Source organism: Podarcis bocagei (genome assembly GCF_964188305.1).
Source record: "Podarcis bocagei genome assembly, chromosome: 3".
NCBI classification, from domain to species: domain Eukaryota; kingdom Metazoa; phylum Chordata; class Lepidosauria; order Squamata; family Lacertidae; genus Podarcis; species Podarcis bocagei.
Window position 1 is genome coordinate 105,790,271 of NC_138127.1, and position 55,659 is coordinate 105,845,929.

Here is a 55,659-nt window from a genome sequence, read left to right on the forward strand (position 1 = left end):
TAATCATGGAAAGGAAGGGCGGGGAAAAGAGGGGTGTGCAGGATTGGGCCCGGCGCGGTGCCTCTGGGCGCGCAATCCTTGGTCAACCTCCCCTCCGCCCCAATCATGCCCCATCGACACCCGCAGCGTTTACTTTAGAGTAAAACAAACGGTCGAATTCGAAAGCGCCCCTTTTGCGCTTTGGAGAGATGGGCGCGCCACCCATCTTTGCAAGCCAAGCAACGATCACATGATTTATCTATGGGGTGGGTGGGTGGGTGGGGGAGGAAGGAGGGAGGGAGGGGTGGGGAATCACGTGCTGCCGGGTCAGCTGCCGGAGAGGCGCAGCGCCCACGTGGGCTGAGTCAGCAGGAGGAGCCTCGGCTGCGCAACCTAGACGACCCAACCGGCAGCTGCCCTTATATAGGGGGGGACCTGAACTCTCCGGCTTTCTCAGCTTGGCTAAGATCCACTTCCATCTCAGGTAAGAACAACACTTTACTCCTTCCTTAGGGCAGGGCGTGGCCCCGATCCTGGCCGCCCTGGCTGCTGAGGGTGTCTATTATGGTGCGGGAAGGAGGAGGAGGAAGTGGCCAGGGTGGAGAGGTTTGCAATATTGCGCAAGGCGTGGGACCCTTCCCTCTCCTTTTGCCAAAAAAATCCTTTCCCAAATTTTCAGCAAGTGCCGCGGGGGTCGCTTACTCGCCGGTAAAGAGTGTGCGCGCCCAAGACTCAAAAACCCGCTTTGTTGGTTTGTTGTTTAAGAGTAACCAAAGCTAACCTTCAGACACTCTAAATCCGGCCTCTTGTTTTGTTTTGCAACAGTTACAGCAGGTTTACAAAAGAGTTTGGCGAATCTGATTTGCTTCCTTCCTTCCCTAAAGGAAACCGATGAAGCGGTTGGGGTTTTTTTTGGCGGGGGTGGGGTGGGATGGGAGGAGAAGTAGACTTCAAGGTATCTGGGGGTGGAAAGTGTCTGGGTGTCTGTCTCGGGAGGGCCTTCTGTACACGCTTTCGTGTCCCGGGCTCACTCATATGCAAAAGCTTCCCACTCTGTTATACAAACAGGTTTTGTTTTCCTCCCACCTCCAGTTGCTATGCCCCAGCAGGTTTACCGCATATATGTGCAAATATATTGCAAAGGCAGTAGGGGTGTAGTGGTTAGAGCAGGGGTAGGTAACCTAAGACCCATGGGCCATAAGCGGCCCATGGGGGTCATTTAACCGGCCCCCGAACCGAGCCACCGGCTCGGCGAGTCCCCACACAGTGCACTAAACTGGTGCAGGGGACCACTTTTGTGGTGCCGGAAATCGTGTCTGCACATGCTCAGATGCCAAAAATCGCTTCTGTGCAGATGCAGACATTGAAAATCGTGTCTGCACAGACAGACGCCAGAAATCGCAGCTGTGCGTGCTCACATGCGCACATGATCTGGCCCATGGAGGGATCTCTGCTGGAGTGAACTGGCCCAGGCAAGGTAAACCTTGCGGACCCCTGGAGTGTCTGTCTAGGACCCGCAAGAGCAGAGTTCAAATCACCTGCTCAGCCACGAAGGCTACTGGGTGTGGCTTTGGGCTAGCCAATCTTACCTACTTTTCTTTCTTGAGAGCTGCGGGTATAGGGCAGTATGCAAATTTAATTAATAATAATAAAAAATAAGACTTAACAGGGTTGTTGTGAGTATAAAATGGGGAGGGGGAGAACTATATAACCCACCTGGAAATCCTTGGAGAGTAGGTGGGGTGTAAATCAAATATATTGGGAGGGGCTGTCTTGAAAGTGGGGCCACACCAACCCTTCGCTGCTAAATAATTGTTTTGCTAAAGGTATGTTAAATAAAGGATGTGGGTGGTACTGTGGGTTAAACCACAGAGCCTAGGGCTTGCCGATCAGAAGGTCACGGTTCAGCTCAGTCCCTGCTCCTGCCAACCTAGCAGTTCGAAAGCACGTACAAGTAGATAAATAGGTACCGCTCCAGCGGGAAGGTAAACGGCGTTTTCGTGCGCTGCTCTGGTTCGCCAGAAGCGGCTTAGTCATGCTGGCCACATGACCCAGAAGCTGTATGCCGGCTCCCTTGGCCAATAAAGCGAGATGAGCGCCGCAACCCCAGAGTCGTCTGCGACTGGACCTAATGGTCAGGGGACCCTTTACCTTTACCTTTTACATTCATAATATTGAAGTTGGCAACAATGCCATCCTCCTTCTCTTAACCAGAGTTGGGACAAACTGTGGCCTGCCAGATTTTGCTGAACTAAAGCTGCCACCATCCCTGACCATTGAGCATGCTGGCTGATGGATCCAATATCTCCTCTCCGCCTGCTTAACCCCAGTTCCCATTACTCTGAACATATTGCACATTCTGGGACCCATAACAGGTTTTGTGGCCTGACCTTAGGGGAGTTGACCCAGTGGCACTGCCTGTTTGTATAATATATATACACACACACACATACCGTTGGCTGAATTTTTTTTTTTTTTTTGCTAATCTAGTCTCATAATTCATGTTTGGGCTGGAGGGAAGACTGGAATTGAACCGTTGGTGTTGTCCTAGACGGCTCTGTTTTTTGTGTGTGAGAGAGGAGAGATGGGAAGCAGGAGGAGGAAGATCTTCTCCAAGGGTGGGGCTTCTTATATATCTGATTTTGAAACTCAAGGCCTGCTCCAAAAAAAAAAAAAAAAAAGGTTTCTAAGGAAGCCTCAGTAGCATTTGAGTGTTGATAAGCTTATTTACGCTTGCAGCTTTAGTCAGATGATCCAATTGCCCTTTATCCAGGGCAGTTCTGGTTTTATTTTTAAGCTTTTTAAGTAGCATGAAAAGGATCTAGGGGGGGCAATTTGATTTTTAAGGGGGGCAATTTGAAAGCTTGTTTGGACCAAGATAATGGCCTTTTAGACTTTGAATACAGTCATACCTCTTCCTGCAAACGCTTCATGTTGCATTTTTTTTGCGTTAAGAACGTGGCAAACCTGGAAGTGTTTACTTCTGGGTTTTGCTGCATGCGCAGAAGCGTTTTGCACGGTTCGCACATGCGCAGGAGCACTCTATTGCGCTTCGCACATGCGCAGAAGCGCCACTCTGGTTATGGACTTTTTGGGGTGCGAATGACACCCCGGAACAGGTCGTGTCCGCAACCAGAGGTAACCACTGTAATAAGAATTACCGTATTTTTTGCTCTATAAGATTCACATTTTCCCTCCTAAAAAGTAAGGGGAAATGTGTGTGCATCTTATGGAGCGAGTACAGGCTGCGCAGCTATCCCAGAAGCCAGAACAGCAAGAGGGATTCCTGCTTTCACTGCGCAGCGATCCCTCTTGCTGTTCTGGTTTCTGAGATTCAGAATTTTTTTTTTCTTGTTTTCCTTCTCCAAAAACTTGGTGCGTCTTATAGAGCGAAAAATATGGTATATGTCACTGGGGAATCAGCATTTTAGAAATGTTAAGTGGGGCATGGCCCAAAAAAGGTTGGGAACCACTGATCTAGGGGTCTTAGTAGACAGCAAGCTTCACATGAAGCAGCAGCAAAAAAAGTTATGCAGTTCTAGGCTGCGGCAACAGAAGTACAGTGTCCCTCTCAAGGTTAGTAATAGAATCATAGAATTGTGGCATCTGAAGGGGGTTGGGCTGGATGACCCCTAGATCAGTGGTTCCAACTTTAATTAATTAATAGTTCTAAGTGGATTTTGAGGAAGTGTGCAGTTAATTGCTGCTGCTTTCAATTTTTTTGTGTCTTTTCTTCCTTAGCGGGTTGTGCAAACCGCTATTCTGTTTTTAGGGTATGGGGAGGGCTCTGGAAATGAGTTTGTGGAACCAAGATGGCAATCTCCTGAAAATGTTTGGGAACCACAGGTGTGACTAATTCTGAGCTCGGTGGACTTGGTGGACTTAGTAGCCTGACGTTATATCAAGAAGCTCCTTCTCTTCCTGTGTGGAGGTTGTGTGGTGTGGCTTTCCATAGTGGCCAAGAGATTTGAAAAGGCAACCGATCTGGTCCCAAGCCAAGCAAACTAACTGATGTAATTTCCAGGAACTGTGAGCTTGTGTCTAGCTAGCGTACTGGTGGGGGATGCGCTGTTATTTGCTAAAAAAAAGATTGGGAGTAGTCTGGTGGGAGGTGTCCATGCTGGAAGAAAAACAAAAGGGCCCACCTGATCTGTATTTAACTAGTGTCAGTAGGTATAAATCTCAAGAGTTTTGCATGCCACCCCTGAACAGCTGTCCATGGAGGCACAGGTCAATTCTGTGTCCAGGGCAGCTGTTTATCAGCTCCATCTGGTACACAGGCTGAGACCCTATCTGCCCGCAGACTGTCTCACCAGAGTGGTGCATGCTCTAGTTATCTCACTTGGACTACTGCAATGCGCTCTACGTGGGGCTACCTTTGAAGGTGACCCGGAAACTACAACTAATCAGGAATGTGGCAGATAGACTGGTGACTGGGAGTGGCTTCCGAGACCATATAACACCGGTCCTGAAAGATCTACATTGGCTCCCAGTGTGTTTCCAAGCACAATTCAAAGTGTTGGTGCTGACTTTTAAAGCCCTAAATGGCCTCGGCCCAGTATACCTGAAGGAGCATCTCCACCTCCATCATTCTGCCCGGACATCATCACTCTGCCCTGCGAGAAGCAAAGTTACAGGGAACCAGGCAGAGGGCCTTCTCGGTAGTGGCTCCCACCCTGTGGAACACTCTCCCATCAGATGTCAAGGAGATAAAGACCTTCACACCTTTTAGAAGACATCTGAAGGCAGCCCTCTTTTGGGAAGTTTTTAATGTTTGGTGTTTTATCACATTTTTAATATTCTATTGGGAGCAGCCCAGAGTGGCTGGGAAACCCAGCCTGATTGGCAGGGTGCAAAATAATAATAATAATAATAATAATAATAATAATAATAATAATAATAATAATAATAATTTTTTATTTTTATTCAGAAACTGTACCCAGTGATAGGGAGACACTAGGAAGGGCTCAGTGGCACAACACTTGCATGCAGAAGGTCTCAGGTTCAATCCCTGGAGAGATGCTGCCAGTCAGTGAAGACAGTACTAAGGTAGATAGGCCAGTGGTGTCTGACATGGAAGATGGCATCTTCCTATGCTCCTACATGGGTGCGTCTCCTTTAAATTGGAGCCCTTTGGCAGGTTGGTTGCAGATCATAGAATTTTAGAGTGGGAAGGGACCACAGCGGTCATCTAGTCCAACCCCCTGCAATGCTGGAATCTTTTGCCAGACGTGAGACTCGAATCCGCAACCCTTTTAATAAGAGTATCAGGCTCTACTGGCTGAGCAGGTATGGAGTTCCACTGATAGCCTGGCAACTCCTTTAGCGGGAGGAAGGGCCTGGGGGTGGGAAAAAACCTCTTGCTGATCTGTGGAAGTTCTCCTAGCCTGAGGCCCAGAGGTTTCCACCCACTCAACCCTCACATCTCTGTTCCACTCTCCACAGCTTCACCAGCTCAGACGCCGGACGAGATCTTTTTTTGGCTGGCTCCTGTGGTTTGAGCTGACATTTTGGTTTCCTGGAGCAGCCGTGACATGTCTTGGTGGGGAAGAGGCACAGTAGGCGTCAGTTGGCTGAGTAGCGAATAGGATTTGCAGTTGGGCTAATTGCGTGCCGATTTCCCGCCCCCCCCCCCCAGTGGAAATAAAGACACATGGCACAATTATTAAGGTTAATGGGCCACAACTTTATTGGTTACAGGTGATGAGTGGTATTGGCTTAGGCATTGGTCCTAACCGACTATCCGGCTTCAGCCTGTCCGCTTGAAGTCCAGGAAGGGTTAACCACCAGTAGGGGGAGTCCTGCACATCAACTAGGAACTCTCGCGGGGCCACCGATAGGGGGCGTGGCATAGGCCCTCACCTCCCCAGGCTTCGGACGGGGCCACGCCACCCGTAATCCTTTACCGGACTACCCTTCAATATGCGGGGCAGGTGATGGCACTTCCTCCCCTCTTCCATCTACAAAACAATGCCAATGCCTAACCGCCACCCTATTTATACACAGATATACCCTTAAGACGACGCGGGTGGCGCTGTGGGTAAAACCTCAGCGCCTAGGACTTGCCGATCGCATGGTCGGCTGTTCGAATCCCCGCGGCGGGGTGCGCTCCCGTCGTTCGGTCCCAGCGCCTGCCAACCTAGCAGTTCGAAAGCACCCCCGGGTGAAAGTAGATAAATAGGGACCGCTTACCAGCGGGAAGGTAAACGGCGTTCCGTGTGCTGCGCTGGCTCGCCAGAGCAGCTTTGTCACGCTGGCCACGTGACCCGGAAGTGTCTGCGGACAGCGCTGGCTCCCGGCTTATAGAGTGAGATGAGCGCACAACTCTAGAGTCTGGCAAGACTGGCCCGTACGGGCAGGGGTACCCTTACCTTTACCTATACCCTTAAGACAGGTTTTGTGAATGAAAAGACAATGGGGAGGCTTTTCCATTTTCCTTTGATGTTGCGGAGAAAACATTTTGTCAGTTTGGGAGCCAAAATGGCTCCAGGGCTGCCCTCCTGTGCTGCCTCAGACATGTGGTCCATACATTTATGTAGGTGTTTGCCTGGCAAGTCCATGAAAGTTTATTATAGATATAAGACCTTAATTTATTTTTTTCACTGGGCTCCTTAGCTTTCATCAGCCAGCCCGACCAGCATGCATAGTGGTCAGGGTGATGGGAACCAGAGTCCTAAACACCAGGTTGAAGAAGGCTGAGGAACACAAAACCTGGCCCAGAATGGGGTTTATGTCAGATGAAGCAGAGGCTTCCCAGCAGATTTGTAGAGGACCCCAAAGTGCCATCTAGTCCAGTGCAGGAATCACAGCTTAAAAATCCCTTTCTGTGATGTGGAAAGCTTGAAAACACGCCTGCCTTAAGGACAACAGAAACAAGCTCTTCTTGCATGTATCTGGGAGAAGGGGAGGAAGACACTCACCATGAAAAATCTCTTCAGAACCACAAATCTGGGCTGTGTGACCCAGATTTCGGGCTGTCTTTCCAGCTCTGCTTGCTTTTAAAAGAGCTGGGGCCTTTTGTGTGTGTGTTTTGTGTGTTTAGAAGGATTTATGTTCGTTTTTACTGGGGCAGGGAGGGGAGAGAAGAGGCCTGCGTAAACGGGTTCAAAATCAACTCCTATCGTAAATACAGTCCAAAGTCTACTTGTTCCTATTGTCTCTGGCGAAGTCACGAGTTGGTTGTGACTTGTTTTAACCTGGGAGGAGGTTGGAAGAAGCAGTCCTTCGTTCATCTTCTTAATTCTTGGATCCTTTGTTCGAGGCTTGCACACCTCATCTTTGAGGGTTTTGTTAACTCCTCTGGTTCCTCCTTTTAACTATCGCCTGCTTGCAACTTTTTAAAATGGACATTCATCGCCGATTGCATTTTAAAAAAATAAAAGGGCACTGGCAGATGGTGCTTTCTGTTTTGGTGTCATTTCTCAGGGGTCTCTCAACCGCATCTGCATCCATAAAAGTCCAATTTCAAGTACATGTGTCTCAGGAACCCTGACTTTAAACCTGCCTTAAAAAAGTCTTGGAGATGCAGTAGCAGGTTTGGGTGAAGATTATCCTCAAGCTCACGCTTAACATTATGACTTTCCTCCACCAGAAAGTGCTGTGTATGTACCAAGCCATTTGTCCACCTAGCTCAGGCATCCCCAAACTTGGCCCTCCAGATGTTTTGGGACTAGAACTCCCATCATCCCTCGCTGACAGGACCAGTGGTCAGGGATGATGGGAATTGCAAGCAGCTCTTGAGGATTTCAGGAAGGGAAGCAAGCCCAACCCAGTTAATCAATCAAATACTTATTACAGTCTTGGCCCACATAAGTAGGGTGGGGTGCATTCATTTAAAATGTGTAAAATGTTTTGGAAAGCTAAAATTATTAAAACAGAAGGTATATATTGTAATAAATGAAAATATTCCCTTATGGGGAACACAAGAGCCCTCATAGAGTCCTTTGTAGGTTCTCCATCAGTCAGAGGAAAAAAGCAGAGGCCAACCAGAGAATATTGAGAAGCAAAGCAGCTGATAAGCTTGATCTTTATTGAACTGTTGCAACAGGGTGCGCCCCTCACACACAGGAAAGGAGGAGGACCCAGAACCCAGGTGTGCGCCCTTATATAGACATTTTTAATTGCCCGTCCTGGAGTCCAAGACCACCCCCAGATACATCATACCTACATCACAGAAAGGGTGGGCTAAAGCAAAAATCTGAGTGCGTTGTTTACCTCCTGACTAGCAAGTTACCTGTTAATGCTTACTGGATTGATACCCTGGGGAGCCTGGCCAGTCTTTTGTAATGATAAGTACTTAGTTCCTGAGCCAGGTCACAGGCTCACCCTATTCATACACAGATATACCCTTAAGACAGGATTTGTGAAGGAAAAGGCAATGGGGAGGCTCCTCCATTTGACCTTGCAGAGAAAACACCTGGTGAGCCTGGGAGTCAAAATGGCTTAATGGCTGCTCTCCTGTGCAGCTTCAGATATGTGGCCTATATATCTATGTACGTGTTTGTTTGATACATTTATGAACCTTTATTATATACATAAGACCTTAATTTATTTATTTCAATATAAAAGACTACAGTGGTACCTCGGGTTACAGATGCTTCAGGTTACAGACTCCACTAACCCAGAAATAGTACCTCGGGTTAAGAACTTTGCTTCAGGATGAGGACAGAAATTGTGCGGTGGCGGCAGCGGGAGGCCCCATTAGCTAAAGTGGTACCTCAAGTTAAGAACAGTTTCAGGTTAAGAACGGACCTCCAGAACGAATTAAATTCTTAACCCGAGGTACCACTGTGTAAGAATCTAAAAGAAGGGTTAGGAGCATTAAACAGATATGGAAGAGCATAAAAGGTTAGTATATAAACGGCTATGGCTATCAGTTTACAAAACACTCTGATATGAATGTTCATTAAATCTAGTTTGTGGCACAGGTCATCATCCAACGAATTTTGGAGTCAAACATCTAGAGAGCTACAGGTCTGAGGGACGCCATATTTCAAGCAGTGAATATTTCTGCCTGAGAGTGTTTATGGGCTCTTGGCTGCTGTGTGTTGGAGCGTGATAGTGAAGTTGAGTGAGTCATCGGCTGACGGAAGAGGAAGAACTCTCCTCTGCAAGGAAGAAATGGAAGTTGCAGGTTGAAATGAAATGAAAGTTGCCTGGGTATTCTCAGCCTTGTAACCAGAGAGTTTCTCCTTGCTCATCTGTTCGTGGAGCTGTTTTTAAAGACGCTTCTGTACTGCAGCTCATCAACATATGTGCATGTGAAATGGGGAAATTGACAAGGGCACAATCTAACTATTGAAGCATCTTTGAGTGAAGCAGCTGGTACTGTGATAAATCTCCCAGTCTCCCCACAGAGTAACTGTATTTAAAACTGTCTTGTGGCAAGTTTCTGGGTTCGGCAGAACCCTTGAGGATCTCATTGGGAGCAGACAGGAGCTTAAAAAGGAGGAGGGTCAAATGTCCCATACGGAGATCAAACCTGCAACCTTGGCATTATCAACACCACGCTCTAACCAACTGGGCTATAGTACAAACTGAGTGGCAAGGAAAGTTGACTTTGGTCTGTAAACTCCGCAGACTGAATGTGTGCATACTTTGGGTTTTCCCTGGCATGGCCAGGGAGCTAGCAGGACACGGGTCCCACCCCACAAATCTTACAGTGTGGCAACACCTCCACTTTGCAACTCCCTGCCTGTTGATAAAAGTATATCTTGTTTAGGCAACCCCATATTAAAACATGTGTAATGTTGGCGTGTGTTTTAATCTGCTTTTCAGTTTATTGCTGATTTTGCTTATTTTTGGAAATAGTTGTTTTTAGCTTTCTTTCTTTTTCCCTTCACCCCCTGATAATTTCATTGTTTTCTTATTTTTGTAAAATTCAGTAGTAAGCAGAACAGTATAGGGGATTGCAGTGGAACTTCCCCACTGAACTTCCCAGAACCCTCCCGCTTTTAATTTTAACATTTCACTCACTTCCTTAAAAGCAGTGGGGAAGTTAGAGGCAGTGGGAATGAGCTTTACGTGTTCCATTTAGTGTTGAAACTTTTAAAAAATAACCAGGCTGGTGTCTGTCTGGCTTGCTCTCGGTGCAATTCAGCAAAAAGTGACGGCCTGTTTTCCTGCATGTGACTTGGGTTCTGAGATAATGCAAAACCCAAGACGCTTTAGCTGATCTCTGAGTTGCAAAATGTGCTTGCCTGCCTTTAGATAAGAGTCTGTCTGCCCCAAGAGAGGTTTGCAAGCACCATCGGCTCCTTTCCCTTACACCAGACAAGCAAGATCGCAGCCAATCCTGTCTGTGTCAACTGACCACTAGTGCACCTGATAGAATCCTAACCTGACTCAGAGGACAGCTGACTGGTCAAAACCAAATACCATTTCGGGGGTGATGTTAGTCTAGTTATCACCAGGGCTTGAAATCTGTTTGGGCCATACTGCTTCCTAGTGGAGGCTTGCTAACCTAAATACAGTGGTACCTCAGGTTAAGTACTTAATTCGTTTCGGAAGTCCGTACTTAACCTGAAACTGTTCTTAACCTGAAGCACCACTTTAGCTAATGGGGCCTCCTGCTGCCGCCGTGACGCCGGAGCACTATTTCTGTTCTCATCCTGAAGCAAAGTTCTTAACCTGAAGCACTATTTCTGGGTTCGCAGAGTCTGTAACCTGAAGCGTACCTGAGGTACCACTGTAGTCCTTCCCTATCACTGTTAGAAACTCAGGCATATAAGCTAGGTGCCACGTGGCTCCTTAAACCAAGGTTTAGGTAAAGGTAAAGGGACCCCTGACCATTAGGTCCCGTCGTGGCCGACTCTGGGGTTGCATTGCTCATCTCGCTTTATTGGCCGAGGGAGCCGGCATACAGCTTCCAGGTCATGTGGCCAGCATGACTAAGCCGCTTCTGGCGAACCAGAGCAGTGCACAGAAATGCAGTTTACCTTCCCTCCGGAGTGGTACCTATTTTTCTACTTGCACTTTGATGTGCTTTCGAACTGCTAGGTTAGCAGGAGCAGGGACCAAGCAACGGAAGCTCACCCCGTTGCGGGGATTCGAACTGCCGACCGTCTGATCGGCAAGTCCTAGGCTCTATGGTTTAACCCACAGCGCCACCCGCGTCCCAAACCAAGGTTTACAAGTTACCAAAACAAAATGTGTAGTTGCCATTTGGGGGGCAATATATCTTTGAAGTCTTATTTTTCTCTGTAAATAATTTTTTTACCAAAAATAAAATAAGGATACAAAAAACCAAACCACCATCTAACATTTATACTTCTAATAAAAAAATCCTACTATTTTACAAACCTTTTGGGGTTCTTTAAACCTCAAAACTACCTTCCGCCCCCTTCTACTGGTTTTTTACATCTTACACCATTCTCTGCATTTTGTTATCATTTTTATCCACTTGTTCACACCTTTACATTCTCTCTTTCTTTACTACTTAAAGGTGCTTAATCTAAACCTGCCAGTGTACCAACTTGTTTACAGTATTTCTACACATACGCAATAAATTTATCCCACTCTTTTAAAAACTTCTCATTGTCATAGTCTCTTGAGTTTTGCTGTCAGTTTTTGCCACTTCTGCGTAGTCCATAAGTTTTATTTGCCATTCTTCTGTTGCTGGCAACTGTTCTTCTTGGCATCTTATTTTTCAGATGTGATCTTATTTTTTAACTGTGATTGATTATCTGTTAAACATCTGGCTAGTTCAGATGACAACCTTGAGTTAAGGAAAGAACTATGAGAAGTTAAAGTAGAAAAGTCACTTGAGGGGACATTTACTGAGACCACCTGTGGGCACCATAGAAGGTGTTGCGCAGACTCAGTGCTGTTGCTGGGTGACACATTGGTGGCCCTTGTTTTGCTCTGTGCCTGTACGGTCGTACCGCGGATCCCGAACACCTTGTGATTCGAATGCTTTGGCTCCCGAACGCCGCATACCCGGAAGTGAGTCTCTGGTTTGCGAACGTTCTTTGGAAGCCGAACGTCCGACACAGCTTCCGATTTTGTGCAGGAAGCTCTTGCAGCCAATCGGAAGCCGCGCCTTGGTTGTTGAACATTTTTGGAAGTCGGAACGGAGTTCCAGAAGGGATTCCATTCAATAACCAAGGTGCAACTGTATTGCTGATTACAGTGGTACCTCGGGTTACATACGCTTCAGGTTACATACGCTTCAGGTTACAGACTCCGCGAACCCAGAAATAGTGCTTCAGGTTAAGAACTTTGCTTCAGGATGAGAACAGAAATCATGCTTCAGGTTACATACGCTTCAGGTTACAGACGCCGCGAACCCAGAAATAGTGCTTCAGGTTAAGAACTTTGCTTCAGGATGAGAACAGAAATCATGCTCCGGTGGAGCGGCAGCAGCAGGAGGCCCCATTAGCTAAAGTGGTGCTTCAGCTTAAGAACAGTTTCAGGTTAAGTACGGACCTCCAGAACGAATTAAGTACTTAATCTGAGGTACCACTGACTTTCCATGAGGTGTTTTTTTTTTACTCTTCTAGCTCACCCAAGTTTGTGGTTAAAAAAAACACACACTCATCATATACTTTGCCTTACACACCTTCTGAAGGCCAGAGGGGTTTCTTAATATGACATCACTTCCACCCCTACCTGCTCATCTGGTTTCACTGACTTCCTAGATGCACCATTGAAAAACTCTTGTCTCCTGTGTGCCTCTTCCTCAAGCAAAATGTCTCTCTTTAATTGGTCCAGATTGCACGATGCTTTTTTATATTCAATGAGCTGAGATCTCTGGCTAGTCAATAGCCCAAGACTGTTGACTGCAAAACCAGCCCCAGGCAAGATAGCATTAGCCAAAAAGATGCATGTCCATAATTCCTTGTAACATTGATATGCTCTTTTTAAAATAGTGATGTGCAGCTTTATTGTTTGTTCGTATTTGGCAGTTTATCAGTCATGCAACTTAAATTTGCTTCCATTCTTTTTCCCCACCCCTTAGGGTTCCAGTTTCCAAAATGTGGCGGTTCGTGGTATCTCTGTGTCTCCTGGTGGTCCTCACGGGCGCTCGCAGTGTCCCCATCTTCCCCCCTCTCTCTCACGACATGGTCAACTACATCAATAAGTTGAACACTACCTGGCAGGTAAGTACCAACTTTTGGCTGGCCAGTTGGGATGGCGGATGACACTGGCAGGAGAAGGAGGTGTTATACCTGAAGGAGCGTTCCCCCCCATCATCCAGCCTGGACACTGAGGTCCAGCGCCGAGGGCCTTCTAGCGGTTCCCTCACTGCAAGAAGCAAAGCTGCAGGGAACCAGGCAGAGGGCCTTCTCGGTAGTGGCACCTGCCCTGTGGAATGCCCTCCCATCAGATGTCAAAGAGATAAGCAGCTATCTCTGACTTTTAGAAGACATCTGAAGGCAGCCCTGTTCAGGGAAGTTTTTAATGTGTGACATTTTAATGTATTTTTAATCTTTGTTGGAAGCCACCCAGAGTGGCTGGGGAAATCCAGCCAGATGGGTAGGGTACAAATAAAATATTAATATTATTTTATTTATTATTATTATTATTATTATTATTATTATTATTATTATTATTATTATTATATTTTATTTTATTATTTTATTATTATCATCATCATTATCTGCCCACTGGGATGACAGCAAGGCAGATGTCCCATTCCTGAGCTCCCCCCCCCTTTTTTTTACCTCTCAACATGCTGCAGATCAGGTGGTAGAATGGCAGGCTTGCTTTCCTCCAAGGTGAAGGGCGTCTGACTTCGCTAAGCCTGGCAGAACAGCTTACTCTATGGCTTTAACCCCTTCCAGGCTTTAATGAAGAGTTGAGCATTTTGGTTATGAGGCTGGTTATCCTACAGTTTGTCCTGAGGTTCCCAGTTCATGTCACCTGCCATTCTGCCAAGTTCTCAGCTGTGAATTCAACATAGGGGTGGAGAAGGGAGTGATCAGGTCCTCATCACAAGACAATTCTGCAGGATACTCCTGTACAATAACTATTGGAGAGTGTATAGTGCTAGCTTGGTTCTCAAACTTAATCCGTTCCAGAAGTCCGTTCCAAAACCAAGCTGCGCTTTCCCATAGAAAGTAATGCAAACTGGATTAATCCGTTCCAGACTTTTAAAAACAACCCCTGAAAGAAGAATATGACATGAATTGTACTATCTAACGAGACGACTGACCCACAAAATGAAAGCAATAAACAATGTACTGTACTGTAAAATCAATAAAACAGTATTGTAGATGATGTATTTTTTTTCCCTTACTTGCATTGTCTAAAGAGGCTTTGCCGCTTTTATCCATTTCCGCAGTCACACAGTCGATAAATCAGTAACTGAACTGGGTTCCACACAGTCACAAAAAACAAGAAAAGCCACAAAAATAAATAGCAAAAACAGATAGACCTAAGTGCAGCGCTCAGAATGGAAGCGTGGCACTCAAATTCGAAGCGTAACACTCAAATCAGAGCATATTCAGCTTCCGAAAAAAGTTAGCAAACTTTTTTCTGGGTTTGCATTGTTCGGGTTGCAAGTTGCTCAACAACTAAGCCGTTTGAGAACCAAGGTACCACTGTACAATCATGTTTCTGTCTTTTCTTAAAGGCTGGGCACAACTTCCACAATGTGGACCTGAGCTATGTGAAAAAGCTGTGCGGCACATTTCTGCATGGCCCCAAACTACCAGAAAGGTGAGTTTTCTGTTCCTTACCTCTAGATACTCAAGGCTGCACAAATTTCCTGTAACTCTGGACCTCTCCATTCAGTTTCCAGACACAGGTCTAGCCTGCTTTTTAATGAGGACGAAGCTTCAGATATTAAGTGGAGCAAAATATGGATTCCATATTGTCAAAATGTGAAATTGATTTAATAATTGCAGTAATATCCCTTTGGGGTTCCTTGCTATTCCTGACCCCTCCCATCATCTTCTTAAATCGCTGCCAGAGGGACTTGGTCACGCTTTGCATGCAAAAGATTCCAGCTTAAACCTCTGCCATCCCATAGTTGGTGCTTTGTCTCAGTACCTTGCAGAGCTGCTAGGTAGATGGACCAATGGTTTGTCTTGGTGTGTTGGGAAAATATTGAGGTTCAATACCCTGGAACCACTGACAGAGCTTTGCCATTTTCTGAAACTCGCTGGCGCTGCAACGCCTAAATAAACATGTTTGATTGACAATTGGAGTCTGGATCTTATTTGCTGTCCAGGCTGAACCCACAGAATATTGGGTATTGAATCCCAATATTTCTCCAACAGATCTATGGTGGTTTCCTATATTCCTAACCTTTCGGGTGGGGAACAGGCTGTGAGTTTTCTGGGCTTTTTGGATTACTGGGTACTTGGCGTGGGTGAGACTTTCAAGACACATTTATATCGGTGGCAGCTGATAATCTAATGGAAAACTGTTTGCTGGCCTATGAAACAGCAGTTTATCTCAGCAACTTCATGTTTTTAACTTAGTGAGTTCTGGGAAACAGTCTTATTACCAGTATGGGTGTTTTGTTTTGTTTTTTACTTTTTATTAACATAATTTTAATACCACTCTTACTTGATAGAAAACATCTACATAGTGTGCAAATAAATCTTAAAATAATTGTTTGAGATGGCAAGCATGCAAGTTCACATTTTTATTGAAATATAAATAACATTGGAAAATTGCAATGTTATTCTGAAAAGTTTTAAAGAAACAATAAAAAAACCTAACCTAAATGAAGAGAGAGAGAGAAATACAAAGTCCTCTATAACAGGTAAATCTTAATTTGTCCCACACAGAGAAAGGGTCCTGCATCAACTAGCTAATTAAAACTAATTTTATTTTGTGAATCATCCTGTGATCTTGTGATGAAGGATGGGTATATGAATTTAATAAATAATAATAACAACCTACCATTACCTTCAATTAAAAAACAAACAAACAAACTGCCTATAATAAAAATTAGGTGTTTCTCTCTCTCTCTCTCTCTCTCTCTCTCTCTCTAATTTTTATTAGTTTTTTAACATATCATTTTTAACGGTAATTAAACATACTTTTACATCTTATTCAATTTTTTTGACTTCCATCAATCCTGCCTGAAAATTTTCCAATCTCGTCTCTTAGTATGCATTTCTTATTTTCCCTATTACATTTCAAACTCATAACCAATATCTCTATCTATTTTCCTACTTTGTAATGCTTCGTATATTTCTCCTTACAAAACTTCTTGTAGTCCTACTAGCGTAATTTGTTGATTACAGTTGCTCTTCAAATAATTCACATACGTCTTCCAATCTTCTGTAAATCTCTGGTGTTCCAGAATGCATGATAAAATCGCAAGCCGGCGTAAGCTTGCTGAAATGAAGAAGGGTTTTAGCAGGTGCTGAAAGCAATAGAATGGGCCTGCTTAATGTTAATGGGATGAGAGTTTAAAATGAGTTCTTGAATGAAATCTCTCTCTCTCTCACTCACTCACACACACACACACACAATTTTCATTTATTCATGAGTACTAGCATCCCTGTTCTAAAAGCAGATTCCATATGCAAAAGGGCATTGTTTATCGTATTCTCTCCCCCCTTTTTATTTATCCTTTCCGCATTTACAATTTCTTCCCTCAAGTACAAAACCAATACATTAATCGTCCAGCTTCCCTTTCCCCTGCTTCCATGGTTCATTCTAGTTCGCCCATTGCTGCTGCATATTCCAATTGCCCCCATTATCTTTTCAAGAGGGCATTGTTTAAATTCTTGGTTGGACTTGGTGTGGGGCACCATCCTGTTTCATGTCTTGATCTGGAAAAAGGTGTTATGTACTGAAGTTCTCACCCTGGGTCAGCAGGGGGATACTGTAGATAGTTATGCAAATGAAGGATTGAAAGTGACGTTCAGTGATTGGATAGTTTTAGAAAATTGTTACAGTTACGTTATACTGGAGCTCTATATAAGCAGGCTGGCTGAACCCTTTAGTTCAGTTCTGTTCTGGCCTGTGAATAAACGAGCTGTTTGAAGAATCGCTGTGTCGTCTGATATGTTCACCCACAACTTAACAGAAGGAATGCCCAGAACGTTAATCTGTTGCTCCTCTTTCCGCACTCCCAATTTTGAAATGCACATAGGATTGGATTTTTCAACGACCTGGACCTGCCTGAAAGCTTCGACTCACGGGAGCAGTGGCCAAAGTGTCCGACCATCGGTGAGATCAGAGACCAGGGCTCTTGTGGTTCCTGCTGGGTAAGGCAAGAGTTTTAATGCCTCCCCTTTGCCGGGGTATGAATTAAGGGGCTCCACATCTGCTATTGTCTTTCTTTCGTTCTTCCTTCCTTCTTTCTTTTTAGGGCCATGTTTTTTGTCCAATTTTGGAGGCAGCAACTCCTCTGAATACAGTGGTACCTCGGGATGCGAACGGGATCTGTTCCGGAGCCCCGTTCGCATCCTGAATAGAACGTAAGAGGCGCGTGCGCGGGTCGCGTTTCACTGCTTCCGCGCATGCGCGTGATGTCATTTTTGACCGTGCGCGTATGCGCAAGTGGCGAAACCCGGAAGTAACACGCTCCATCATTTCCGGGTTGCCGCAGAGCGCAACCCGAAAATACTTATCCTGAAGCATATTTATCCCAAGGTATGACTGTACAGTGGTACCTCGGATTAAGTACTTAATTCATTCCGGAGGTCCGTTCTTAACCTGAAACTGTTCTTAACCTGAAGCACCACTTTAGCTAATGGGGCCTCCTGCTGCTGCGGGAGCACGATTTCTGTTCTCATCCTGAAGCAAAGTTCTTAACCTGAAACACTATTTCTGGGTTAGTGGAGTCTGTAACCTGAAGCGTATGTAACCCGAGGTACCACTGTACCAGTTTCTGAAAACTGCTTTTACGTTCTGTTAAAATGCTTTGTAAAAGCAAATTTCAAAGCAATGAATGGATATAGTTTGAGACAAAGGTTTGCACATGAATCTGTGGGGAAGCATGGAAGAGGGCTGGTCTTGTGTGTGGCACAATATGATCACTGCTGCTGTACCATTTATATTTTTTATTTTGGGGGGAAATTCTTTTAATACAATTACTCGGTGTGTATACAGCCCAGGCAAATCTGAAGTTCTTTTTATAAAGTTCCACAGATCTGAATCGGAGAAGGGTAAGCACCATCTTATTGTCTCCTAATAAGAATCAGTGGTGCTTTTTAAAAAGCGCTGTTATGTTGGGAATGTAGCCAACCTATGCAAGCAGCATATACAGTGGTTACCTTGTTCTCAAACTTAATCCGTTCCGGAATTCCATTCCAAAACCAAGGCGGAATTCCATTCCAAAACCATAGAAAGTACTGTAATGCAAAACTGATTAATCCATTCCAGACTTTTAAAACAACCCCTAAAACAGCAATTATGGATTTTACTAGCTAATGAGGCCATTGATTCATAAAATGAAAGCAATAATCAATGTACTGTACCATAAAATAAATGAGACAGTATTGTGGATGATAAAAACGAAAATTATTTTTTTCCCTTACCTGCACTGATGATAGTCATTCTTTGGATGGGGGGCTTTTATCAATTTCCGCAGTTGCATAATCAATCAGTAGCTGAACTGGGTTCCACACAGTCACAAAGACAAATTAACTGAAAAAGCCCCCCAAAACGCAAAATAAATAGCAAAAACAAAAGAGCCAAACTTAATCAGTTCCAGAAGTCTGTCTGACTTCTGAAATGTTCGAAAACCAAGGCACGGCTTCTGATTGGTGCAGGTGCCCCAGAAACTATAGCCAATAGCCTCATTGGACGTTCGGCTAACAAAAAACGTTAAAAAACGGGAACACTTACTTCCGGGTTTCCAGCGTTTGAGAACCAAAGTATGTACATATGCAAATTTAAATCAAGTCTCTGCCCCGAGGAATTTCCAGTGGGAAAGGGAGGGGGAAAGGCAAGCTAATGGTAATGGAGGACGGATGCAATTGCACTCGTTTAATTATAGTCTGGCTTTGCGGGTGAGGCCTAAGGGGTTATTCTTCAAGAGTTGGCTGGGCCGCTCCTTACTCTCTTGATTGCATTCTCTGAAGGCTTTTGGTGCCGTAGAGGCCATTTCTGACCGGGTTTGCATCCATACCAACACCAAAGTGAATGTGGAGATCTCTGCAGAAGACCTGCTCTCTTGCTGCGGCTTTGAATGTGGAATGGGGTAAGTTCTTTTCCTGTGTCTTCACCTTTCCGAACAGCGACACCCCAGCTCCCTCTGTATCCCGACTTTCCAGAATAGCAACCCAAGCCCTTCCTCTGTTTGAGAAGTTGCTGCATTCGGGAATACAGTTGTCCCTTGGTTTTTGAACAGCTTCGTTCTTGGAACGTTTTGGCTCCTGAACGCTGCAAACCCGGAAGTGAGTGTTCAGGTTTGCGAACTGGAAGCTGAACGTCCTCCGCAGCTTCCGATTGGCTGCAGGAGCTTCCTTCAGCCAATCAGAAGCTGCACTTTGGTTTCGAAGTCGAACGGACTACTGGAATGGATTCCATTTGATTTCCATTGTACGGCTGTAGACGTGCCCAGCATTAGCTCATAGCACCTTTGATCCACAAGGGACGCTGTCGGTTAAACCACAGAGCCTAGGACTTGCCGATCAGAAGGTCGGTGGTTCGAATCCCCGCGACGGGGTGAGATCTCATTGCTCGGTCCCTGCTCCTGCCAACCTAGCAGTTCAAAAGCATGTCAAAGTGCAAGTAGATAAATAGGTACCGCTCCAGTGGGAAGGTAAACGTTGTTTCCATGCGCTGCTCTGGTTTGCCAGAAGCGGCTTAGTCATGACCTGTACGCCAGCTCCCTCAGCCAATAAAGTGAAATGAGCGCTGCAACCCCAGAGTCGGCCATGACTGGAACTAATAGTCAGGGGTCCCTTTACTTACCTCTGAACCACTGTACGTCAAATAATTTAAGTATGGGGAAATGGATAATTAACTTTAAGTGTCTCTTGGCATGGGATGTCAGAATATGCCTCTGGGGGCCCACGCAGCGCCCAGGATGAGACAAACCTCTCTGGGCGTCTTCCTGGTGTTGCACAGCTCTGGGACGTCCACAAATCATTAGTCCCGGGGCGCACCAGCGACACATAGCAGATGCCTATGTGTTCACACACTCAGCAGAGATTAGCAGAAATGAAGTGGACATTGGTGTGCTCATTCTAAGCTAGGGGTCGGCCAACTTTTTTAGCCGCGGGCCAGTTCACTGTCCCTCAGACCTTGTGGGAGGCCGGACTATATTTTGAGAAAAAAATATGAACGAATTCCTATGCCCCACAAATAACCCAGAGATGCATTTTAAATAAAAGGACACATCTATTCATGTAAAAACATACTGATTCCCGGACCGTCCGTGGGCCGGATTTAGAAGTCCATTGGGCCGGATCCGGCCCCGGGGCCTTCGTTTCCCTACCCATGTTCTGAGCCAGCCTTTCTCAGCCTGTGGGTCCCCAGATGTTGTTGGACTACAACTCCCATCACCCCTAGTTAGCAAGGCCAGAGCTCAGGGATAATGGGAGTTGTAGTCCAACAACATCTGGGGACCCACAGGCTGAGAACTGCTGGTTTTTATTAAGCAGTATATACAGGACAAAGTGATCATGATGTCCTCTCTCTTCAGCTCTGAGAGAGAACAGAAAGTAAAAAAGTACAAAAAACACAACAGAGCAGAAGAGATAAATAAGGCTAGTTTCCGTTCTCAGGCTTTCCAAGCCTAGAAAGTAATCACAGACAAGTGATGGAACAGTCACACATCAGCGACGGAAGAGTGAAATGCTAACATGGAATGGGAACTGATGTGCAGTCAATGGCTGCTGCAAAAGACTCTGTTATCCACCAACCTGGTCCTGCAGTCCTTTGAAAGGCCCACCGACATTGGTTTGCTCTGCAAATCTTCTTGCAGGCCTCCAGTTAAAACTACTCCTGCCTATTTCCCCCACGGATCTTCGCGATGGCATTGCATAAATCGTTGCTTCCTTGCAGGTGTAACGGAGGGTATCCTTCAGCCGCCTGGAAATATTGGACGGAGAAGGGTCTGGTGTCTGGCGGCCTTTACGACTCCCACGTGGGTGAGTTTGTCTCCCGTAGCAAAACAGAAACTGCATCAGCCCTCCACCCCACCTAGTGGTTTTATCTTTGTCCTACACCTATGCGGGCACACACACACATGCCCACTTGTGAATCAGAGGCACGCTGCCTCCATCCACTGGAAGCAGTAAACTGGGTTTAATGCTGCCAGGGAGTTTACGGTGGACCAGAAGTTCAGTTTGCAGTAGATGGTTGGCTTAGAATTCCCTGCGTTGGGGGGGGATGTTTGAGAGTTTTGTATGTGGAACAAAATTAAAAAATTCCTTCCAGCGATATGACATAAAGTTCACAGCATGTATGGCACTGAGAGAAAATATCTGGAAGATGCTATATAGATGGTACCACACCCCTGTGAAATTGGCCAAAATGTATAGATTAAAGGATAAGAGATGCTGGAAATGTGGCGAGGTGGAGGGTGACCTATATCATTTATGGTGGACATGTAAAAAGGTGAAAGGCTTTTGGGAATTAATTTATAATGAACTTAAAAAAATATTTAAGTATACCTTTCCCAAGAGGCCTGAAGCCTTCCTGTTGGGAATGATGGATAAAGAAATTAAAAAGGAAGATAGGACGATATTCCTCTACGCCACCACAGCAGCGAGAATTATGTTGGCACAATATTGGAAAGTGGAAACCATCCCCAACATAAAGGACTGGCAGATTAGAATGGTAAACTATGCTGAGCTTGACAAACTAACAGGTAAAATAAGAGATCAGGATGAACAGAAATTTCTGAAAAATTGGAGTAAATTTTGGAAATATATTGGAATAAATGCTTAAAGTGAATTGACGGGGTTAGAACAATACGACCAGCAAGTGAACTTAAGACTATAGATTGAAAATCAAATACGTAATGGAAGGAGATATTCGATACTTATCAAAAGGACGGAGGGAAGTTCAGATTGTGTGTTTTTCTTTTTTCGGACGTGTGGTTTTTCCTTTTTTTCTTTTCTTTTTTCTTTGTAATTTTTTCTCTGTATTTTCATATATGTCTGTTTTTTGTGCATAACTTCAATAAAAATGCATTTAAAAAAAAAAAATTCCTTCCAGTAGCACCTTAGAGACCAACTAAGTTTGTTATTGGTATGAGCTTTCGTGTGCACGCACACTTCTTCAGATATGTGGAAGAGATTGTGAAGGATGTTTTTGGAAGATTATGCTTATTGACTTATTTATTTCTGAAAAGTTAAACATGTCTTGCTTGTAATAAAAAACAACTGCAACTCAAAGCTGTTGACAAAGAGAATGGGATTACCGTATTTTTCGCTCTATAACACGCATCTGACCATAACACGCATGTAGTTTTTAGAGGAGGAAAACGAGGAAAAAATATTCTAAATGAAACAGTGGATGTATGATTTTTATGGTTCATGCTGTGGCCACAGACATGTGATCTGACAGTGAGTTTGGGGTAGCCCAATGCAAAAATCCTGAGGATCCATGTGGATCCGTGCTTTGTAACCAAGTTTTAAGTGGGGAGGGAAGGAAAAGAACTCAAGGGACAAGGAGCTTTTCCGCGGGGAGGAGGGAGGGAAAGAGCACTGTTGCTTTAAAGGTATACTTAAGGTATTTGCCCTGTGCCTGGGTTTTTTTTTCCATTTAACAGTTTGCAGCCTTTTCCTTCCGCTCCCTGTTTTGAGGCGGAATAGATTTGAGCAAGTGAGGAGGACTTTGATTGCAGGGGATTCGCCATTAGCTGTGTAAAAGCGCTCCTCCTTGCAGCCTGAACGATAAGCAGCCACCAGCAGCAATAGAATCGAGGACAAAAAAGCGGTAGGGGCACTAGGACCCAGACAATGCTCAAATCTATCCTGCCTGAAAACAAGCTGCTCAGTCCCAGCCGGGGATTTGCGAAGTTTTCCCCTCTCCCTCATGCCCTCCCCAGCCTTTTTTTTTACTTCCTGGTTTTCACTGCGCTGGCTCAGAGCTCGAGGTTGGTTTTATTTTGCTGCTGGTTGCTTAAATTTTATCTTTCCTGCCGTCTCTCTGCAGCCTCATTGCTCTGTTTAGAGAGGACGCAGACCTTTGCTAGCGTCTCTCCCTCCTCCCGTGTAAGCGGCTGCTGCCGGCTTTGCTGCTATGGCTCTCCTTCCCTCCCTCCTTCCTGGCTCCAGGTCGCTTTAAAGAAAGCAAAGTGAGAGCCTCGTAGAGCGTGTAAGTGGCTCCCGCTTTGCCTGACTGATGGCAGCTATGGCTCTGATCCGTGCATTCACTCCTTAACACGCACAGGCATTTTCCCTTACTTTCTCGGAGCAAAAAAGTGCGTGTTTTGGAGCGAAATTTACGGTATATTGTGTCATCGGTAGAAAGAATCCTTTAAGAAACTTTCAGAAGATAAAAGTCAGCAATAAACTAGAAGCAGATTATAAAACAGAGCATCTGCCCCCTTGTGGCTTTCTGCCCGGCTGCTAAAACATTCCTGTTCAGGATGGATTTTGGAGACATCCGTGGCTTTTAAGTTCCTGTATACAGTCTTGTGTGAAAACTGTTCTGCTGGTATGAGTGATTTAAATGTATGGGGTGGAAATGGCCATGGTTTCATGTCCCTTTTAATTTGCAGTTGGCTACTTTAAAAAAATAAATAAATCAGGAAGGCGTGCCTTAAAGGAAATAGTTCTGTTCTGCCGTTTCCTGCAAAAAAAAAAAAAAAGTCACATTGGCGCCTGAATTGTGGAGCGGGAACAAAATTATACAGATGTACATGTTTTATTTTTGACTGGAGGATATGTTGGTGTCCCAGCCACAGGGTCTCTGGCTCTATGACCCGACCCCCTGGATGGAATTTGACTTTTGTATTTTTGCTCCTGTCCCAACAGGCTGCAGGCCATACTCTATCCCTCCTTGTGAGCACCACACCAACGGAACTCGACCCCCCTGCACCGGGGAAGGGGGCGAAACCCCAGAGTGCACGAAAAAGTGCGAAGATGGCTATTCTCCATCCTACAAAGAAGACAAGCACTACGGTAACAGCATTGCTTCGTGGCAAAGGCCAGCAATAACAATGCAGTTCTTTGTCCCTAGGTTTGAAATATAAAAGACACGGCACAGAAGGAAAAAGGGATGTGGAGGGTAGAGGAAGGAACACCAAGGTCAGGCACCACTCGTTCGTGGCTAACAAGAGTTCTTGTAGGTGGAATAGAACGAATTAAAGGAAAAGCAAATTAAAAGTTCTTGTGTTTCAGCAGAGGCAGCAAAGCCGCCCTGCTTCTCTTTGGCGCGCAGCCTGATGGAATCTTTAAAAGGCTGTTTGCATTGCATGCTCAGGGCTGCAAGCTTTAAAGGGGTGCAATTTAACTTTGTGTCTTGTCTTACAATCCAGTACAGACACCAAGGGCAGCCTGTTTGAAATAGCAGCCCTAGAAAAGCAATCTGATTAATGTGGACAGGTTTTTAATTATGACAGAGCCTGCAGTTTTAGGACTAGACATTTAATCCGGTGCTTAAGATCCCCTTTGGGGATACAGTTCTGCCGTAAAGGTAAAGGGACCCCTGACCGTTGGGTCCAGTTGCGGATGACTCTGGGGTTGCAGCGCTCATCTTGCTTTACTGGCCAAGGGAGCCAGCGTACAGCTTCCGGGTCATGTGGCCAGCATGACTAAGCCGCTTCTGGCAAACCAGAGCAGCGCACGGAAACGCCGTTTACCTTCCCGCCAGAGCGGTACCTATTTATCTACTTGCACTTTGACATGCTTTCGAACTGCTAGGTTGGCAGGAGCAGGGACCGAGCTACGGGAGCTCACCCCGTTGCGGGGATTCGAACCGCCGACCTTCCGATCGGCAAGCCCTAGGCTCTGTGGTTTAGACCACAGCGCCACCCGCGTCTGCCATGGAGAGCAGCTATTCCTAAAGGCGGTTCATAGACCAGGGGTGTGACTTCACCATCCCTGGCATCATTGGCTATGCTGGTTAGGACTGACAAGCAGGGGAGGTTATAGTCTTGGCGTCTTGTCCTGTTCTTCAAAGTGTGTTTCTAGTCCCTATGATTTAAACAGGGCTTGAGGATGCCTCCTCAGGAAACCACAGCTACTGTGACTCAAATCCCAGCTGGGCACCTGGGGTCAAGCAGAGGGAAGGTGATAACACTACAAATCTGATTCTTTTTAAAAGAAAAATGTTTTGAATTCTTGATGATTTGGAGGTTGCCGCCTCTATCTCCGCAGGCGTGACTTCCTACGGTGTGCCCCCCAACGAGGATATGATAAAGTCTGAAATTTACAAGAACGGGCCGGTGGAAGGAGCTTTCGTCGTTTACTCAGACTTCCTCATGTACAAGTCAGGTAAGACTGTTGTTTTTTTAAATTATTTCTGAATAAATTGCCTGGCTCTTTAACTCCTACAGCAGGTGCAGTCACTAGATGTGGCCCTTCGGACTTCGCTGCCTGGCCCCTGGGAGTCTGTTCGGGCCACACCTCTTCCCTAGAAGAAAAGGCGAACGGGTAAACCCTCCACAAATATGGAGTGGAGTCCTTAAGGTGGTTGGATGGTGCCTTGCACACCTCCTTCTGGAAACTCCTGGAACCAACCTTCCCTTTTTTTGCGGGAAGTTCCCGCTGATTCCTGCGCCATTTCCTTCTGATTCCCGCTGCTATCCCAGATTGTTAGATATCCCATAGACTGTCCCTGGGACAAGTGAGGCTGCTGATCCCTTATTTTCAAGGCTGCTGATCCCTTATTTTCAAACCTGAAAGCTGATAGCTATGCTATGCTTTCCTTTGTACCATATCAGCGAGGCCGAGTGGGTGGGTCTTGTTGTCTGGACAGCCCAAGACCTCCATACACACTTCCCAGGCTTGCACCCCAGGGTGCTGCTAACGCAGCAGTTTGACTTCACCCATGTTCGAAAGCACACCCCATTGTCTTTTGAGACAGACTGATGCCAACATCAACAACATCTGTGGAGTTGCTCCATCCCACGTCCCTTTGCTCATTTTGGTTTTTAGATGTAGTTACAGTCTATGCTGGTCCCATGGGTTACCCGAGAGGCAAGGTCCCATGTCCGGTCCGTGGACAAAGGTGCAACATGGAGGCAGTCTGTAGTAGCTGAAGCTGGGTGCAGGGCAGGGAGTCTGGTGAAGTCAGGAACAGGCTTGCAAGCAGGGAGCCAGGGCTGGTCAGGAGCTCAGGCAGGAAAGCAGGACAGGGTTCAGGCAGGAACTAGCAACCAACAATGTTGCTCCCGCAACTTGGGACTGGGGCTGGCCGGCTTTTATCTGCCCCGAGGCATAGGGCGGCCCCGATCCTCTGGTGACTCGCCTCTCCTGGCCTGGAGGTGACCACTCCTCCTGCAGGAACTTAGTTCCCTCTGCCTCTCTGCCTTGAGCCTCTGCAGCTCAGGAGAGGCTGGAGGGTTACCGGACCCAGAGGCAAGCTCCGCTTCCTCTGACGGGGCTGAGAGTGGAGCACCTGCAGGCAATGGGTCCTCAGGAGCCAGAGCAGACTCAGCTGGTGCCTGCACCTGAGAATCCAGCACAGGTGAGGACCCTTCAGGCTCATGTCCCAGCCCCAACTCAGCTGGCTCTGGAGGTGGGGAATCCTGTGCAGGCTGGGATCCCTCAGTTTCAGCATCCGAATCCCAGGCCATCACACAGTCACTTTCTTCCATTATTGCAGGCGTATATCAGCATGTCTCTGGAGAGCAAGTTGGCGGCCACGCGATCCGAATCCTCGGCTGGGGCGTTGACAACGGCACTCCCTACTGGCTGGCTGCAAACTCCTGGAACACCGACTGGGGTGAAAATGGTAGGTGGCCTTACGGGGCCCTGGCTTGATCAGGTGATAACTTGCTGAGTCTTTGCAGGAGAAAAAGCGTCTTTCATTTCTTTGTATACTGTTCGGTGCCACGGCTGTCGTGGAAACATCTGACACTCAGCTTGATTTCAAAGAGTAGCTTGTGTTTTTTTTATTATTAAAAACAATGCCTAATACCTGTAGTGATTTGCATAAGTCAATGAGAGTATCTGGAACAAGACCCAATCAATGAGCTATTCCTTGTCTTATGCCAGGGGTGTCCAAAATGAAGGGCCATGAGGGCCGACCGAAGTTGTTGACCTTTTTTTAAGATTGAAGTTGTTGGGGTTTTTTTTAGGATAGAAATAAACTGCCACTGAAGAGCAACTGTAATCAACAATTTATGCTAGTAGGACTACAAGAAGTTTTGTAAGGAGAAATATCACAAAGAAGATAGACATTAGTTATGATATTTAAATGTAACAGTGAAAGTCAGAAATGTGAATTAAGTGAAAAGATTGGAAAATTTTCAGATGTGATTGATGGAAGTCAAAAAAACATTGTATAAGATATAAAAGTATGTTTAATAATTGTTGAAAATGTCATGTTAAAAAACATATATATATATATGAGAGAAATAAACTGCCACAGGGGCCAGATTAAACCGACCAGCGGGCCGGTTTAGGCCCCTGAAACAGACTTTGGACATGCCTGACTTATGCAAATCATAGCAGTCAGGAATTGTTAAAAGGCAGCTTCTGTGTCCCATCTCGCTTGCACAAAAACGCTCCAGGGTTTAAAAGGTTGCTTCTCTTTGCCTAGCTGAGAGCTCTCAGGCTTGGAGACCCTTCACTAAGGCATTATTCCTCTGCGTTCCTCCTAGGCTTCTTCAGAATTCTCCGCGGGGAGGACCACTGTGGAATCGAATCCGAGATTGTCGCTGGCATCCCTCGGACCAGCCAGTACTGGAAACAGCTGTAAAACCGCTTTTCTTGAATCCAGCCAGTTAGCCCTTCTGCAAATAATCAATTGATCGTACCTGTGGAGAAAATAAGCGGCTGGGGTTGCGAAAGTTTCATGCAAGACATTTTAGACTTTGGCTTTTTTATTTTTATTATTAAAGCTTTCGGATAATTTTTGGTTTTTAATTGTGTTGCGCTGCTCCCTCTGGCAAAGTCTGCCTTTGAGCCGAGAGGCACGTGGCTTGGGTTCGACACAAAGCCTTCCTGGGCTGCCAACGACAGACAATTTGCAGAGCTGAATTTGGGGAGTCTTCCAGCACAGGTGGAAGTGAATGCAGCCCCCATTCATTCTTTTACCACCTCAGTGATGATAATCTGAAACGTCTTCTTCCAAGCCTTAATTGCAACAATCCTCTGGAATTTCTCTTGAGTTGCTGCAGAGCCAATACAGTTGATCCAACGGCCTTGGCTGCTGTCTCCCAGTGCCAAGAGGTTAAAAGGGTATGTTTCCCCAGCTGCCTTCGTCTCAACATGCCCCTAAATTGGGTAGGGGAAAAGTGAGGGGGTTTCAGAGGCTCATGGCCTTATTTCTGAACCGACCCAGCCCCAAAAGTGCGACAGACAGCCAAGCGCTCCTCCTCTGTTGCAATCTCCATGTGAAATGTTGTTTGATTTATTTTAATCTGGCTTTATTGGATTACCACGCCATCATGTTCGCTGGTGCCTGAAAGCCAGCTTTCGATTATAATTGCATTTAACAGCGGCAGGAGGGAATGACTCTCCCTTTGTTTCGTTTTTAAATTAAGATGTTAAGTGATGACACTCAATTTTTTTAAAATCACCTATTCTGTTAGGAGAGCTGGGCTTGTGCATGAGCAGCTGGTAGTTACGTAAAGAACAAACCTATTTTTGCTATTTCAAATTACCAAGTTGTGTTTTTATGGAAATGAACTAAAGCATGCAGCCAGCGGTTCGGAATAAGACAGATACACTCATCTTCCTCATTTCACTAGCTTCCAACTCGAAATACCACCCCACCCCTTTTTTTGCATTTGACAAGAACCATGTATTACAATTGGCTGCTGTTGCGATCACAAAATTTGTCAATTTCTCTCTTCTCTCTACAATAAAGGCCGCATTACCTGGCTATATAGTAAGTTCTTATTCTTCCCCCTGGTGGCCAGAAACTGTTTTGTGTTTTCCTGGGAAGAGGTATGTATTACGCAGCAGTTCTGGGGTAAAGGTTTTACGCTTCCTGGTCTTGTGTGCATGCCTGCCTCCTTAGCTACTGCTGGTGGAGAAACTGGTGTGATGATAAACCCCAACCTTACTATAGAGCTCCATATACAAAGTGCTGTACTTTTAAAGCACGTTCATTCCCTCAAGGAATTCTGGGCGTTGTAGTTTGTTGCGGGTAGCTGGGGACTGTAGCTCTGTAGGAGCCGAACTACAGTGCCCAGAATTCTTTGAGGGTAAGAACGTGCTTCAGGGTTGCGCATGAATATTAGAGCTGCTGTTTTGGGAGGGGAGGCTGCATACATGTTCAGGCTTTTGAAGCACATTGCACTTGCAAGGGTGGGGTCTGTTTGGTATGAACTAGGCCAGCTTTTGAGCAACTGGGCCTCCTTGCAGTTGTTTCATACCACAGTTCCAATTATGATGGCTGAGCCCGATTGGAACTGTGGTCCAAGACATCGTAAAGGGACCCCTGACCATTAGGTCCAGTCGTGGCCAACTCTGGGGTTGCGGCGCTCCTCTCGCTTTATTGGCAGAGGGAGCCGGCGTACAGATTCTGGGTCATGTGGCCAGTATGACTAAGCCACTTCTGGTGAACCAGAGCAGTGCACAGAAACGCCGTTTACCTTCCCGCTGGAGCGGTACCTATTTATCTACTTGCACTTTGGTGTGCTTTCAAACTGCTAGGTTGGCAGGAGCAGGGACCGAGCAACGGGAGCTCACCCCATCACGGGGATTTGAACCGACGACCTTCTGATCGGCAAGTCCTAGGCTGTGGTTTAACCCACAGCGCCACCCGCGTCCCTCCAAGACATCTTAGAGGGGCCTCAAATTCATCAAAGGCCAAGCAATCTGATCAGTCATAGAATCTTAGTAGGAAGGGGGCCCGATGGTCATCTAGTCCAACCCCCTGCAATGCAGGAATTTTTGCTAAAGCATCCCTGACAGATGGCCACCCAACTTCAGCTCTTGTCTGAAAGTTCTTCCTCTTGTGCAAGTCTATTGGCAATTGCAGTGAAGAGACTCGAAATCTCTCTCCTGGCTGCTTTTTAGGTTTTGACTTCTGTTTCTGATCCCCAATCTGTTTGTTCCTTTCCAACTATGCTCATTAAGCAATGACCACTTCAGCCTTTATGCTGTATTATGCAGCACCACAATCTTTGATGAGTTACAGATAGGTAGCCGTGTTGGTCTGCCATAGTCAAAATAAAAAAAATCCTTCCAGTAGCACCTTAAAGACCAACTAAGTTAGTTCTTGGTATGAGCTTTCGTGTGCATGCATTTCGTGTGGTATCTGAAGAAGTGTGCATGCACACGAAAGCTCATACCAAGAACTAACTTAGTTGGTCTTTAAGGTGCTACTGGAAGGAATTTTTTTATTTTAATCTTTGATCAGTGCAAGATTCCAAGAGTTCCAGGTGTTTACAGAGGGTTTTATTTCCTGGGAAGGAGGGACCGCAGAGACTGGCATCTTTAGGATGCAGTATATTGTTTATTCACATTTGACATAGGTAACTTCCTTTCTCGTTCAAATAATCCATACTTAGAGGTCATAAATAATAGTCCTTGCCTTGCTAATTCAGCAATGGGGTTGCTTTTTTTAAAAAAAATTATTAAATATTTTCTGGGGTTACAAAAGAACACGATTGTGTCTATTTTCAAATTGTAAAGTCTACAGATCAGTTATATTTGATGTGAGACTTTTGATGTCATATACAGGGACGCGGGTGGCGCTGTGGTATAAACCACTGAGCCTCTTGGGCTTGCAGATCAGAAGGTCGGCAGTTCAAATCCCCCTGACGGAGTGAGGTCCCTTTGCTCTGTCCCAGCTCCTGCCAATCTAGCAGTTCGAAAGCACACCAGTGCAAGTAGATGAATAGGTACCACTGTGGCAGGAAGGTAAACGACGTTTCCGTGCGCTCTGGCTTCCATCATGGTGTCCCGTTGCATCAGTAGCGGTTTAGTCCTGCTGGCCACATAACCCAAAGAGCTAGCTGTGGACAAACGCTGGCTCCCTCGGCCTGAAAGCGAGATGAGCGCTGCAACCCCATATAACCGTCCAGGGGTACTTTACCTTATACAGTATAAGGTTTGGGGAGAAGGGGTGGGGGGAAATCATCTATTATTTTAACTCTTGCTGGATCCAGGAATTAGAAGGCACTCTGGCATCATGCAGCCCAACAGACACAAAGACACAAACACTCTCAACACTAGGTCAAATAGTCAAAAGCCCCTGCCACAGGAAGGTTGGTCTTCCACCAAAGGTCTTTTAGTAATCATTGTGGCTCCTTGCTGCATGCTTCAAATGCACAAAGCAAAGCAGTCTCTCTCCTCTTTAAAGACAAGCTGTCATTTCCCCTTTTTTAGTCCGTGTGTTGTGGATGCTAACACAACCACAACTCGTGCCCAAGAGAGGAGCCCATAGGAGGCTTGTGGGGCAAACACGGGAATTTGCTTTTATGTACAGTGAGAGCAATTTGGTCCATCTGGCAAAGTGTTGCATACACGGGCTTTCTACGTGTGAAGTAGATGCTTTATCACTACTTAAGAGGTAGGGTTAGGAAGCTGGAAATAGGTGGGGTTTTTTTGTTTTTAGCAAAGATCTATAGCACCTGTGGGATTACTAGATGGGTGAGTGTGAACAGCATCTCCCCAGCACTGCAACATTTTGTTGCAGGTGCAGCTTAGGCTGGATACGATACAAATGGAGGTGCCCTGTTGGAAAAGTTCAGTGTTTGCCTGATTCAGCAGTCTTCACGCAGACAAGACAGTCAACAAACTCTTCACTCCGAAGGTTAAATTTCTTGGCCTCCCCCTGCCCTTCCTGGGAGATATAATTCAAGGCCTGAGCTGCAAGATGTTCAAAGGGCAACCGCCCGCCCCCCCCCCATGTCATCAAGTGACCGGTTCTTGCAAGATCTATGTAGCACAGCAACCTTTTCCCCCCTTATGAAATGCTTGAGTTCTACACTATTCCAGAATATAGAATATTTGGCAAACTAATCAGAGCTCTCTCAAGTGAAGCTGCAGCCGTCCCAAGTTTTGTCAAAAACCAAAAATCAAGGGGATCCACATTTTGCAGAAACTTAAGGTCTGGAAAAGCAGCCCAAGGGAGTTTGACAAACTGAATTTTTTTTGGGGAAGTTGCTCCAGTGGGTCCCCCCTCCCCCTGCCAATGGAAAACACATGCACACAAACACCGCCAATAAGCATAAAATGTATCAGAGCCAGGATAGATATGGTTCAGAGTACTGAAAGAGGGCTTCCTCTAGAGTAGACCTGGGACTGACCAATGCTGCTGGCTTACAAGCCTCAAGTGGCCATGTTGGCAGGGGCAGATAGGAGCTGGGAGTCTGCAGCTAGGCCACAGGTTTGCCAGGTCTACTCTGGAACAGCCTTTCCTAGCCCGATGTGTTCCAGGTGTTGTGAATTGCAACACCATGAGCGCCAGCCAGGGCAGCTGCAATCCGAAACATCTGGCACAGACCAGGCTAGGGAAGGCTGCTCTAGAGGAAATGGGCCAGGAAGTGAAGATGCAAAGCAGAAGTGCTCAAACTCTGGTTGCGGAATAGCCAAGACTATCTATACTCTGTGCTTTTTTAAAAAAATAAAAAATAATTTGAGGCTGTTTTGACCAGATGTACTGAACAGAAAGGGATGGGGGTAGTGCTGTGGGTTAAACCACAGAGCCTAGGACTTGCCGATCAGAAGGTCGGTGGTTCGAATCCCTGCGACAGGGTGAGCTCCCGTTGCACGGTCCCTGCTCCTGCCCCCCCTAGCAGTTCGAAAGCACGTCAAAGTGCAAGTAGATAAATAGGTACCACTCCAGCGGGAAGGTAAATGGCGTTTCCGTGTGCTGCTCTGGTTTGCCAGAAGCGGCTTAGTCATGCTGGCCACATGACCCGGAAGCTGTACGCCAGCTCCCTCGGCCAATAAAGCGAAATGAGCGCCGCAACCCCAGAGTCGGCCACGACTGGGCCTAATGGTCAGGGGTCCCTTTACCTTTACTGAACATAAAAACAGCCCCTTGCCTAGGAACGATTATGCATTCTGCTGATTGTTCCCAAGTTATTTTTATTAAAGGGCCCATCTCAGCAGCCTGGCCTCAGACCTTTTTGAGAACACACACAATAGACGTTCTTCTCCAAATAAGGGAGATTGAGAAAGACTGGTCTAAAGCATTCTCAAACTTGGTCTCTCAGATGTTGTTGGACTACCGCTCCCATCATCCACGACTGCTGCCTCTGCTGGCTATGGATCATGGGAGTTGTAGTCCAACAACGCCTGGGAACCTCGAGCATCTTAGACCAAAGCCAGTCACAGGATTGAAAGCGAGTGAGCCTGCTTCTCAAATGCTGACCCTCAAACTTGGGCATCCCCAAACTTGGCCCTCCAGATGTTTTGGGACTACATTTCCTATCATTCCTGACCACTGATCCTGTTAGCTAGGGATGATGGGAGTTGTAGTCCAGAAACAGCTGGAGGGCCAAGTTTGGGGATGCCTGTTCAAACTCATAGGCTTTTGCACCAACCAGAAGCAAAGAAATTGCCTGTCAGTTGTGTGCATTTTGCAATCCACGTTCCACATCAAAGAATCCCGTAAAAACAGAATCCCTCTGTGAAAACAAGGATGCCACCCACAATGTGTGTTTTGTTACTACCACAAAATCCCTTAGCTTAGCTTTACAATATAGAAATCTAACCTTTAAGGTTTGCCAGAGGGGTCTGTGGTGGGAGAAACGTGTCAAAGGTCTGCTGCTGCTTATTATTATTATTATTATTTCAATTGATACACCGCCCTATACCCGGAGGTCTCAGGGCGGTTCACAAGCAAGACCACAACATATAAAATCAAACCAAAAACAATAACCCAATAACACCCTTCCAGAAAAGAACCACATTCTAAAAGGGTGCTGGATGTCAGTAAGATCAACCGAAGGCCTGCTTAAAAAGGAACATTTTTGCCTGGCACCTAAAGGTGTACAATTAAGGCGCCAGACGAACTTCCCTGGGGAGTGCATTCCATAGACGGGGAGTCACTGCAGAGAAGGCCCGTTCTAAAATGAGCCGGGGTAAATCCTTGGTAAATATTAGAACTTGCTGTGATTTCTAAATAAGCCCGACTCAAGATAACCACATCATGGACTCTTGTGTTGCTTTGGTTGCTGAATTTGAACAACTTGAATAAAAACAGAAGAAAAAGAGAGCAGGAGGCTTCATCGCAGTATTTTTTTCTTTCCCTTTTTACTGTCAAAATTCACAAGCGACAAAGAGGCACCTTCAAACACTCTAGTTAAAAAACACTCTATGTCAAAAACACACAAAAAGACGCAGATCCAAACGGGTCTGCAGGAAAGAAATGGAAGGAAAAATATATTAAGACAGACTCCAATGACAGACTTGCCTGTAACCAGTTCCTCCAAAAGAGGAAGGAAAAAAATTAGAGGTCTGGAAACTGCAATTTGTTAGACGCTTCAAAGCTAGCAAGTAATTGCTTTCTAGGTGAAATCTTCTGGCTCCAACTTTAGCTTGCAAGGTTCCAAGCCCTTCTCCAACAGTCCTGAGACATCTATGAGTTCTCCCATTCCCAAGGGGCAAGGAAATAATAACAGCAGCATATTCCATCCCGCAGCGAAGGGCGTGGCATCCTGGGAAATCTGCTCTCAGTTCTCGCCTGTATGGACGTATTCCTCTGTGGCTTTCGACACGGTGCTCAGGTACTGCCAGCTCAACGCAGCTAAGAGCATCACGCAGGACAGGTAGATGGGAGAGTAATGGGTCCGGGAGACCAGGGCGCCGCTGGGTAGGCTAACGGATCGGACAGAGGCAATGATCTGCTGTATCTTGCTGGAGGAAGGATCTGTACTTGGGATCTTCTGATGGATCTGCAGGAGAGAAGAACCAGCTTTCACTAAGGCAGCATTCGTCCAAACAGCTCTGCTGTTATTTATTGTTTAATAACAGCAACACACCAGAAGCCAAGTGGCCGCGTTTTATTGCCTTAACACACCAGAAGCAAAGCAAAGGTAAAGGTAAAGGGACCCCTGACCATTAGGTCCAGTCACGGACGACTCTGGGGTTGCGGTGCTCATCTCGCTTTATTGGCCGAGGGAGCCAGCGTTTGTCCACATGTGGTCATGTGGCCAGCATGACTAAGCCGCTTCTGGCGAACCAGAGCAATGCACGGAAACACCGTTTACCTCCCCGCCGGAGTGGTACCTAATTATCTACATGCATTTTGACGTGCTTTCGAACTGCTAGGTTGGCAGGAGCAGGGACCGAGCAACGGGAGCTCACCCCTTCATGGGGAATCGAACCACCAACCTTCTGATCGGCAAGCCCTAGGCTCTCTGGTTTAGAGCACAGTGCCGCCTGCGTCCCAGAAGCAAAGTAAAAAGGTAAAGGGACCCCTGACCATTAGGTCCAGTCGTGGCCGACTCTGGGATTGCGGCGCTCATCTCGCTTTATTGGCCGAGGGAGCCAGCGTACAGCTTCCGGGTCATGTGGCCAGCATGACTAAGCCGCTTCTGGCGAACCAGAGCAGCGCACAGAAACGTCATTTACTTCCCCACTTGCACTTTGACGTTCTTTCGAACTGCTAGGTTGGCAGGAGTGGGAACTGAGCAACGGGAGCTCACCCCTTCGTAGGGAATCGAACCACCAACCTTCTGATCGGCAAGTCCTAGGCTCTGTGGTTTAGACCACAGCGCCACCCGCGTCCCAGAAGCAAAGTAGCCTTGTCTTATTACAGCAACAAACTAGTAGCAAATTCACCTCAAAACAAATAAAGCAGGTGTGGCGATCACACAGGGCCCCCGGACATTTGACGGTCTACTGACCCTGTGCCACCACTGTGTTTGCTTTCTTCGCTGCCACCAACCCATTTCTCCTCACAGGTACACACGGAGTCCAGTCAGTTGGTATCATTAGCAAATAATCAAGTTTATTTTATAGGCATGAACAAGCTTATGGTTTCAGTTAGTTTTTCTTGGCAGTTTCTTAATCTTAGTTCCTTAACTGTCCTATTCGTTCCTAACAACTTCAAACTGATTATCCCAACTAACTATCTGACTCCACCTAACACTTCCTCTCATTCTTTCACCACACAACTCAACCAACCCACAGACTTATATCCTCCCTCTTCCTTCTTCAACTCCCAACTCTCAACTAACTTCCACACAACACCCACTCTCACTCTAACTCCTCCTATCAGTTTCCACTGGCCAATCACATCACACTCATTTTAACCCTCTCCTTATGACCCACCCAGGAGGCAAACGCCACAGCAGGCAGCCCCCAAATTTGTCTGCCCTTAATTTCCAGCCCCACCAGTAGGTCAACTGACTGAGGTTTGCCAATCTCAAGTTTATAACCACACTATGCAACTTTTAGAAGACGTGAGGTCTTTGTTTGCCCTGTTGATGTTCATTTAAGTTGGGTTCGGTTTTGTAACTTACCTTGAAATGTTGCTGTATTTTATTCTGTATGTTGGCGTAAGACACTTTGAGTATGGTTCTACCATGGAAAAGAGGCACAGAAATAAAACCTACGGCGATCATGAACTCACCTCTTCCACATACTGGTACATGATGGCTTTAACAGCCTGCATGTTTGTTGCGTCCATCATCAGAGTGACAGCTTGTCCCTTCCGAATCTTCACCACTCCCCGGAAGACTTGCTGGTTGTTGTAGCAGGCAGCCAACGTGGCGATGGCCATCACCTGGGGACCAGGAGTGGAGGGGGGAGAAGAAGAGAAGTCACCAAAACAACCCTGCTTGATTCTGGGCTATCAAAGGTCATTAGATACATGTTCTCTTGACTTCTATTCATCCCCTTGTGTTATCTGAACTTCATGTGATGTTTTTGGTGTTGTTATTGTTTTGTAAAATGTATGTATTGTTCTAATAAAGCTTTTTTTTTAAAAAAAAAAGGTCATTAGATACAAATAAATCCAGAGCAATGTACAGCACTCTGCAAAGGAAAGCTTACTAGTACATTTGTAACCTGAAAAAACACAACGTGAAGCAAACGCAACTCGAGGTATGACTGTACAGCAGAAAAGCTGCCCAAATCTAAACAGTGCTACTGGAAGGAATTTTGTTTTTTTCCCCCCCCACATATAGCATATATTCAACACAAAAAACAGTGGCAATTTGTTGTTGACAAAGGACAGCTGGACATATAAAGGGCCCCATTACCTTCGGTGGTTTAGGGCCTCATCAAACCTGAATCCGGCCCTGTTAACGGGAGATGAAGGGAAACAGAAGAGCACCTCAGAAGCGGGAGACAGCTTTGCAAGGCACGCGCCCCTACACACCTGCGGAATAGCGCAGAAGTTGAAGACACTCTGGTTCTTCAGGCGGGACAAATACGTCAAGACGTCAGGGACGTGGTGCAAGGCGTTGGTGATGAGCTCATTCATGCACTGAACAGCCTTGTCGATGTTCTCCGGCTTGGTCAGGTCAGACAGCTTCTTCGCGTACTTGCTCCAAACCTGGGAGACACCGAGAAGCTATCAAGAGTCATACAACTGGAAGGGATCCCAACGGTCATCTAGTCTGACCCCCGTTGATGCAGGATGTGAACTGAGAGTGGCTATGCAGCCCTGCCCTGAGAATTTCCTCTTCCCACTAGTTCTTTGCTTACGTATTTAAGCTTGTGTGGTGTCTGTCTGTTCGTTTGCAACTTTCATTTTATTCCAGTTTTGTTAAATGATTGGTTTTTATCCGACTCGATACATTTTGTCCCCATTTATTATGTATTTATTTCGTAAAATCCGCACACCACTTTCTTTGTTTTGTTTTTAAAAAGCAAACCTCAAAGGGGTTTACAAAGAGAACAAAGCAATACAATTATTGGTAAAAACAAAACAAACAAAAAATCTAGCCGAAAGAAACTATTTTAAATGTTGCAGGTGGTGGGGAATTAAATAAATTCGGCAATAAACTAGAAGCAGATCAAAATACCCAGCAACAGCCTACATATCTAGTTCCTTGTGGGGAGGAGGCTTATTGTATATATATTTATTACTTTTATTTACCTATTAAATTTCTGTACTGCCCGTCACCCAAAGACAGCCCTGTTTAGGGAATTTTTTAATGACTGATTTATTATTATTATTTTTAGATATGTTTTAAACTGCCTAGAGTGAGTGGGAAAACCCAGCCAGATGGGCGGGGTATAAAAATTATTATAATGATTATTTATTATTTTATAAAAACCACAAAATACATACCATAGTATCATAGCCCTTTTTAAGGGAAGTTTTTAATATTTGATGTTGTTGCTTTTTTATTACTGATATTGGTGTTCTGTTGGGAGCCACCCAGAGTGGCTGGGGAAACCCAGCCAGATGGGCAGGGTATAAATAAATTATATATCATCATCATCATCATCATAAAATAAAGACAATACCCTGCCACACACATAAGAGTTTAAAAGGCCATAGGTTGTTTAATTAGGCAAAGGCTTGGGAGAAGAGGAATGTTTTTGCCTAGCATCTAAAGATATGCCAGACGAGTCTCTCCACAAGTGGGGAGCCACCGCGGAAAAGGCCCATTTCTCATGTTCCATCAAAACAGGTGGTCTCCATCCCCTGGACCAAATGTCGCAGCTTTCCCTCTCTTCTCTCTTGTCGCCCCTTGCTTTACCTCTTTGGGCCAAAACTCCCGGCCTTCGAGCTCATCCTCCAAGTAGTCCCGGATGATGTTGACTTTCTGCAGGAAAACCCCCAGGGAGTTGGCCAGCTCCGTGTCCTGCCCGACGATGGGGTCTTCCAGCTTCGACGCAGAAAAGAGCTGGGACAGGCCAATGCCCACCAGGCCAGCGACGTAATGGCAATACTAGAGAGAGGTTTTTTAATCAATCAATCAATCAATCAATCCTAGCTATAGCATGGTTTTTTTTTGTTTAATCTACTTATTAAAAGAGCTGCAGCACTTGAGGCTTTCCATCTCCCTCCTTTGTCTGGCACACGGTAAGGGAGGGTTTGCATAAGCACAAACATGACTGCCAGTTTTCCACATCAATGGAAAAAAGCATTACGGCGTAAATCTCAAAAGAATTTCTTATTGTTTTGCTTTTGCTATTTATTTTGCGTTTTTGTTTTTGAGGCCTTTTCAGTTCATTTGTTTTTGCGACTGTGTGGAACGCAGTTCAGCTACTTGTGTGATTGTGCGACTGACTTCAGGTGTCTTTTAAAAATAGGATAGCTGCTTATTTCCTTGACATCCGATGGGAGGGTGTTCCACAGTGCGGGCGCCACCACCGAGAAGGCCCTCTGCCTGGTTCCCTGTAACCTCACTTCTCGCAATGAGGGAACCGCCAGCAGCAATTGGAACAGGACAACGCAATAAAGAACAAGAAACTCCCCGAGGAGCAAGGGGCGCACAATTTTGCCCGCCAACTGCTAAACCTATGAAGGACATCCCACACTGCAAGTTGGATCCATTTCGGCACATTTCCTGAACACACAGGTTTCAGCCCCAAGTAGATTGCCTGGGGACCCCTTCCCAAGTCTACTCACCTGGTCCCACTCCTTCTCAGAATCCACCTTCTTCTCCAAAAACTCAGCCATCCCCAGACCCATCTTGTGGCAGATGTCAGCAATCACATCTCGGTATATCTTTGCCAGGTTGCGGAACTCCAAGGAGATCTAAGGTGATAACCACAAGTGACAGGAGGAAACGAAAGGAGCCAGTTCAAAACAAGGGTAAGGATGAAGTTTCTGCATTTAAGGGAAACGGACCTACAGTATTGGACTACAACTCCCATCATCACTCACTAGGACTGATGGGAACTGGAGTCTGTAATATCTAGAGGGCCACAGTCTCCCTCACCCCTTGGTTCAGGACCAGACTATTGTCCAGCCGCAACTTTAAGGATGCATTTGATGTCATAACTTTTCCAAGACACCAATTGTCAAATCTTGCCTTCACACTAATAGGGAACCAGCAGCTTTGCCTCCGACACTGCTCACAAATTCTAAGAAACCCAAAATGTCAGTGTGGTTTTGAAACCAGTGGTTAAAATCAGGTCAGTTGTGAAAGATCCAGCTCGCCATCTTGATGGGACCCAACTAGAAGAATAGCAAACCAAGCGGATGGACTATGCCGAAATGGCAAAGTTGACCGGAAAACTCGGGAATCAAGAAGATAAAAACTTTACAAAAGAATGGGGGAAATTTATAAGCTATTTAAAAAGACTACTGTAAGCAGAATCTTTGTATATGGTTATGTTTCTGAATATTTAAAATAATTTTGTATTGTAAAATCAAATAAAAATGATTTTAAAAAAAACAAAACAGAACAAAATTTGCACATCTCAAAATGGCACCCAACTGCATCCAAACACAGACGGAAACCTGCTCTTCATTCTCAGGAAATTTAGTTATATCTCAAGAGGCATCCAAATACTTAGCGATCAGGCGAGCAACTTCCCAGAACGTGCAGTAGTTAGACCAGTCTAAGATCTGTGTTTATCTCTTGAAGACTGAAGCATCCTTGGAGGCACATAACTGACTTCGGGGGCCACACTGTTGTTTTTCTCTCCCCCCCCCCAAAAAAAAGTGCTGCTAAACCTCCTTGAGAAGAGATGGCTCAGAAAGAGACCACCATAAAACCAACTTCCTATCTGCTGCCAGCAAGCACCCAATTTGCAGATACCAAAAGCTATAGCAAACTGACAATGTCAGGATTTGCACAGCCAACTTAAAATGACCGCACAAACGAAGGACTGACTGGCCAAATTGCTCACCGTTGGGAAGTCTTCCAAAACTTGCTTGTCCTTCTCATTACTGTCCATGTATTTCCAGTCCGGCTGATACAGGTAGGAGTGGAAGTTGTGGAGCATGGGGACCTTGGTTTCCAGGTTGATTGTCATGTCGTCCTCGATCGTGTCCAGGGCTCGGAGCACCAGGTAGAAGATGCACACGGCATGGCTGAGGACGAGGAGGAAAGAGGTCTGAGCTGAAGGACTCTCCTAGCACAGGGGGTGGAACATCCACCTTGCAAGCAGCTGGCTTCCCACGTTTGAACCCTGGCATCTCCAGAAAAGTCTGGGAAAGTACTGCTTGAGAGCTAATAGAATTATAAAATTGGAAGTGACCCTAAGGGTCATCTAGTCCAACCCCCTGCTGGCAGTCAGTGTGGGCAGAACTGAGTTGGATGGAACGATGGTCTGACTCAGTAAAGGGCAGCTTCCTATGTCTCCATAGGCCCTAAAGAGACAGGATATTATTGAGGGCTGCCTCTGAGACTGTTTTAGGGACGCGGGTGGCGCTGTGGGTTAAACCACAGAGCCTAGGACTTGCCGATTAGAAGGTCGGCGGTTCGAATCCCCGCGATGGGATGAGCTCCCGTTGCTCGGTCCCTGCTCCTGCCAACCTAGCAGTTTGAAGCATGTCAAAGTGCAAGTAGATAAATAGGTACCGCTCCGGCGGGAAGGTAAATGGCGTTTCCGTGCGCTGCTCTGGTTCGCCAGAAGCAGCTTAGTCATGCTGGCCACATGACCCGGAAGCTGTACGCCGGCTCCCTCGGCCAGTAAAGTGAAATGAACGCCGCAACCCCAGAGTCAGCCACGATTCGACCTAATGGTCAGGGGTCCCTTTACCTTTACCTGAGACTGTTTGGTAGCCATCTATCCACCCACAACACAGAATACTCTACTCTGACCAGCAGCAGCTGTCTCCTGCCACCTGGCCCTTTCTACCTGGAGATGCTGGGGATGGAACCTGGCTTCTTCTGCACACAAAGGAGGTGCCTGCACCACGGAGCGAGGTCCCTTCTCCCCAAAGCATGTGCTACCAAGAGGTTACTCCTCCCCACAAACCAGGCCTTAGATTGGCCTATGAAATTATGGGAAGGCAAGGAGGAGAGAGAACATTGTGTTTGGCAACTTCAGCCAGCGTGAAAGCTCTGTGGATCATTCGTTTCTATTAGGAGGGATTGCAGCACACAGCTGCAAATAAAGGAACCGAGTATCGGCTCCAGATTAGCCTCCCGGTGCAACTCAAGAGCAACAGGCTGATATCTGGGTTTCAATATCATAATCTATAACCAGCTAAACATCATAATATACCGATATATCACCATGTCTGAAATAAGGATGGAGCTATGTAGAGGCATTGGCTAGCTTCACGGTTTTTCCTGTATTGTGACTTTTGCCAAGACCTGCTCTTGTGATTTGCTGCCCCTGAGAGATATGAGCCAGCAGAATTAACAGAGGCTGCAGGAACCGAGAGAAACATTGGATGGCTTCATGATTTTTCCCACATGGTGATTTTTGCACACACACATCTTGATTCACAATACAGTAGTACCTTGGTTCTCGAACTTAATCCGTTCTGGGAGTCCGTTCGACTCTGGAAACCATTGGAAAACAAAGGTGTGGCTTCCAATTGGTTGCAGGAGCTTCCTGCCCTCAAATGAAAGCTGCGTCGGACGTTCAGTTTCCAAAAAACACTTGCAAACCGGAACAGTTACTTCCAGGTTTGCAGCGTTCGGGAGTCGATTTGTACGGGAGGCAAGCCGTTCGAGTACCAAGGTACCACTGTATATTGCCAGGTCAATAACTGATATCACAATATGGACTTCAAACTGGTTTTGGACAATATATTTTTATCTTATTTAACTTTCCAAAATTCAGTCCAGTTCTTTGCTATTACGATTACAGATCAGCCCCACTTTCCTGGATGAAACACTTCATTTTTATATATTTAACTGCGCCAGCTCGTTAAATGGGCAGCAAGACTGGGTCACCCTCTGCAGTCTGGCTGAAGCAATTTGCAGAAAACCTCCCCCACGCAGACACACACACTCCGCTATGTATAGGGAACGGAGTCATTGTCTGCACTTAGCCTTTCATTCTTTCTCTGAGGCGGCTGAATTAAAGTTAATTGCTCTGGAGCAAACCCATGTGTACCCATAAAACAGGGCGGAGGAGGAGGCCCGTTTGCGGTGATGCAAAGGGCAGCTCAGAGAATATCTTGAACTTGCAACAGGTGTGTGCTGTGCCAGAGCAGGCTGCGAAAAACACAGGCCCAGAGCAAGTAACAGCAAACGTTCAGAATTCATATAGACAAAATGCAGAGCATGTCAGGGAATTCCAAGAGGTCCAAAGCCAACAATTTAACAGAATCAATTCAATATTTACAGCAACAAAAAAGCAATCTAGATTTCAGTAGGGGCTAGACTGCATGCTGCTGGCTCCCATATCCCTACTCCAGAGGAGACTGGCATTGCACCAGCAAAAGGCAATTGTGAAAGCAGAATGCTGGAGTAGGTGAGCCGCTGGCTAATTGAGCAAGCTGTTCTTACGGTCTTAAGAAAGGTTGATGCTGGAAGTTTGAGAATTGCACCAGGAGGCTAAGCCAGATGCAATTCCTTCCTGGAATTGTGTTTTCACTGCCTCCTAATAAATGGACCTCGGATCTTTTTAAGTCGGTGGAAGCTGCCAAACCACGATGTTCTCTTGATTTCACAGGCCAACCCAAAACCGTGTTTGTGGGAGGAGCTGTCTGGTCAGCAAGCACAGTGCATGCTCTGGGACCTCCCTCCATGCTAAGGGCACTGCTGTTTGGCATGCAGAAGGACCCAAGCGCAACACCCACCATCTCCTGGGGAGAGCCATTGCCGGTCAGAGCTGACAGCCCTGGGCAGTCAACAGAGAAAACAGCCCAAACAGGCAGAGGATGCCTTACACAGAACCAGAGAGCTGGAAGGAACCCCTAAGGGTGATCTAGTCCAACCCCCTGCAATGACAAAACCTCTACTTAAAAATTTAATAAATAATAATAAATAAAAACCTCTGTCCGTTCTATATATTTCCAAGGGTCCCTGGATTTACACAAACAGTCCCGGGTTTCTGATTTAATCCCAAAATGTCCCCGTTTTCCTTAGCATGTCCCTATTTTCATTGGAGAAATGTTAGAGGGTATGGAGTTAGCCAACCCCTAAGCCATCTGAAGGCAGCACTGTATAGGGAAGTTTAAGGCTTTATTATGCTTTTATATATGTTGGAAGCTGCCAAGAGTGGCTGGGGTACATCATCATAATAATCTGGGCAGCTTCAAACAAAATATTAAAATACAGTAATGCATCAAACTTTAAAAGCTTCCCTAAACAGGGCTGCCTTCAGATGTCTTCTAAAAGTCTGGTAGTTGTTCCACAGGGCGGGTGCCAATACTGAGAAGGCCCTCTGCCTGGTTCCCTGTAACTTGGCTTCTCGCAGTGAGGGAACCGCCAGAAGGCCCTTGGTGCTGGACCTCAGTGTCTGGGCAGAATGATGGGGGTAGAGACGCTCCTTCGTATACTTAACCTTGGGTTAAGTACTTAATTCGTTCCGGAGGTCCGTTCTTAACCTGAAACAGTTCTTAACCTGAAGCACCACTTTAACTAATGGGGCCTCCTGCTGCTGCCATGCTGCCGGAGCACGATTTCTGTTCTCATCCTGAAGCAAAGTTCTTAACCTGAAGCACTATTTCTGGGTTAGCGGAGTCTGTAACCTGAGGTACCACTGTATACTGGACCGAGGTCGTTTAGGGCTTTAAAGGTCAGCACCAACACTTTGAATTGTGCTTATCAGAGAAATGTTGGAGGGTGCAGTATTACAAGACAGCCTTTCTGAACCTTGTGCCTCCGGAAGAGTTTGGGACTCTCTCAGCTCCCCAGCCAGCATGTTCAGCACCTGGGGGCTGATGGGAGTTGTAGTCTAGCAAGAGGTCGCCAGATTGAAGGAAAACCATTCCAAGCTTTGCAGCGCTGCAACTTCCAGGCTCCAGCCCGCAGGCGGTGCCAAGCGGAGCACAGGAGCAAAGCTTCTTTTTTCGCGATCACTCGGAACGCACTGCCTGGCACACGACTTCGATTCGGATTTCACTCCTCCCCCAGGGGGAGAGGGGGGGGAGCCACTTGCAACCAAAACAAAACCCGTGCGCGCGCACGGTTAACCCTTTCATTGCCAGACCAACGCAGTTAACCCCTTCCATCCTTAGCCACCGTGCAAGCTTGCCCGCCCCTCGCTCCCTGCCCCCCGCACCCGCCCGGGGAACTCACCGCAGCTCCCCGTCGAGGGCTTGGATGACGGCGGCGAAGCTCCGGCTGGTCTGGTTCAAGTACTGGTAGCAGCGGCGGAGGCTGTCGCTGAGCGAGTCCTGCAACAAGAGCACAGAGGGCGGCGGCGCGCTCAGGAAACGGGTCCCCCGGGAAGCCAGCGGCGGCGGAGCTTGGGGCTGCTGGAGGCGGTGCGGGCCGGACGCCGAGCGCACCCGGCCCCCGGCCCAGCAGCAGCTGCTGCAGCCGCCGCCGCCCGGCCCCGATCCTCCTGCTGCTCCTCCAGCACGGGGCGGGGAAAGGGCCAAAGTACGCTTGAAAAGGGAGGTTGCGGCTTTGGAGGGGCCGCTGGCCATGGAGAGGGAACGAGGGGCGCGCTCGGGCGCACGGCTCAGCGGGCCAGCAACGCGGCCCCCGCCTGGCCCCGTGCCATGGGCGCGGGGGAAAGGATCCGGGGCGCGCGCAGCCAGAGGGGAAGCGGACACACCCACCACCCCTTCCCTCGGCGGGGAGGGAAGGCAGCCGAGGCCGGCCCGCCTCCTTCCCTCCCGGAGCGCTCCCTGCAGGCGCTTTGCAAAAGCGCCCTGGACGAAACAAACTCCAGCTTTTCCTTTCCTCTTTCTCCCCTCTTCATTCAAGGGGAAAGAGATCCCCCACCCCATGCCACGAAAGCGCAGCGGGATCCACAGCGCGATCCTAGGCGCTTTTAAATTGCCATCTCATTTCTCGCCGCGTTCGAATCTCCCACCTTTCCCCAACAGCCGGAGGTTCCTCTCCTGCTCCCGGCGTTATCCTTGCAACCAACAACCCTGCGAGGTGGGTCAGGCTCCGAGTGGCGGGAGAGTGCGTGCGGATCTGAATCCGGGTCTCCCCAGCCAGTGGGCTCACTCCACCCAAGGGTTGTGTTCCTTTTCGGTCTGGCCAAAACCTCCAACAAGATGCCTTTGGCTTGACTGGATGAAGGATGCAGAGTGGTCTGTGAAATGTGCCTGTACAAGTTGCTTACCATGCGAAGGGGGAATTATATTTGTTGCTTCTGCCCCCACCCACCACTGGCATTTGGGCCTCCCCCCAGAAAGGGAATGTGGCCCCGCACTAAAGGAAACGGGTGTGTGGATACTCTGCACATCCTAGGAGCAGAAGGGGAACAAACAATTCCTGCCTTCTCTCTTTAAATTAAATCTTCTGCTCTGGAATCAGAAAGAACTAGCAGCAGGAGGGTCGGGTTTTGAGCAAGGACCTGGGAGACAAGGGGTTCAAATTCAAACTCAGCCATGAAGCTCACTGGATGACCTTGGGCCAGTCACTGCCTCTCAGCCTACACTGCAGGCTTGTTGTGGAGATTAAATGGGTAAGGTGAGAACCACATTAAGCTCCTTGGAGGAAAAAGCTTCGGTAAAAATGCAAGAGATAAGTGCAGCAGATAAATAATAAAGATGACCACAAGGGTTTTACTTAATTGCCTTTCATTTTCAAAGATTTCTTGGAGAATTTGGGGCAATGTGAAACAGCAATGAGGCGAGGGAGCTGTGCAGGAAGGTTTGGATCCCACCTCACTGCACCTGGCAATCAAAGTAGCCCCCCACCCAGCTGCTTCTGCAAGAAGTAAATTGCATCAAGCGCTCCAAAACAGCAGTTCCAGCATAGTGCGATTTGGCCAGAGATCCTGCTGGAGATATTTGGTGGAGGGAAAGGGCTTTTCGCTTTAAAGAAGAGAAAGGAAGAGGAAGGAAGAAAATGGAATAAAACCATTTGTCCAGAGGATAGGCAAGTTGACTGCACATATAAAGTCATAATAAAGAAATATAATTGATACCTTTCATAAAATCTGACAGGTAGCAATTCATAATTAAGGTGCAAGAGTGCTTCATCATGGTCCGATTTAAGACCTGTCTGGCACTGTAATTTCACAATATAGCATTTTATTTGATTGCTATAAATTAATATTTTTTCCAATTATTTCTTGTCTGTCTTTGTTCTTACCTCACCTGCTCCAAATCCTGCATGACTGACATTAGATTGTGGACTTTGGGAAACAGTATGAATCCATTGTCTCTGGCTAAACGGCTGCAATTAATAGACTAAAAATGTGTATTAAATATGTCTGAAAATACTTTACAGATTTCAGAGTCTCTCCAGCCCCCCCCCCCTTCTGAAACCATGATTTCTTCTCTCACTTCCTTGACAAGGTAGAAGCATGAAGCAGGAAAAAACAGAACGGGAAAAGAGAGAATAAGACATACACCCCATACAACAGCTCCTCATCTCCATCTTTTTCTATTACTGGTCTATTTTATCTATTAAAAAAATATTTTTATTCTGCTTTTGTGCCTGAACATGAGCGACTCGAGGAGAGTCACAACCAATCCAATAAAAAAGCATGCCAAGCAGATGTTTTCGCCACTGAGTTACAGGCTCTTCCCAAACAATGTTTGGGCAGCACCGCTAAATAGAACTTCCATGTCCAGAGGCAGGCTATCACTTAATATGCCAGTTGCTGGAGGGCGGGGAAAACATTGTGGGAATGCAATTTCCTTGATGGCTTGATAGTGGGCTTCCTGGAAGTGTCTGTCTGGCCGCTATGAGGTCTTTTGGCCCTATGAGGTCCTTTGGCCGCTGGGAGCAACAAGATACAGTGGTGCCCCGCAAGACGAATGCCTCACAAGACGAAAAACCCGCTAGACGAAAGGGTTTTCCGTTTTTCGATGCACTTCGCAAGACGAATTTCCCTATGAGCTTGCTTCGCAAGACGAAAACGTCTTGCGATTTTTTTCGCTCCCCCCCCTTTTTCCAAGCCACTAATAGCCTTTTAGCCGCTAAGCCTTTAATAGCCCCTAAACCGCTAATAGCGCTAATCCGCTAATAGGGTTGCTTCGCAAGACGAAAAAACCGCTAGATGAAGAGACTCGCGGAACGGATTATTTTCATCTTGTGAGGCACCACTGTACTGAACCATCAGAGACTGGCAGTGCTCTCCAGAGTTTCAGATGGGAACATTTCCAGTCCTGCTTAAGAGACACTGAGCATCGACCCTGGGACACTTCAGGCACTGTAACCACCGAGCTAAGGGCCTTCCTAGCCAGCAAAATTAAAAACCAGGGAACAAGCAAATTAAAAACCAGGGAACAAGACAGCCCATTCTTTCCACACCCATTCAACACAGTGCACTGTCGCTCACTCACCTGGTCCATCTTGGGCATCACCGTCTTGTAGCCTCCCATCTTAAACCTCACCAGGTTGTAGAGCTCTTCTGGGTGGCCCAGCCATTTCTTGAACAGCTCCATCAGCTTCCAGTCTCACCTGCCAATTTGTGGGTGTCCAGAGCGATAAGATTTAATGAGGACCTGCCCTGCCCAGCCTTCTCCCCAAATCCCTCTTTTTTTCTCCACCCTGTGGAATCAGCAATTTTCTTTTCTCCTTTAATTTTTCTTTCCCACTCCCAATTTCTTATTCCTCCTCCTCCTCCACCTGGCTTCATTCCCCTACTCTAGCCTTCCCCTCACCTTTTACTTTCCTTTTTACCCACTCTTCTTCTCACCCACCTGTCTCCTGACTTAATTCACCCCTTCTAGATCCCAACCCACCCTTAGCCTCCCTCTCCCTGGTTTCTAGTTCCTTTGATGTCCTCCCATTCCCATTCCCTCCCTACCTATGATCCTGCTGTGTTCCTCTTTCTCACCTGCCTTAATTCACACCTTCTATATTCCTGATTTACCTTACCTGGAGGTTTCCAGTCCCTATGAGATCTTTCCCTCCCCTTGCTCTACCTACCTATATACCAACCTAGGACACCGCTTTGTACCCCTCCCCACCTTTACCCTCCTTGGAGATTTCTAATCTTTATTACGTCTTCCCTCCCCTCCCTCCCTCCCTGCGATCCTGTAATTTTCCTCTTTCCCACCCACCCCTTTCCCACCCACCCCGTCCCCCTGGCTTAATTCACTCCTTCTCTGTCCCCCTACCCTTACCCTCCCTGGAGGGTTTCTAGTCCCTATGAGGTCTCCCCACTCCCCTTCCCCCACCTACCTACCTACCTGCGACCCCGCTGTTTCCCTCCTGCCCCACCCCACCCTGCCCCCCACCTTATTTCGCCCACCCTTACCGTCTCCTTGGGAGGGTTTCTAGTCCCTATGAGGTCTTCCCTCCCCATACCTACCTGCCTACCTACCTACCTGTGACCCTGCCGTTTCCCTCCTTCCCCCCACCTTATTTTGCCCCATCTGCACCCCCCTGCCCACCCTTACCGTCTCCTTGTGAGGGTTTCTAGTCCCTATGAGGGCTTCCCTTCCCTCCCCCTACCTACTTACTTACCTACCTACTACCTGCGACCCCGCTGTTTCCCTCCTGCCCCCCCACTCCGCCCCCGCCTTATTTCGCCCACCCTTACCATCTCCTTGAGAGGCTTTCTAGTCCCTATGAGGTCTTCCCTCCCCATACCTACCTACCTACCTATCTGTGACCCCGCTGTTTCCCTCCTCCCCACCTCTTATTTTGCCCCATCTGCACCCCCCTGCCCACTCTTACCGTCTCCTTGGAAGGGTTTCTAGTCCCTATGAGTCCCTGGCGGCTCCTCTTCCTCCCTCCCCGCCCGTACAGCCTCCTCTGCCGAGATGCCCGGACAACCCCGAAGAAAGCGCATCGCCATCCTCCCTCCTCCGCCCCCTCCCCTCCTGTGCCCTCAACGGCCGTCCCCTAGCAGCAGCCAATCAGCGGGCGCCGCACCTGGCTCGGAGGGCGGATAGGCTGCCCGGTGGCCGCGCGGCGCTGGCGCCAGGGCCGCGTCGCCCAATGAGGCCGTCGCGGGGGCTGGCGTGACGGCCGCTCGGCGCCTCCGGATTGGCTCGGAGGCGGCATGGGTGAAGATGGGGCGGGGCGGGGCTTCGCAAGCAGCCGGGTTTCTTAAAGGGGACGCGCGCGTGCCCGCTCGCTCTTGCGCCGCCGCTTCTTCCTCGTTCCATCATCCTTGCAAAGGTTGCGTGTGACCCCCAGGATCGCTGTGGGGCGGGGAAGGGTGAACACAGACGCACACAAAGGCAATGGTGCAATATATCTGGAGGCGATGGTGCAATAGGAAACGTGACGTGTGTTCACAAACAGCCAGGAATATCTGTTATTTGCAATCTAAATCTCGCCTCGTGGGTACCTGATAATTAAGCTGCGCTACTGCTACTCAGTTACTGCTACGAAGATCATGGCCACTGGGCCCATCACCTCCAGGCAAATAGAAGGGGAAGAAATGGAGGCAGTGAGAGATTTTACTTTCTTGGGCTCCATGATCACTGCAGATGGTGACAGCAGTCACGAAATTAAAAGACGCCTGCTTCTTGGGAGAAAAGCAATGACAAACCTAGACAGCATCTTAAAAAGCAGAGACATCACCTTGCCAACAAAGGTCCGTATAGTTAAAGCTATGGTTTTCCCAGTAGTGATGTATGGAAGTGAGAGCTGGACCATAAAGAAGGCTATCGCCGAAGAATTGATGCTTTTGAATTCTGGTGCTGGAGGAGACTCTTGAGAGTCCCATGGACTGCAAGAAGATCAAACCTCTCCATTCTGAAGGAAATCAGCCCTGAGTACTCACTGGAAGGACAGATCCTGAAGCTGAGGCTCCAATACTTTGGCCACCTCACGAGAAGAGAAGACTCCCTGGAAAAGACTCTGATGTTGGGAAAGATGGAGGGCACAAGGAGAAGGGGATGACAGAGGACGAGATGGTTGGATAGTGTTCTCGAAGCTACCAGCATGAGTTTGACCAAACTGCAGGAGGCAGTGGAAGACAGAAGTGCCTGGCGTGCTCTGGTCCATGGGGTCACGAAGAGTCGGACATGACTAAACGACTAAACAACAACAACAACTGCATATGCGATATTGCTATTATTATGATCACCATTGTGAAAAGGGGACTATAATGTGCAATACTGAGAGGATGCAATGCTATAGGATGGCCCATGTTTTATGGCCGGGGTGCCAACTTGAATACACCCCAACCTGCATATAATTGATAACATGAAGTTCCAGACATGAAGTGTCCTGGTTTTTGGGTGTAAAAACGTTGGGAAAGTTCGGATGTATGGCAACGTGATGGGAAAAGCAGTTCAAAATCACTATTTCCGGGTTAGGTTTCTGCCCAAAAAACACCTCAGCAATTTGGGTTTGTTTCCCTCCAAAAAGCTTAACTTTTTGGTTTTTAAGCAGGTGTCAGGAATTTTACTTCTTGAAATATGGCAACCCTAGGGGATGTCCCCTTCAAATATTTGATTGGAGGCCCCTAGGAGTTGGCTCCTATCTTGATGGCCTTGCAGCAGATTCGCTGGTGGCCCACTGTAATGTGGAGCTAACCCATAGCTTTCAACTTACAGATTTGAAAACAAGGGACCAGCAGCCTCGAAAATAAGGGATCAGCAGCCAAAATAAGGGATTTTCTGAGCCCCTCCGAGCCAAAGGCAGAAAGCCCAGCCAGCAGCCAAATGAAGCCTCAAGCGGTGGTTCCCACAGCGCAGCAACCCAGCAAAGGGGGTCTTTTTCATAGTCTCCCCCCCAAAAAAAAATTATTGGTTTTTTCACAAAAATTTAAACACACAGATGAATAGACAAACAAACATAAATCATAACCTTATTAAAACTAATCTAATTAACATTGTTAAGTGACTTCCTCGTATCCCCCGGTTAGATTTCAGTGTATCTCATTATAACGGTTTTCCAAATCGATATTCTTATAAAATTAACTTAATCACTTAACATCTTTCTTTCTTTCCAGTTTAGCATTAAACATATTAATTCATCACCTTACATATTTAAATCCTGAGCCTATCCAGTATTTGCAAGCTTTTTCTAATTAATTTAACTTAACCTATTTAACTAAGTAGTCATTAAATTTCGTCCATTCTTCCTGGTACTCTTCATGGTACTAGATGGTTCATAATATTAACAGAACCACCTTTGCCATAGGGATCTGGGGAGGACCCCAAGATCTGCAATGATTTTGCAAGGGTTTTTTTTGCAGATAAAGTCACTCAGATTCGGAAAGAGGGAGCAGGGCCACGGCCAGAGAGTATTGGAGCACTGCCTAGTCAAGTTGCATGGGATCAATTGCAAACTGTTACCTCCGAGGATGTGGACAGGCTGCTTGGACGTGTGAAACCAACCACCTATCTCCTTGATCCTTGCCCATCCTGGCTCATAAAAACAAGCCAGTCAAGGCTGGGCAATGGGCTTTGTGGGGTAGTGAATGCTTCCTCTGTGAGTCTTCCCAGTCACCTTTATTAAACCGGTTCTTAGCAAAACCATTTTTGGACCTGGCCATCAGGGCCAACTATTGCCCAGACTCAAATCTTCCGTTCCAGGGCCAGGTGATTGAGCAGGTGGTCGCTGGCTGAGAGAAAGGAGTCTTGTTGTCTTGGCAGCCCAGGACCTCAAGCACATTGCCCAGGCTTGTGCCTTGGGGAGGTCACATCAATGCAGCTAATGCAACAGTTTCACTTCACCCCCAGCGGCATACTCCATTGTCTCTCGGATGCCAACAACAGTAGAAGAAGAAGAAGAAGAGTTTGGATTTGATATCCCGCCTTTCACTCCCTTTAAGGAGTCTCAAAGCGGCTAACATTCCCCTTTCCCTTCCTGCCCCACAACAAACACTCTGTGAGGTGAGTGGGGCTGAGAGACTTCAGAGAAGTGTGACTGGCCCAAGGTCACCCAGCAGCTGCATGTGGAGGAGCGGGGAATCGAACCTGGTTCCCCAGATTACAAGTCTACCGCTCTTAACCACTACACCACACTGGCTGGGGTTGATGGGAGTTGTAACCCATTTTCCATTTAAGGGGAGGTTGCTATGGTTCTTCCTGGAGGATTAACACCAGCCAGCACTGCAGGAACAGTTGGCTATGCTCAATCCCCTCTTAGCCAGCAGATAATGGGGAAAGGGTCCCTCTTCCTGAGAGTCCTGCACTTTAGACACACATTTTCTTATTCACTGCCTACTGGACCTGCTGGGTCACATTTTTTTTGCACCATAGATAAATGCTTGCAAGCTTGCAACACCCTGGTTTCAACAGAATTACTTTAATTTACCTCTTCTAATCGCCAAAGTAGGTTGCGAGTTTTCTGCCTGCAAAGCAGCCTGGCCTCTTCGTATTTAACAGATGGGTGGTGGTGATATTATTATTATTATTAAAGAAAAAAATTGTTTACACAACAGGATTGTTAAGAACTGAAGCTACAACTCTGCGGAGTCGAGTTAAAGTTCTGTTCTACGACAAGAGCATATTGGGTTGCTGCAACTAACTTTTACTTATAGTGTTCCTGTTGATATTAACGGCCCTAAGGTAATTGTAGCTGTTAACTTCAATTAGTCTGCTCTGACAAAAAGTTAAGGTCAAGCTTCAGGCTTCAGAGAGAGCACAGAACAAGTTGTTCAGTTCCAGGGAGTTTCCTAAATTTCAAACTTGCTGAGCTCCTCTTGCAGATAAAAAGATTATGCAAGCATCTTTCGAAAACCTTTCTCTTCTTTTTTTAAAGATTGGAGTCTCAAGACCACCATTTGGGGATTTTTCTTTTTAAAAAAACAGGGAATATGCCGTCAAGACAGAGAAAAACTAGAACCCTGGCAACAAAAGAGAGCACGAACAAATTGTTCCTGCTTTTGACATTTTACAGGTGTTTAGTGATAAGCATCTGCCCTGCAGGGCGCATTGCAACCAAGAACTAAACACAGGTTGTGTTCTTAGGAGCAGTGATATTTTTCCAGGAAGTGCCACAGCTCACCAGGAACTTCTCCTTCGTTCTCTTAGAATGGTAATGGTGCCCACCTGAGAGGGTCAGCTCCAGCTAAAGGAGGAGCTGTCCAGAAGTGAACATAATGTTGCATACCACCTCAGTCTCCCAAGTGGTGCAAGATTCTAGGGCAGTGGTGGCGAACCTTTTTGAGATCGAATGTCCAAACTGCAACCCAAAACCCACTTATTTATCATAGCGTTGTTGAGCGTTTTTGGGAAGGATTGACCAAAGTTGTTGACCTTTTTGAGGAGCAACGCACAAACGAAACACCTGATTGGCGGGCCCGCATCTCAAGCAAACACCACTGCGGGCAGAGCACAATCAAGGAAGCGATACCAACTCAAAGCTGCGTCGGAGACTCAATAATAATAATAATAATAATAATAATAATAATAATAATAATAATAATTTATTATTTATACCCCGCCCATCTGGCTGGGTTTCCCCAGCCACTCTGGGTGGCTTCCAACAGAATATTAAAATACAATAGTCTATTAAACATTAAAAACTTTCCTAAGCAGGGCTGCCTTCAGATCTCTACTAAAAGTCTGGTAGTTGTTGTTCTCTTTGATATCTGGTGGGAGGGCATTCCACAGGGCGGGTGCCACTACCGAGAAGGCCCTCTGCCTGGTTCCCTGTAACTTGGCTTCTCGCAGCTAGGGAACTGCCAGAAGGCCCTCAGCACTGGACCTCAGTGTCCGGGCAGAACTCTAGGGGGTGTTTGACCAATGGTGGGTGTGCCAACAGAGAGGGCTCTGAGTGCCCACTCTGGCACGCTTGCCATAGCTTCACCACCAGTGTTCTAGAGGTTCCAGGTGCTCAGCTGGAGTCCTTGTTACCTTTCGGAAATGAGGCACAGCAGAGACAGTAGGATCTTTATGACATAAGGTAAAGGTAACAGACCCCGGAAGCTCTCCCCAGCCACTCTGGGCAGCTCCCAACATATTAAAAACATGATAAAAGATCAAACATTAAAAACTTCCCTGAACAGGGCTGCTTTCAGATGTCTTCTAAAAGTCAAATAGTTGTTGTAGTAGTTATGCTTCTCTCTCCCGCCCCGCCCCCCATCTTGCAGAGGAACTCATCTGACTAGTTCCACCAGCAAAATTCTCCATTAGATTTTAACCCCTACCACATTGGAAAGGGACTCAGGGTGCTGTAGCTCTGGAGTAGGGAAGGATTTTCAACCCCATTCATAGCTGTCAACCATCCCTTATTTGGTGGGAAACTCCCTTATCCCAGCGCCGTGTCCCACTGCTGTCCCTTATTGATGATGTCCCTTAAATTTCCCGGGTTTCATGCTCGCCCGGCTCAGGAGGGAAGCAGCGGATTGGGGTCCTCCGCCGCGAGAGAGAGCGTCCGCACGAGCTGCCTCGTCTCCGTCTCTCCCTTTCCCCCCTCAGGTGATGAGACGGGTGGCGGCGGGCAGGCAGGCAGCCCCTCTCTTGCGAGACTTGCACGCAGAAGGGCGTCGCTTCAGCGGCCACTGCCGCGCCGCAACAACCTCATGCTGGGCTCGTGGGCGGCATGGGCGAGAATTTCCCCATTCTTTATTAAAGAGGTCCTCTTCCTGGTTTCTAATTCTGCCTGTAAGCTTTGCCATCTCGACGTCGTTCATCAGTTTTGTCTGCCCCTCTTCTTTGGTCGGAGTTGTAGACCCTTAGGATCATCTAGTCCAACCCCCTGCAAAACACAGTCAGTCGCAGCAAAAGCAGCATGGCTCCATCAGTGCCGGATTTATGTATGTCAAGCAAAATCTCTTATTTTGGCTGCTGATCCCTTATTTTCAGGGCTGCTGGTCCCTTATTTTCAATTCTGTAAGTTGACAGCTATGACCCCGTTCCTTCCTGAGCAACTTTCCGAGGGCGGCATGCCAGCGGCAGTTGGCATCAGAGGCCAAG

The 55,659-nt window shown here is 46.9% G+C and overlaps 2 protein-coding genes across 3 annotated transcripts; one reads left to right on the forward strand and one right to left on the reverse strand.

Annotated features, from left to right (window-relative positions):
* Nucleotides 1-307: 307 nt before the first annotated feature.
* Nucleotides 308-28,848, forward strand: CTSB (cathepsin B). The gene is made up of 10 exons (XM_081188776.1): nt 308-463; nt 12,938-13,079; nt 14,555-14,640; nt 17,039-17,153; nt 18,975-19,093; nt 20,905-20,990; nt 23,829-23,975; nt 25,173-25,289; nt 26,623-26,751; nt 27,623-28,848. The coding sequence occupies exons 2-10, from the start codon at nt 12,954-12,956 to the stop codon at nt 27,718-27,720; spliced, it is 1,023 nt and encodes a 340-aa protein (XP_081044902.1). The 5' UTR covers nt 308-463; nt 12,938-12,953; the 3' UTR covers nt 27,721-28,848.
* Nucleotides 28,849-30,547: 1,699 nt separating this feature from the next.
* On the reverse strand, nt 30,548-49,667 carry FDFT1 (farnesyl-diphosphate farnesyltransferase 1). Of its 2 annotated transcripts, XM_081188690.1 has the most exons (9): nt 49,511-49,667; nt 48,169-48,286; nt 44,990-45,087; nt 40,692-40,875; nt 39,463-39,591; nt 38,588-38,779; nt 37,255-37,431; nt 36,505-36,657; nt 30,548-34,822 (listed from the first exon to the last, which is right to left on the reverse strand). In XM_081188690.1, the coding sequence occupies exons 2-9, from the start codon at nt 48,268-48,270 to the stop codon at nt 34,601-34,603; spliced, it is 1,257 nt and encodes a 418-aa protein (XP_081044816.1). In that variant the 5' UTR covers nt 48,271-48,286; nt 49,511-49,667; the 3' UTR covers nt 30,548-34,600. The 2 variants fall into 2 exon arrangements, with proteins under 2 accessions (XP_081044816.1, XP_081044815.1); XM_081188689.1 differs by lacking the exons at nt 48,169-48,286; nt 49,511-49,667 and having other exon boundaries at nt 44,990-45,428.
* Nucleotides 49,668-55,659: the final 5,992 nt, after the last annotated feature.

Excerpts from the sequence above, each read along its gene's own strand:
- CTSB (XM_081188776.1), top strand. The coding sequence starts at position 12,954 with ATGTGGCGGTTCGTGGTATCTCTGTGTCTCCTGGTGGTCCTCACGGGC. Across the intron at positions 14,641-17,038 it reads GGCCCCAAACTACCAGAAAG|GATTGGATTTTTCAACGACC; the intron begins GTGAGTTTTCTG and ends AAATGCACATAG. Across the intron at positions 25,290-26,622 it reads CTTCCTCATGTACAAGTCAG|GCGTATATCAGCATGTCTCT; the intron begins GTAAGACTGTTG and ends CCATTATTGCAG.
- FDFT1 (XM_081188689.1), bottom strand. The coding sequence starts at position 45,342 with ATGGCCAGCGGCCCCTCCAAAGCCGCAACCTCCCTTTTCAAGCGTACT. Across the intron at positions 37,432-38,587 it reads GGGAGTTTTGGCCCAAAGAG|GTTTGGAGCAAGTACGCGAA; the intron begins GTAAAGCAAGGG and ends GGTGTCTCCCAG. Across the intron at positions 36,658-37,254 it reads ACTTCTGCGCTATTCCGCAG|GTGATGGCCATCGCCACGTT; the intron begins GTGTGTAGGGGC and ends CCTGGTCCCCAG.